Consider the following 57,237-nt stretch of genomic DNA (forward strand, 5'->3'; position numbering starts at 1 on the left):
CATGGTGAGTATACATCATTACCGCTGATTGATCTAGCAGTCAAAATTGGGCCACTCTAATTTTAAAAAAGAAATCATTTTTCAGTTAAATGAAAAAAAATAGAGAAATAATGCTAAGGCAAATATTGCCTTAACGATCCAAACCCAATTCTCTCTCCCCTGCCTTTCTTCCCTAAATCTGCTTCTCTCGTTTGTCTCTTTCTCGCCAACTATGCGAAGAAGAAACCATGGTTTTTTTGTAGGGATGTCAATTTTTACTGCCCCGCCGGGCCCCCACCTCGTCCCGCCCCGTTAATAACTGATATGGAAACACTTTTTATACCATTGGGGCGCGCATGGATACAAATTTTGTACCCATCGCCGGTCACGGGGCGGGTAAGGGTTCAGTATACATATCCCAGGGGCCCCGCCCCACCTCGCCCCGTCCCGCTAAGCATATAACTATATTATATATATATATATATATATATATATATATATATATATATAATATTAATAACTTATTTTAGCGGCTTACCCAGTTACCCATCTCTTACAATCCTAATTTTGGATGTAAACTTGGTATTAAATTTGCTTTTGTTTTGATTATGGTGGAAGTTGGAGTTTAAAACTTCTTATAATTTGGTTGTATTAAATTTTTATTTTTGTTTATTATGTTCTCTGAATTATGTTATGCGCATGTTATTTTTTTTATTTTTGTTGGGATACATAATTTCATTTATGTTGTGTCATTCCCAGACTTTCCACATTTAAATAGTATGAGCTTAAGTTCTAAAAAGTGGGAGAAAAAAATTTGTTAGTAGGGCGGGCAAGGGAGCACAGTATTTCACAATGGGGCAGGGCTGGACATGAAAATCCAACCCGTCGCGAGTTTCGGGGCGGGCATGGACTTGACAAAAATTAAAAGTGGCGGGGCGGGATTTAAGGAAACCCGCTCTAAACCCGCCCCGTTGCCATCCCTAGTTTTTTGTGGTCACCATCCTTTATCAGACAAATTAATTCCACTTTAAAGCATATGTATATATATATGTGTGTGTGTATATATATATATATGGAATTAGGAGGAAATATAAAATCAATTGAAATCAATTCCACTATTTTACCTAGTCAATTGCATTACCCACATAAGGATGAAGGTATTTGGTGTTGGTGAAAATTTAAAGGAGGATGAAGGAAGAATAAGAGAATAGAAGCACGAAGAAGATAAACAGAAGAGAAGAAGTAAAAGTTAATTGGGTTTTTACTGAATTGGGTCCCATGTATAACTGAATAAAATATTTTTGTATATAACTTTTGTATACGGTATTTGTACATGGTAAAACAAAATAGAGTTTAGAAACTTTTTTAATTCATATGCTAAGTTGGCTCTTATTGGGCAATGACAAGGCAACTCTGGGTGACATGACTTCATCAGAGCCATTGGATTTGCCATGGACACCTTCCAATGAAAGGTGCCATGGAGAGGATTTGCACCCCTAGCTGTAATCACGGGTGCTTATCCCTATTTTTCGTTTCTTCAAATGGCTTGTGGGTTTTTATTTTAACAATTGTGTCATTAAAAATAATTATGTTAATTATTAAAAATTGCGCCATTAAAAACACTTTCAATTTATTAAATTTAGTTGAAAAATGCTTTGAAAGGTTATAGATTGAAAAAATATTATTATAAAATTAATAATAAAAATTCTATAAAAAAAATTTATTCACCTACCAATTTAACAAATATATATCATCATATACATAACATATTTTACTAATCTGGCTCTTTGAGAGAAAGAAAGAATGGTCGGTTTTTATTACCCGTAGTCATCATTTTTTATTTATTTTTATTTATTTATTTTTTAAAACTTAAATACCTATTGATATTTTATTGGGCCACCTCATCATAAGAAGGAAATTTCTTCTTATGTGACCTAAGGCAAACATTATTATTATTATTTTATATTATAACAACAATATTAAATAGCCCTTCATTTGGTTTCAACTCCATCTTACTATTCCTGAATTTATTTATTTATCTATTATTTTTTTTTTTCAGCCTGTAGTTTTTAGAACCCAAGCCCTCACCTAACGCTTTTTAAGAAACTCAACTTTGAACTTTGTGATAGTGAGCTGTGCCATCATTTTTTTTTAGCTTGAAAAGGATTTGGCAAGATTTGATTGTGTTTTTTGGCAAATTAGGGTGAAGGTGACTTAAATAGGAGCAGCACATTGTGGGGAGCTAAGCACTCTATTGACTAAAAGTCATTTAATAACATTATGTAAGATGGGTAAATAAGTATAATTATTGTTTAATAAAATTTACATTGAGATGCTTGGAATTACATATTTGGAATTAGAATTTAAAAAAAAAAAAAATTTAATTTTGTAAATTACTTTTCTCCAATTCCAAAACTTTAATTCTATCACTAAATAAGCTGAGCTCAAAGGCCTAGTTCCTTTACCACATGAGGATGGTTAGGGATGGCAATTTGACATGCTCTCGCGATTACCTGCCTCGCCTAGTCCTATTTTTGACGATTTTGGGGGATCGTTTAACTTATTTGGACGGGGATAGTTTGATGTAATAAAAATCAATGCGGGTTTGGTGCGGGGGCAGGGATAGGTTGTCCCGTCCCGTCCCGTTTAAATAGACAAATTACTTAACTATCCTTATTTCATTAGTATATATATTTCTCAGTATATATATTAAGTATCCTATATAACAATATTTAAGTAACAAATGAATTTGATTAGAAAGAAAGTTGCAACATTGAAGATATGAATATGAGGGGAAAAAAAGATTAAATCTATTTCAACAATAAATAAATTATGGTCTTAAACGGGATCGGACGAGTACCCGTAGGGGTAAAAATGTTAAACGGTTGTAAGGATGGATGGAAAATTCCCCCATTTTTGCGGTTTTGGACGAGGACGAGGACATGGTTTTTATAGAGTTACGGGAGCGGGGGAGGGTACACCCCCCCTGTTGCCATCCCCGTGGCTGGTTGGCGGGTCGGGCCAATGGTCTAATCAATAATCATATCTCAAACCATATCCACTTTTATTGGGCTGATCTGGGCTAGCCCTCCACGGACTCAAGCGGGGCAAAAGCCCGACCAGATCTGACTGGGCTCGGACCGGCCTGTGGGCACCGGATATTTTTGCACCCTTGCCCTCTCCCAACCTACCTCTCATTATCAGAGAGAGAAGTGCGGGAGAAGAAGGCGCGCAAATTGGGAGTTCAAAGGAAAAAAAGGGGAGCCCTTTTTAATTATTTCTTAACCCTTTCCTTTCTTTCATTATCACTGACATTGCTGCACTAATCCACGCCCATGGCTCCATTTTCTTAACCCTCACAGGTACAATTGGCGCAGTTTAACTAACAAAAACCCTAATCTGTTCTGTGCGCTCTACAGCCTCTACTCCAAAAGAGTAAAAGATTAGTGTATATATGTATAATTTACATTTTGTCTCATTTCTCTGAGTACTTTTTTCAATCAGATCTAAGGTCATTTAATTGTTTATTCTTCTTTCCGTTTGTAATTTGTAGGCTTGGAAGTGACATGATACATGCTTGTTATTTCACTGTTCCTAAAGCTCTGTAAGTAAATTTCCCTGGATCTTTTGATTAATCGTTTTCTATTACATTTTTTCATGGGCTTTTCACTTATTGTATATCACTGATCTTTTTTGTTTGCCAAGAAAGAGTAGGAAAATACAAATTATACAATTGAGTGCCACCAATTATGTATATATATATTTCATAGGTATATTAGTTCAAATGGAATATTCTAATCAAGGTAGATCCAAAGGTCCTTAGGATAATCAAGGAAGTGAAATTAAATAGGTTACTAACTTGCTGCAGCAGATTAGTGAGTTCAAAGCTGTGCAAGTTAACTGCCAACTTGTTATATACCCACTGTACTTCCTCAGTGGCCATCCCTCTCTGGCTGTTATGTGATCATTGCTTCCTCTTTCAGAAAGTGAAACAATAAAAAAGAAAAAAGAAAAGAAAGGTAAAGGGAAAAGGCTCTTACTTCACAGTTCAAGTATTTAATTAGATCATAATGACCATTCTTTGTAAATGCTGATTAGTATTATAAGTATTAATTGTTAATTTAATGTTGCTTTTGTCATCTCTTAGATTATTTGGTTTAAGAGTACTTGTGTTACTCTGTTGTACTTGGACCCAACTGATGAAGGCTAATAGAACTTATTGCATAACTTACTCCTGTCTCCTACTCTTGGAGAATAGACTTTGCTTCGATGCACAACATTTGATAGAAATTATTGGTGCAAATAGGATGCAGATTATCCCATACAGTTGACCACATAGTTGTTAAAGGCTCAAGGCGCATTAAGGTGCCAAAGGCCTTCTAGAGCCTAAGCGCAAGGCGCAGTATAAGGCGCGAGCCTGATCAAAGTAAGGTGCATGTGTAATTATAATGCATATTTAGACTTATTTTTATATATTTTCATACTCAATCACTGACTGCAGGTAATGCAAGTAGTGAACCATAAATTTATGAATTTTGTCAAATATGTGATAAGGTTAAACAATATGATATATGATATACAGTATTTTAGTTTAGTAGTCATTAAATAAAAAGAAAATGATATGTGTAAATGATTAAAATATACAAGGTGCAGCTTTTTAAGCTTGGAGCCTAGTAAAAAGCCTGGGGGCTTTTGTGAGCCTAATTGAAGGGGCCTGGCTTGTAGTAGGTTAAGGCGCTCTAGCTGAGCCGGGATGAGCCTGGGGCTTTTTTGGAGCCTAGGCACGCCTTTAACAACTATTACTTGAAAATATGGTAGTATTACTATTTGGGCGTGTCATAAAAATGGAAGAATATGAAATTTATCAAAATTATTCTGTAATGCATCCTCTCACAGGGACCTAACTTCAGCGTTTTGCTAAAATTATTTAGATAAACGACCTAATATATTAGGCTTCCTTTTGCCTTTACAAGAACGTTAAACTCATCTAATCTGAGCGAAACAATTGGTCTTGGATTCAGACGGGTGGGTGGGTTGGTCGGTCAGTAATTCCAAGCTATGAAACCTTTGAGGTTTAAATTTTAATATGTTTTGTTTTCCTACATTCATTGGATCATCTGTAGTTCTCTCTCATTGTAGTCCAAATTTAAAATTGTTGGCCTAAAGATTAGTAATAGCTTTACTTGAAGCACATTTATTTATTTATTTTTAAATTTTTTGTAGAAAGTTTGGAGTTGTAGCAGGAAGACGGTTAAATTTCAAAGTTCCATTCAAGTGTTCTTATAGGCGAATCCACATGGAGAATAATTACAACAGCGACTCAAGAGGTGCTTTGATCGTTCTAGAAGGTTTGGATCGTTGCGGGAAGACCTCACAATCTAGCAGATTACTATCCTACTTGGAAGGACAAGGCTATTCAGTCGAATCATGGCGGTTTCCAGATAGAAATACGGGTGTTGGGCAAATGATTTCCTCGTATCTTACTAATAAATCGCAACTGGATGACCATGCAATCCATCTCCTCTTTAGTGCTAACCGCTGGGAGAAGAGGTATGTTCAATTTCACATGCATCACATTGTGCTCTACCTTCTTGAAGTACATATAGTTGCATCTCTAATGTCAATCTCATATGCATTGTTCACTTGCTTCTGTTTGTAGTTTGTCATTTAAGCATACATGTTCCATGAGGCTGGCTATGATGAATGATCATGTCAATCTATTCAGTGATTGTTAGAATACTTCTACGTCCAATAAAGAAACTTTTTTTTACTGTTTATAATGGTTTACCCATCTATGACTTGATTAAAGAGTTTGTGTTAGAGCTTTCACCCAAACTTTGTTTTATAACATCATCATTCTTCCTCTTTGATTCTTTTATAATATTATAAACAATGAGAACTAAAAATTGAAATACCGTATAGGAAGGCTAATTTTGTTAGAATCATGATAGATTTCTTCTCATTCGCTTGAAAAGAAATGTTTGCTAATTGACATACTTCAATGCTTGCGCAATTTTCGCTTTACAAAGCCTTTCTTGTTTTAAAATGCAAGTATAGTGTTTGAAAGAAGTTAATTTGAATAATTCAGTAGGCCTTTTAATCTGTAACAGCAAGATTGCATTTATGTATTTTCCATTTGGTGGTGTTCCAAGTGACTTTCCTTTTTTCAATTGACATGATCAGGGTTCATTATCTGTAATGAAGTTTGCACCATGCATATGCCAAATGTCTATGAAGATATTCCATTTGCTTCCACATACATACACCATATGTCTATGAGATATAATGCAAGGCCTTTTTGGGAGGATTATCAACTTGTTCAAATTTCCTGGGTTAGGCATTCCCCCAAATGTTCTTCACTTGTATCTAAGACATTTTGTTAATTAAATCCTCTATGTAGGTTCATTTTGAGAACTGATGTCCACCCAATGAATCCCCCATAACTAAGATGGCAAGTTTGTTGATTGGTATCCTTCTCATTGTTCCTTTTTGTGTATATATCTATTTTTGTGGTTCTCAATCGGTTATTCATTTGGTTGAACTTCTGTGGCTCTTGTCACCCCTCTTCCAGAAAAGGCTCCGTAGTTGTTGACTTTACTAGCTTATTTTGCCCTGGATTTGTACGATTTTCCCATGTAAAATTCATTATATTGGAAAATTGTTTAAAAATGATATTCAAATATAAAAACTGAGTGATTTTTTAAAGCTTACCTAAATTTTGTATAATGTACAAGATAATTTCTCATAATTTGTCCTCATTTTCTTTTTATGTCTTTGGAGTCTGGGACTTAATCCTGCACCAGTGGCCCTTCCCCTACCCATTCACCCCCTACAGCCCCATATCCCTCTACTAGGAGTCTGGGACTTAATCCTGCACCATCACCTGATGGAGGAACAGTGGATGCAAGCTAGACAGCTGTTGGTTGCATCCTTATCTTCATTTGTTTATGTATTCAGTCCCATTCCTGGACTTTTGGAATTTTCAGATAACATCCAGGAGTTTCAAAACCATTTTGCAGGTGAACGAATTTAATTCTAACATCTTTGTTATTGTTGTTTATGTGTTCTTTTTTTTTTTTTTTAAAAAAATAAATAAATTAAATTACTATGCAAGCCAATGTTGTTAAAGTAATGGTTTGTAGTCCCTGAAAGTTCATTTTTAGGATCCACTGGCAATCAATAATGGTGTGGACATCAGCATAAGTGCATGACTGCAATGATAACACTATACTTCATCATTTACCATGTGCTTGCAGATCATTAATGGAGAGTAAGCTGAGGAGTGGAACCACCCTCATTGTTGACCGCTATTCTTATTCCGGGGTGGCATTTTCATCTGCTAAAGGACTTGATATGGAATGGTGTAAGGTGAAGACAAAACTTTATTTTATTGTAAAATTAGATTTATTTTCTTTGTAGTGAAAGAATGAGGTCTTATTGTGCAGGCACCGGAGATAGGGTTGTTGGCTCCAGATGTAGTTTTATACCTTGACATAAAGCCAGAGGTAACAATATTTTTGAAAAAAATTAAAATAAAATATATATATATATATATATATATATATATATATATATATATATATTAAGAATAACATCAAGATCTCAACATTGTTAATTTGAGGATTTCGTTAGCAAATTTTTTCGTCTATCTTGTGACGTACGGGCGTATAGTTTTGATCTTAAGGCGGTTTGTATACATATACAACTGCTTGGAAACAAGCAACCCCTTCCTCATAAGAAGAGTTATCGGCTAGATATGCAGTGTGCTACCGGTCCAGAATGGGATGAATTTGATGATCTGTATTGGATCTAACAACTGTTTTTCCTCATTAGAAAAACGAAAGATTCACCATGCAATAAATATTGTTGTTCATTGTTGTGGTTACTTGTTTAAGAATGATTCAGTTTTTCCCATGTCTTGTAGAAATTCTATGATGTGATAAATGAAATTATAGTTGTTAGCTTCATTTCTGCTAGCATGCACCTCCCTGCATATTATTCCAAATTAAAGCTCTCATGCTATTACCTCTGTGTTGTGTAATGAAATTTCAATTTGAAATGATTAGCAAGCTGCCGAGAGAGGAGGCTACGGAGGTGAGAGATATGAGCAGCTTGAGTTTCAAAAAAAAGTTGCCAATTCTTATCAGATCCTCCGGGACCCCTCGTGGAAGGTATAGTGCCTTGGTTATCAGTTGTCTCCTCTTTTATTTTATTTTATGGTTGTCACTGCAAAACAGAAAAGTCTGGTTTTACTTAGCAAGAAAAGAGCTATGTAACCTGTAGTATGTCTCCTGGTTGTAATGCCATCCGGTCCATCCCTTCATTGACACCTTAGCGCTTGTCATGAACCCGAGTCTTGATTTTGCAACATAGCAAAATGATTTCCATTTTATCAACTAAATGATATAATGAGAAAAATGAAAAGAATAAGGCATCATATAATGGGTAAATTGTACCAACTCTTGAAGTTTGATTATGATGTACTACCTTGAAAGCTATCCCCTCCATCTCCTAGAGATTTTCCTTTTTGTGCAGATTATAGATGCCTGCCTTCCCATTGAAGATGTTGAGACAGAGCTGAGAAAGGTTGTGCTGGATTGTGTGATGACGTGCCAAAAAGGAAAATCTCTCTCCCATCTCTGGTTAGGTAGCTAACTGTTCAGTCTCTCTCTGTTAAGGAAAAGCAACGCATGTATTTCCAGAGAAAAGGCCCTAGTATTTATGATATTTATGAGTGCTATAGTATCGATTGCAGTATAATTAGTATTTCCGGTTTATTTCAGAAACAGGTGCCTGTACTTGTTATTTTGTTTTCAATTTGATGAGCGGCTTTTAGGTGGTTAATGGTTGTAATTGCGGAAATAATTTAGCTGTGTGTTAATGATGCTTGATTAATTTGAAAAATCTTCAAACTTTATGGTCTGAAATCATTAGATTGTTAGATAGAATGCAATTTCATCTCTCATTAGGAATTGTGCTTGTATCTGCAGCCAGAGAAATGGATATAATTCTGGTGAGATTCAACGGTTGGGTGTCATGCTTTTGATTGTTGACAGGTGCCCAAGTCACCGAACTTGTATTATATAGTCTGATCGGAACTCCCCTGAGAGCAATATTTGGCACAAAATCAAATTGATTTGAACAGTTTCAAAGTTTTGGATTAGGATTCAAAACCCACATCCATATAGAAAAATCTACTTTATGCTTCAACCATATCTTGCTTACATACATCATGGTCATTCCAAATCCAAAGAACTTTGCGTTCCCCTACTACTAGTGAAACATAATTTTGGATTGGAGTTTGTACCACAAACTCAACTTTAATACATTATCGTTAACTTCATCAAGAGTAGTGTACATTTCTACTCGTTTGGCGATTCCCCATGACCGGAGTAATTTAAGAGGTTCATCTCTTTCCCTGCAAGGAAAGCAAATATATGAAAATTGTTGCTGGGAGCTACATCAACAGACGAGAACAAGTGGAGAGAGAATTATGCATGAACCAGGTCCTCCTCTCTCTATACATATTTGTATATATCAAGGAACAAAAAATTGTCTAATAATGTCATCATCCAGTGCTGATTCTACAATGAATTGACAAATATTTTTCTGATTTTCTCATTTCTAGTCAATCAAATTAGATGACAATAAAGAAGAAAAATTAAGAAAGAAATACTGCTTTTATCAAAGGTGTCACAAAAATTCCTTTTAGATCAGTGACAATTAGGTACATAGTGGACCTAACATCTGTCTAAAGTTTCAATCAAATATTATCTTAAGAAGAGAGAGTGGTAAAGTTTATAAAATTAAAAAAAAAATATTGACAATTTTTGCAGATTGCATGCATGTTGTCTTTTGATAACTATAGAGTACAAGGCCAGATGGTTTTAATGCAAGTCTGGTCTATTGTTGCTGACACCAAGGATTTCATTGTGAGTGGTAAAAACTAAAATGTTGTAGAAAATCAACAATAATTCTTGCATTGCTAAATTAACGATTGATAAACTCAAACCTAACCTTTCATTCATAGTTAATCAGTCTCAGAATGCCTTTTTTTATTAAGGGTAGAAGGGTGTCTGAAAATATCTTGTTAACCCAGGAGCATGGCTAGGCGGAGTCTCATCCCCACTAAGTTAATACTGGCAGAAAACACCCTTGATCTTATGGTATTATAGTATTAGTGGCCTTATTAGTCTGTAATGAACATAATTTTTATCCAAATTATGTTGATTTGCAACACTTTAATCAATTTTCTAGATTCAACTCTTATTCTTTTTTTTTTTTTTTTTTTTTTTTTTTTGTCAAAACAGTTGAAATACTATTACATTTTCAAGCTCTCCCCAGATTGATTGAAATTTTTTTTTTTTTTTTTTTTTTTTTTTTTTTTTTTTTTTTTTTTTTTTTTTGGCATCATTGTACGCTTTTGGTGTTTGTTTTACTCTTTAGAGTTTTCTTGGTTTGATTCTTTTATTATTATTATTATTATTATTATTTTTTGGTTGTATTTGATTTTTGTTTCCTTGTGTTTGTTAGAGTGTTTCTCAGTTTTATTATAGTGTTTTATTTGAGGTGGAGAAATTTTTAATTAAGGTGGAGTTATGAAAAGATTCTTATTCGAGGTGGAGTTATAGAGAAGCATGTAAAGATTGAATTTTGAGCCAATGTGGAGATTGTTGGGTTTGTGGCTCAAAATTTGTGTGTAGAAAATTAGTTTCTTTTTACGTTTTGGAATGCTAAAATTTATGGAAGAAATTATATTCCATTATAATTCTATTTTAGAGTTGTGATCATTATGGTAACTCTTTGTAGGTAAGTTGGGGAATTCTTGTCCAACAAGGAATTGAGTCTGAAGACTCTATAAATAGAGATGGGTGTTAGGGATTTAGAGAGGAGAAGAGAGAAAAGATGTAAGGGGTTTAAGGGTGAGTGTTGTGAGGAGAGGCGAGAATATATGTAATTCCCGAGTATATATATGTAGCCTCAAAAAAGATGATGAGTGAGTGAGTGGGGTTTTGACATGTGGTTGTATATTTTCTTCCTCGAATAATAGTGAAATTTCTCTCTCCCATGAACGTAATCCTAGAGTTGGGTGAACCATGTAAAATATTGTGTTGTGCGTGGATGTGTATGATTGTTATCTTTATATATGCTTGTGTTAATGTGACGTGATGATACTTCCGCTGTGTGTGAAGGAGGGATTTAACTCTCAACAACAGCCGACCGTTGAGTGGGTTGGAGGGAGTTAATTATCCCCAACAACTGGTATCAGAGCCGATGGTGGGTCAGAGCCTGTGATTGGTCCTGAAGATCAGTAGAAGAAGATTGGTGCGAAGTTTGTCAGAGTAGAAGATGATCGTGAGGTGTTATGGAGATTCAATCAAGAGTTGATGATGACACAAGATATGTCAATGGTGTGAAGCCTACGAGGAACAAGTTTTGGAATAAGCTAGATGATGCTCGTTTTCAAGATGGGGCAAAAGTGATAGAGATGAAGCCCACGAGGAACAAGTTTTGGGAACAAGCCAAAAGTGATGCTAGTTCTCAAGATAGGGTAAGGGGTATGAAGAGTGAAGAAAAAAGGTTTGTTACTTTAAGCCATAAAAACAATTGATGAAGATGAGTTGAAAATCGGTGGATTGCCATGCGTGAGCAATTGAACACCAATGGGATAGATAGAGAAGATAGAAGAAAAAATAAAGAATGATAAATTTGAGAAAAAGTGGAGATTGTTATAGTGTTTTTCAATTTTATCATAGTGCTTTATTTGAGGTGGAGAAATTTTTAATTGAGGTGGAGTTATGAAAAGATCTTTATTCGAGATGGAGCTATGGAGAAGCACGTAAAGATTGAATTTTGAGCCGAGGTGGAGATTGTTGGGTTTGTGGCCCAAAATTTGTGTACAGAAAATTAGTTTCCTTTGTCGTTTTGGAAGGCTAAAATTTGTGGAAGAAATTGTATCCCATTATGCTTCTATTTTAGAGTTGTGATCATTATGGTAACTCCTTGTAGTTAAGTAGGGGAATTCTTGTCTAATAAGGAATTGAGTTTGAAGACTCTATAAATAGAGATGGCTGGGTGTAAGGGGTTTAGAGAGAGAGAGAATAGAGAAAAGATGTAAGGGGTTTAAGAGTGAGTGTTGCGAGGAGATTATATGTAATTCCCGAGTGTATACATGTAACCTCAAAAGAAATGATGAGTAATTGAGTGGGGGTTTTGACATGTGGTTGTATATTCTCTTCTTTGATTCATAATAGTGAAATCTCTCTCTTCCATGGACGTAACCCTAAAATTGGATGAACCATGTAAAATATTGTATTGTGTATGGAAGTGTATGATTTTTATCTCTATATATGCTTGTGTTAATGTGATGTGTTGATGCTTCTGCTGTGTGTGATAAATGAGTGATTTAACTCTCAACAACAGCCCACCGTTGAGTGAGTTGGAGGGAGTTAATTATCCCCAACAGTGTTGAGGGTCTGAGTTATACTCTAGTGGGCTTTGCCCTTGTTTGTACAATTTCATTTCTATTAATTGAAGCTTACCGCTATCTGTTCTTGTCCCATATTGTATCGGATTGAGAAAGGGGTCTTGAGCTTCTAAGGTGAGTAGGCACTTATCGAATTAGAGTAGGTGCAGCTGGGGAAGGTCTTGGCTTTATAAAAGAATATGAGTAAGGGTGGCAGTATTTGACACGATAAGCACGACTCGAACATGATATGGGATAAATGAGTTTGAATTTGTTTTAATCGTATTTGTGTCGACCCGAATTAACACGATAATTAAATGTATCGTGGTCGTGTTTGAACTGTCAACCCGTTTATAACCCAATTAATCTGTTTAATTAAATGTGTCAGATAAACGTGTCATATTCATATTAAAAAATGATCCGTTTAGCTAAACATGTTGAATAAATGTGTTGCGTTTCAGCAACTCTTTGTTTTTTTCACAAGATTTGAAACATGAAACAAAATGAGGATAATTGTTTCCTTTTATATATATATATAAAACTTATTTTAGTAATATATGATAATATGTAAGGGTAATTTAATACTTCGGTGTCGAGGGAATTGCATGTATCGAGATTCAAAAAAGAATCGAAAGACAACTCTTATTCTTATGGTTCTAATTCCTAGATTTTTCGGGGCAGGGCAGGTCAACCCTCTTTCGAAACCACCCCAAAACTAGTCAGAATTTTCAAAGCATCCCCTATCACCGTCCTCATTTACACCATCAATTCACTAAAACTGCCCCCAAACAATGTGGGGAATTTTGCCATCCCTACTTGTCGTGTCAAATCTTGACCCATTTATTAAACGGGTTATACATGTCGTGTCGTGTTACCGTGTAATAATCGCGTTGTGTTTGTGTTAGCTAGAGTTTTTAGACATGAATAATAATATTGTCGTGTTCGTGTCGACCCGTATAACATAATACACATACTCTGACACGACCGACCAACACGAATTGGCACCCCTAACTTATACGCTAGCGCATATATATATATATATATATATATATATATATATATATATATATATATATATATATAGCTATTAAAGGATATATATAAATTTTTAAGCCAATTTTAAGGAACCCACTAATTAATACCCATACTCTGACACCCCTATTTTTTTTTATGGGTAAAGTATATTAACACCTCCTGAGGTTTGCCAAAAGGACGCACAAATGAAACTTAGCCTATTTTGGGACAAAGACACCTCCTCAAGTTTGATACACTTACCAAAGACACCCTAATGGTAATGAATTGACATTTTTGCCATTGACTTTTAAATTGACTAATTTGAATGTTAAAATAACCTTTCTAACCTTCATAATCTATTTCTTTCCTTTTCTTCTCTCTTTTGGTTCTCTCCTCCTGCAGCACCAGCACACATATAGACACACACACACACACACACACACATGTATATGTGTGTGTGTATAGATACAAACATATATATATATATATATATATATATATATATATATATATATATATCCACACACACAAGGCGGTGACGGGCGGCGGCGAGCTGTCGTCAAGGAGACTAACACTGGTGAATTAAATGATGATGATGTTGTCGGTGGCAGAGGTGTCGACGGTGGTTGCAATAGAGGCGGCGACGGTGGTTTTCAGATCTGCAAATCGCGTGAACTTCACGCGCCCACAATCGTCTTCTTCCTTCAACATCCACTACAGCCGCCGCCGCCACAACACCTACCACCACCGCCACACAATCGGCTTCGCTCCCACACCCCTATATACCACCATCATCACCGGACCACCACCACCGACCACCACTCATTTCAACACCATCCCACCTGAAAATTAACACCCAAAAGCCATACCCAATTTTCTTTTTCTGTGTTCATATATATATATATATATATATATATATATATATACACCACTCGTTTCATATATATATACTGAAGAAATTTGTTGTGTTGTTCTTTCTTGGTCTATTTTCTTTCTTTGTGGCTGTGTATAGAGAGAGAGCGACACGGTTCTTTGTGGCTGTGTATAGAGAGAAAGACATGGTATTTTATAGGGAGGGGGCAAGGGTAATTTAGTCATTTAATTATTTTGATATTTTATAATTATAATTGATTAAATAGTGAAGGGTAAAATTGACTTTTCACGGGATTTTAGGCTCTGTTTGGATTGTAAATTTGATAAGGGGGTGTCTTTGTCCCAAAATAACCTAAGTTTCATCTGAGTGTCCTTTTACCAAATCTCAGGGGATGTTAGTGAACTTTACCCTTTTTTATATTTGATTTTAAATCACATAAGCTCTCGTAACGTTATAACTTACACCTAATGTTCATTATGAATTAGTATAAAACTGTATTTTTTTTTTTTTTCCTTGTATAAATCTATATCAGTTGAATAAATATATATATATATATATATATATATATATATATATAAGACTATATCAATTGAATAAAAATAAAAAAAAAGACTAAAACAATAATAATAATAATAACAACGGAATTTACCTCATTATAGATTGATTAGGTTGTTATATTGGTTAAGTTGTATGTGAATTACTTCAACGGCCCAGACATAGTGCAGCTTTAACGTCCAGTTTCCATGCAAACACTCCAAAATCCATCCTCCAAACATCACATGGCACAGTCCTTGACCATTTGTGGTTACGCCACGTGTACTCAACTCTCACTCTGCATGCAAACGCTGGGTAAAAGTAGGGCAAACACTTCTCCTCTTTCAATCACCAACCAAACCATATGCATGCACCCTCCTCCTGCTGCTTCCATCGCCATCTCCTTATAAGCTTCATTCACCCACTGCACCCTGTTTAACCCATCCGACACCAACGCCGGACACGCGTCCACCTCCAGATTCATCACCTTCTCCATGTCCGATGACCCTAATCCTCTCCCGTCCATGCTTGTCTCCGTCACGCATTCCACCACCACCCATGACTCCACCACTCTCCTCATTGCTGTCAGATCCTCTGCATCTGACCCACACCCACCATAAGCTCCCACTACTACATTCTTATTCATTGAGTTCAACCTGCAGATTGGTGGATCTTGATCATCACGTGTTTTTTTTGTAATTCCGGTAGGATCAAGACCACCCGAAGATCCTCCCTCTAAAATACCCTTGCCGACTGATTTCTCTGGCAACAATTGTAGCGTCACAAGTGATCCCTTCTTTGCAGCCATTTCTTCATAATTTTTGCAATCTGTAGCAGCCGTAGCTCTTTTCTTACTCCTTCTAACGGTAGAGTACTTCCTCTCTGTTCTTTTACGTTTTGGAGTGACCGCCTTGTTGTTCTCCGGCATTGACACTTCACCACCGGCGGGCTTGGGTGCAATTGGCCGGTAACGGAGCATTATATGATTGATTATAAACTTATCATCATTTGCACAGTACTCTTCAGATCTTGCTATGCAGCTTCCTCCTTTGCCTCTCATGTTTCTCTCTCTATTCCATCACTATCTCTCTAGATCACATCGCATGGGGTGCTTGTTTGGGGAGCTGAAATGTGATATTCATAGGAGAAGAGTGCTATATATTTTATGGATATTCATAGGAGAAGAGTGCTATATATTTTATGGATGTGTGTATATTAGGCCACTGTTGGTTCTTGTTGTTAATGTGTGTGGTCCCGCTTTACTAGAAGTTGCGATTGGGCCCACTAGGAATGGCCAACGGGAAATTGGTTAGTGTCTTGCACTGACGTAAAAAGGAGGGACACGTATTTGTTCGTGGGCCAAAACAGTCACGTTCAGTGAACCGGATAGGTACCAGAATTGGATACGTGCGAAGAATATAGCGCGGGACTCCACAAAGCACTACGTAACTGGATTCAGACACTCGCCATTGGCCCATACAGATTAATACGCCATCATTTTCCTTTTGCATGTTATGTCAACTGCAATAATTTGAATCCCATCCAATGGCGTCTCTCTTGTTTTTAGAAATTTCAAATTTGTTAATCGCTTACTTGGTTAGTTACTCACTACTATTTTGTCCACTAATTTATAAGTTGTTATTGTATGATAAGTGGATGAATTACTGTTCAAATGAAAAGTTTAAGTTTTTAAGTGATAACACTCAATTTTATACGTCAAGACTCTTCTAATATAGCGTTCCATTCTGGAACAAGAATCTACATATTTTTTCCTACAAGATCCTTCCCATCAGGTGTAGCCCGGTACCTGATAGGAACACCTCTGTATCCTATGATTCAAAAATTTAATCTATTAAATTGTGCTAACATCTAACTTTATATGTCCAAAAATACCCTTCTTATTTGGATCCAACGTGAGATAAGAATCCATGACAATATGAATGGTTGTATATGGAAATTGGTTCTAACAATGTTGGCGGCAGCATACATGATTTCAAAGCAACGGTACTCAGGAGAGAGGGGCTGTGCTAAGAAAAAGTTCAAACTTCAAACCTTCTTTGGATTCTTTTCGAGAAGTAATGCACACTACTCTCGTCGTCTCCTCTTGTTTGTAGTACTTGCAGGATGTGGACACATGCGTGGCTTATCACCATTCATATTTGGTCCCTATTTCCTGACATAATTAATCATATATGCAACACCATTTTGACAATATATATTTTACGTCGGTATTCAATATGTATGCTTTCATCCTATATATACACATATGTCTTAGGAAAAAATATATAAATACATATATATAGATCGACTGCTCATTGTATATAGTCCTTTGCATAAGCGGAGATAATTTCTTTGTTGGGAAATATCAGCTTCTCATCTATACAAACTTTGAAGAAGAATAAGGAGAAAAGAATATAGGGAAATAGTTAAATTTTAAAAAATCTCTGCTTCGCTATCTATTATTATTATTTTTAATCACATTATTTTAGTAACTACCCCATTGAACTAAATTTCTAGCTTCCTCACTAGACACGTATATATATGGTGATTGCAATGTCATATAGTTCCAACTATGCCAAACTATTTAATTGACTGATCTAATATCTTTTTCGGAGAGAATAACACTCCTTAGTTATTGTCCATTTTATTGGTTGAGATTTATGTCAACAAAAGATTTTTATCAGTACCAAAAAAAACACAATTAACAAAGATAAGAGTCTAGAGGAGGAGTTAATTGCCATTTTTTTTTTAACTTAATTGTCAATTTGTTTTGATGTGAAATGTTTGACATTGAAAGATAACTTTTTATGTAACTTTTTTTACATGGAAAAAATAAATCATTTTCCCTTTGTTTAAATGCTTGAATATGACTTTAAAAATAATTGATTTAGAAAATGCACAAGAAGTTTTCCTATTTTCCTTATTTACAGAAAATAATTACTTCCTATTGAACTATAAGGGTGCTATATTATTGGCACCCCTAAAGTACACATTAATTTCTCATAATCTTGGAGAGTCTAGATTCAAAGTATAAGATACTTTTCGTTTTATTTTTCATTAATAATTATCGAATAAACATATTAAACTAGATGCTTGGACTTTTCTTGGAGTCTGAATATCATCAGTCTTTTAATGGTTGATTGCAAAAACATTAAAATAAAAAAGAAAGAGAGAGAGAATATGTTTAATTTTTTAAAGTTATTTTTAATAATCTCATTTCATGTTATTTTTTGTACCTTTATCTATTTCTTACCCCCTGTTACAATTAGTATTCCTTATTTGAGAGAGGGTCTCTAAGCTTCCAATATATGTGTAATGTGTCCAAATTATCTAAGTATACTCTCTCAAATAACTTATAGTGCAAAAAAACCCTTGATGTGACCAAAATCACTCCTTACATTTTAAAATCATTAAATAAGGAGACTCTTTCACCTAGTTCGTTATATGAAAATTTTCATATATATATATAAAATATATAAATTTAATATATATACATATTATAATAGGCGGAGCCATTCCAGGGGGCACATGCCCCAGATGGGCTGGACATTAATTGGCTCCGCCTCTACCTACATGTGTAGATGTGTTTATAAAAAATTGTGAGTGTGAAGAGATTGTAAAGCAAACAATTTCTTCACAGCTTTAATCCCCAACTTGAATATGGGTGTCGAGACAAATTTAGGAGCTTACATAGTTCAGTTGAAATATGAGGGAGCGTGCGCAACCCATGAGGGGTCAGGCCTTCCTAACCGATGGTGACAAATTTAGGAGCGCGCACTACCAAATTGGAATATAAGGGAGTGTGCACCAACGACGGACCCAGAAAATTATGTAAGGGGGCAACCTATGTTATATAGGCAATAGTAGAATTATTCTATAATTTCAATGGGGCAATTTTAAAATTTTATAAGTATTTAATACAAAAAGAAGAAAACAATAGATATAAAATATTAATTAAAAAAAAAATAGTGGGGGTAATTGCCCCCACTGGGCATACGGTAAATCTGCTTGCACAACCCATGAGGGTTAGGCCATCGAAAATATTTTGAAGGGACAATGTGAGACGCATATTGACAATTAGGAGCATGCACAACCCCTCTCTCGCGAATATGGTCCACGAGGGTCAGACCTACGAGATCATTTTGAAAACTGTGTGTCTCAAAACGGATAGTATTTCAAATTACTCCTTCCATCCCAAAATATATATTTATTTTGAAAATTGTGAGTCACAATTCCTAAAGTGAACGTCCATTTTGTAACGGAGGGAATATAAGATAGAAATTGGCCATGGTGGACTGGGGTTTTGACTTGAGTGTGTTATGCATGGATAGGGTGGACAAGAAAACCCATTTTGGCCCAACCTAAATAAAATTTTGATTCTGATCACAAGTTGGGTTTGTTGTGCTCCACTTGCCAACTGCCAAGCCCAGAAAGTTCGGCCCATTTTTGGACCAAACCTAAATAAAATTTTGATTAGTTTAAAAATTAATAAATGAAGTGAAATTTTTTGGCAAAATGCCAAATTTCGGTTTTCACAATAATTATACGTGAGAAATGGATTTACGGCTATTATATAACAGTTATAAAATGAAGGGGTCAATGCGAACGCACAATTGCTCATTCTTTATATAATAGTAGGATTTTTTGCACTTCACACTTTATAAAATTAGCCAAAAAGATTATCAAGATTATTTAGAGTTTTCAATAAAAATGATAGCATTTGACCATCATGTGTTTCATCTTAATTGTTATGTCCTAAGGAATAAGTAATAGAATGGTGTCGAGTGCAAACGGTTGATATGCTAAAAAATTTTTAATCATAAGGTGATATGCAAAAAAGAATAATTAATGGTTCAAAAAGATATGTTGCAATTAATTATGATTAATTTGAATTATTTTGTTTTTTTTAAAAAAAAAAAAAAAAATTTAAATTGCTACCAATCCTAACAGCTCCCTAACTAGAGGGTTTTAAAATGAATGATAGTATAAGGGAGTGGCATGCTAAAAGAAAAAATTATACTCAGATGCAAAAGGTTAATTGATTAATAATTTATGAGAGGTTTTTACAATTAACCTTTCTCCTAAAGACGAATGTGGGCATTTTATGTTAAAAGTTCTTTAGTTTTTCGTATGCACATGTATACAATTGGGTTTTACTAAATGCATTAAAAAATATATATATTAAATAAATTTGTTCGTGCACTTTGTCATGACCTATGGTTATTATTATGCGTATATAAGCTTTAAGTATATGTGTATAGACGTATGCATAGTGTATACACATTATATGTGTATATATATTATTTGAATATACGAGTTAATACATTTAAAAAAATTATTTTAATCTTCTGCAAATTACCCTCATTTTATTAAATTTTTTTATAAGTGACCATTTACTTGAAAATTAAGAAATAATCTAGATTTTATAGCTGTCACTTTCTTTAGCTGGGTGCCTATATAGTATATAATGAACACCTACCCCCACCATGAAAAGACGTAGAGCTTGTTCGCAATGGATTGGTCTAGGTTTTTAAGTTTCCAATACAACAACCAAAATTTATCCAAATATTAATATGTACATATTTTTATATAAATAAATATATATATAAGGCGCTGTCTCCTGAATATATTTCAATAGCAACATATATATATATATATATATATATATATGAACAATTAGGATTGATATTTTTCTTTTTCTTTTTCTGAATTTATTATTACCTTAGAACTTGGTCTTGAACGTTTGGCACTTTCCTTGGTTGTTCAGTGCTTTCAACGGCCCAATCTAAGCGCAGCCTTAACGTCAAGCCTCCATGCAAAGCCTACAAAGTCGATCCTCCACACATCACACGGCATAGTCTGCGAGTTCTTCTGCTTCTGCCCCGTGTACTGGACACGCACTCTGCATGCAAACGCCGGGCACATTATCGGCAGCTCCTCCTTCACCACCAGTCGCACCATCACCTCCGGCAGCGTCTCTCCATTACCCTGTGGGCCCACCATCCTCTTGTAAGCCTCATTCACCCACTGCACCCTATTTAGACCGTCTGATACGAACGTTGGACACGTGTCCATCCCCAGATTCTTCATTCTTTCCACGTCCGTTCCGTCCATGTACTTCTCCGTCACGTCTTCTACCGTCACCCACGACTCCACCACTGTGGCAGGCACCACCACCGCCGTCCGATCTGACACACCACAAGCGATATTCGTGGTTTTGTTGAAGTTCAACCAGATCGGAACCGAACGATCAATATTCCGCAAAGATCCTCCTGCCGTCGGGTCACCGGTGTGCTCCGGTAGCAACTGTAGCGTCACAACCGCCTCGTCCGACTTATCGTCTTCCTCAGCCGGTTTTACTTGGTCTTTCTTAGACCTTTTCTTCTCCCGAACCCTGACGTACTTTCTCTTCGCTCTTGTTGTGCTTTTCACGCACGAGATCTTGTTCTCCGGCGTCGAACCACCGGAAACAGATCCATCGGTGGCCGGTTTTGGTGCGATCGGCCTGAATCTTAACATCATCTGGTTGATGATGGTCTTATCATTGACACCGGCGGTGCCGCCTCCTCTAGTGAGGCAACCTTTTCCAGCATCCATCACAAACACACACTGTCAATGGAATGGAAATGTGTGTTTCTCTCTCTAGAAACCAGATGGACGGATGGTGAATGATGAATGGCATGAGAAGTACGGTGAGGGGTGCGTGTGCAATACGTGGTGTCTAGGGCAACACTTGAACAGTAAAAAGGAGTGATTGGTAGGTTCAGATCAGGTGGGTCCCACGTTAAAGGAGCGTATCCTTGATAACTGAGGATTTTGATTGGCTGTCACGTGTCGACCAATGAGAGAAAGGACGCGTATAGAGAGCACTTGAAAAAAGATGGGACACGTATGTGCCTTGATTGAAGTGAAGTGGAGATGCCTTCGATAATTTCGACGCGTGGCTTCTGTTCAAACCGTATCATTGCTTTTCAGAATGTGGCGCGTGAGAATCACATGCTCAGATTGCTTTTGCACGTGGTTGGTGGGCGTGTGAGTGTGAGGTGGGGTCTTCCCTTCTTTGCTGAGTTTTTGGGAGATGTAGGATGAGGGACACGTGGATGGTACGATGACGCTAAGGACCTTTGGCAATTTTATGTGACGACATGGTGAAAAGATAAAAATGTAATTGATTAGGGGAGTGGAAAGAGGGCGCCCCAATGGGATTCGGCCTTTAAAAGCACGACGCGCCTCTTGAAGAGTTGTGGCCATGTTAGTCACGTGTTTGATACATGGATGGTTTTCAGTGGGTATCCTTTCCTTTTCCTAGTAACACTAGTGGTTGTAGTGAGGCATGTAAAGGGACGAGGATTTTGATGGCCGTCTCCAAATATTTTCTTTTATAACAAATTAGTATCTGGTGAGACCGACCATGGGACTGTGTTGCCGGCTTAAAGACCAATCCAACATAATACCAAAACTAAATTTGTTTTGCAACAGAATAATTTCTTTTCAATTGAGTCGGTTGGGCAATCTCTCTCGCAATGGTGGTGGTGGGCCCACACTCCCTGTATGACATAAATCTTGTTCCAACTCGCTCACTTATTTTAGGGAGGTGATAATGGACACAGGACACCTATTTCTTTTGTTAAATAAATTGACAACTTTGCCCTTACACCTTTCTTTCATTCTTAAGCCGCCAAAACTTGTACTCCTTTGTCAAATACATTCTCTAATCCTTTCTGGAATGGAGCCAGAGAGCCATTTTCTAGACGCAGGCCTCGTCCGGAAGTCAGCGGGACAGCGCACATTAGCAAGCACAGGAACAGCAGTCTCCATCCACCATATACTTGGATATATATACATATATATATATATATAGAGAGAGAGAGAGAGAGAGAGAGAGAAGGGGAAGGGAGAGAGAGAGATGGGTTTATGTCGGGCTGATATATTATTAATTAAGGGCAGAAGCGCAAGTTAGCATGGGAAGAGGGGTGAGTCAGTTCATTGGGCTTTGAATTTTTATATTTTGACATTTAGCCATTTGGGAAGACTTGGAGAAGAATAGGGGGTGAGTCCCCAAACCCTCCATTGATGCTATCATAAGATTTTGTCTCTCATCACATTCTCCACCAATTCCATCATAGGCAAGTAAAATGGGTAATATAACTTGAAGAATGGAGATAATAAGGATTAAATGATCATTTAAAGGGTAAAGTGCAAAAAAAAATTCTTTCAACTATTAGTTTTTTGCAACTGATTCCTTAACTAAAAATTACTCCCTTAAATTATTGATTTATTGCAATTAAGGACAAACTCATCACAAAATACTATTATATCATTGCGTATTAAATTTGTCATTTCTTATTAAATTATTTTTTATTATATTTTCTCTTATTTAAATATTAATTATACCATTTACCTTAATTTTATAATTAGTATCAATTGATTATAAAAATAGAAAAAATTAAATAAATTTGTAACTATCATTTTCTAAAATGATTAACTTATTGTAATAAAACTTATTATACTCACTTTAAAAAAATTTAGTGTAAAAAATATCTTCTTTTTAATGCAATATATTCATGAATATTAAGAAATATTATTTAAATTGTTTCAAAATTTTCTGTTTAAGATTTTTATTTAAATAATTAATTAAAAAAATTAAAGGCAAACTTATGCAAATTTAATGAAAAATATTTCATCAAATTAGTATGAATATTTTTCATAATTTATTTCAACAAGAAAAATATATCAAGTGTAATTTAATAAGAAATGATATTATAGTCATTTAATGAAAAATAGGTAAGACAATGGGGTATTTTGTAACTAAATGTAATAGTTTAGAGGGTTTTATGCACAAAACATAATTTAAGAAGGTTATTTGCAAATTTAGACATAGTTGAGGGGATTTTTTGCACTTTATCCTCATTTAAATTAATAATAAGATAAGTGGAACACAGAGGTGATATTTGGAGCGCTAATATCACTTCTTTATCTTATCACTTCTCTTCCGTGTTATATACATAAATATATTAATAAAGCGAATTGTAAAAAATCCCTTTGGACTATTAACCGGTTGTGAAAAACCCTTCTTATGAATATTTTTGGCAAAAAAACTCCCCTCAACTATTTCAAGGGGGTGTTTTTAATTGTTGTATGTTTAAGTGATTATTTGAGGAAAATTTTCGGACGAAATTACCCCTTAACAGATTATTCTTTAGACAATTTATTTATTTATTCTCTCTTTCTCTCTCTGTCAAGCAAGATATGTGAAGCAGCATAGAACAATTCCCAAAAAAAAAAAAAAAAATGGAAAACCAATAAAATCTTTTTAAAACTATGTATAATTAATAAAATAAAGTTGAGTACAACTGCACAGAGAAAATCCATCTTGGCAATTAGAAAGCAACATTATTTCTTTTTCAAACCTGATTTTTTTTTTTTGCTTATATCGAGAACACGAAATACCCAAAGTAAGTTTTTGAGAAGAAATTGTTGTAAAGAAATTGTTGTAATTGATATACACAAGTTAAAGACCTAAAAATATAACTGCTTTTAATGTAAAATGATTTCGTTTCTATTCAATTCACAATAATATAATTATAAAAGACATTTAGGTCGTTTACTACTCAAAAATTAATTTGATTCCACCACCTACTACTAAAAAATTACGTACCATGTGAACGAAGTATATGGGGTAATTTTTGAAAAATTTACTCACTTTTATTATTAAGATTTTTTTTTTAAAAAAAATCTTATTATTAAGATAGTAAGAAACCAAAGGAAACTAACACTTTTTACATGTAAATGATTTGTTCAATTACATGGAAGAAATCATGACAAAAAAAAAAAAAACTAATAAAAAAAGTAAATAAATAAAAATAAGTCATATATTAAGTGAATATAGCTGAGTATTTTTGGGGCTCAACTATTGTTTACATGTACTATATCATGTTGTCAAGCAGTGTTGAAAGATAAATTTTTAACAATTAGGTTTCTCGATATGTTGTTAGCTTTGTGTTTGAAGTAATGAGAAGACTTGCTTGACAAGGGGAGAAAAAAGAGAAAAAATAAATAAATTCAACCACTTAAATGAACATTAGTTAAAAACACCCTTCGAAATAGTTGAGGGGGATATTTTGCTAAAAATATTCGTAAGAGTGATTTTTCGCAACTGGATAATAGTAAAGGTTTTTTTTTTTTTTTTTTTGTTTATTTTTTATTTACAATTCGCCCCAATAAATATGTGTGTGGGTAAATGAGATATCCAGATTTGCCCATACATAAACATTTTCAAGATTCAAATTATCAAACAAAAAATACTCTTTTTTGTCCAAATTACCCTCACTACTTTTAAAATTTTCAACTTCACTACTTTAAAATTTTTCGTCCTTTTCCATCCGAAGTATTTGTAACGTGTCCAAAATAAATTATTATTTATTAAATTTTCCCTTAAAATTTTAATTAAATGTCTTTCAATTCCAAATTCAAATTTTTCGTCCTTTTCCATCCGAAGTATTTGTAACGTATCGAAAATAAATTATTATTTATTAAATTTTCCCTTAAAATTTTAATTAAATGTCTTTCAATTTCAAATTCAAGCCATTAGTGCTCCCAAATAGCTTGTTTTGTGTAGACTTTAGAGAATCATGTAGCATTATGTAATTGATCAAAACTTACTCCGAAGAATAATGCTCAAGGATATTAAGTAAATTGTTAACTTACTTACGCGTCCATGACTTCTTTAAAATACCATGTAAAACAAACCAGGTTCATTGTCGAATTATTATTATTTGAACTTCAATTTTCATTTGCAGAAATTTTAATGTCGCTCTTCCCCTTCAGATATATACTTGATTGCCATAAACCTTATTAATGGGCTACCTTAGAGCCCCATTAATAGGTCTATAAGACAACTGAATTTAGCTCCCTCTCGTCAAAATGGCCCTTGGCTGCACCTAAAGCAAGAAGATAAAAGCTAAAACACTTTAAAATCTTTTGACAGTAGATTCTCATTTGGCAAATTGATGGATAGTCTCAATCCTGCCTTTTTTTAATCTCCCAAATACAGTATTTCACAATAAAACACAAGTCTTTCTTGAGACCCCTATTCAATTCAGAGTTCAGACAAAAAATAGTGTATGTACGATTCTCTTATTTCTCCCTCCAATTGAGAAAGGAACTCTTCCAGTAACAACATTACCTGTGGACAGGTTCAACTAATTTAATATAGTTGCAAAACACACACTGTTTTAGAGACAATTATTCCCAACTCAAGTCCACCCACAAGGATATAGCACAGAAGAGCTAGTTGACGACGTCGAGGACCAATTTACGGGACTTGAGAACAGACCACCTCATGCGCCTGTAATAACCAGCTTGTAGTAGTGCTAGCGACAACAAAAATATCCACTTGAATCCCATCTGCATTTGAAATCACAAAGTCAGTAATTGACTAACCTTTTTTTAACACATTGTCATCTAAAATGATTTAAGCCAATATACCAATTTTCTCTCTTCCATTTCCGGTTCTGCAGCCCATGACAGAAATGAGACAACATCTTTCCCCATCTGAACCATATGTCATGGAAAAGAACATGAGCTTTTTGATGGCTTAAAGTAATAAGCACAACCTATTGTCTTGGGCATAATAAGGGGAAATTTAACCTGAGATTCTGTCGCAGGGGTACCATCTTCATACTCAATGGCACCATCAATTAGCATTTTAGGCATAGCAATAGCTCCCCCAGGAAAGTAGGGATTGTAATGCAACCCTTCACGTATCTACAATACCATTGCAGGCTGATTAAGGGGAGGAAAAAGTAGCATTACCCTAAATAAAAGTAAAAGCAAGGCTAGATATTAATGGGGAATGTATCTAATTTTGTACAAGAGAACCATTCCCAGGTGGAGGAATACCATTTTATGTTAAAGCATGTCGCCTGACAAAGGATTATATGCAGATATAAAGAAAAGCTAAAGCACCTCTAGACAGTAAAAGGCTCATTATTGCAGTGTGATGCACCAAGTGCAACATGCAGTGATAAAATAGAAATATATTTCAAGCAGAACTGCAGAAGTTTAACAACACTTAGAAAGCTCCAATATAGCAAGAGCTTAAGTGGATCCGGACCAGCCTTTAGAACCCTCTCCTGGGAAACGATAATACATTGTAGAGCTTTGGCAAAATCAATGCACCTACACCCTCCCTCCTAGCAACCCAATAAAGGAAACAAATATGTCTAGAGAGAGAGAGAGAGAGAGAGAACAAAAAGTGTTGTTTATATGTGATGCCATGTTGGCATATATTTTGGTTGATATTGTCGCATTAACATGTCTAGCATATGTTTTAGTTGTACGAGTGATTTACAGGTGGTGTTTAATGTGCGTAGCTTTGGGATATATCCCCTTCCTATATACATTTTCAGTGGAGATGCCCCCCTTAGCTTTGTACTTTCTTAAACATTTTGGTAGAGAAAGGAGGGAGAGAGAGAGAGAGAGAGAGAGAGAGAGATAATATGCGGTTACCGAGACACCAGCAGGAGGATCACGGTAGCCAGTTAGAAGGGTAAACACGTAGTTCTGACCATTGTGACGAGCCTGAAATGCCAAAAATAAACTTATCAAAAAAAGACAAACAATGAGACATTTTAGAATAAACAAACATAATTTCCAAGAAAAGATAAAAGCAATGATCTACAAAATGTCAAAATTAGAAGGCAGGAAATACTTTGGTAATAAGACTTAAATCTGGAGGATAGGCCCCTCCATTAGCAAACCTAGCCGCTTGTTCATTTGCATATGGCTGAGGAAATCGGTCGCTTAGTTTACCAGGACGAGTAAACATCTCACCCTCATCATTTGGCCCATCAACCACCTCAATCTCAGCTGCCATAGCCTTCGTCTCCTCCTCAGTGTATGCCACACCCACCAAGTCACGATATGAAATTAGTGACATAGAGTGGCAGGACGCACAAACTTGTTGATAAACCTGGTGACCACGACGAATCCTGCACACACAAGATTTGGGTTCCTAATGAAATGAAAGGTTTTACAATATATTTATAGATATCAATAGCAAAACTTATCTCAAAACTCACGAGGCATGATCATATGAACTGAGGATGCCTTTGTGAGGCCAAGGATAGTTAGGACACTCCAAACCATGTTCAGTTTCATCAGCAGCAGATGTAATCGTTGCAAAACTCAAAAGCCCTGATACACCTGCTCCAAGAAGTGCAACTGCTCTCAAGGTCTTCATGCCAGCAGATCCAAATGCCTCTTTACCTTTATTTGAAATAAGCAACGAAAAAACTGGAGGAGTCTGCATAACATTATAGAGATACCATAAGTAACTAATGGTGATACCATAAATTGAATACTAAAATATCAAGTATGAGGTGAAATAAAAATTGATAATCTAGTCTTGAACTTTAACAGTCCACTTCAACACAATGCCAGCATGCCCGCCTAACACATCATTATCCCGCACCTCAAATTTTTTATTGGCAGTTATAAGATGCTTAGACACTTTTGACCCTCAGTTTAATTTTGGCCCTCATGAACAGGAAACAACAAACAACCAGACTATGCTCCTGGAAATAAAAGTTGCTAGGTCAAAAACTGCATGAAAGTACAGAATACATTAATATATATTATTCCAATTTCAGTTTATATTCCACCTAGAATTCTGCCACAGAAAAATAAAGAAAATTTTCAGATTAAAAGTTGAATCCATGAAAATTGAATTAAGTAGAACATTATAACACAAAAAGAGGAAAATCACTAGAGTTCAAAACTTTAAGTGGAAAGAAAATCTGTGAAGTAACAGTAAGTTAAAAACTTTTGAAGAGAAGGGTGTGCCTGAGTGTATGACACTGAGGTTGTACAAACACTTTAAAGTAACTGGATGTGAAGTGTGCAACCCCATCTCCTAAATCTAAAGTTTGCATAGTAGTTCTATTTTCGTAATAAGAACATTTCATTAGTACTGTCAATAACAAGAGAAATCTTAATGAGTGACGCATGCTGCTGCTTTTAGCAGTAGTGTATGTATAGCCTAATAGACTTAAAAAAGCCCCGCCCATAGCTTTAATGCACATCTCACTCAGTTCTTAAATTCTCATAGCACAAAGGTTTCTTCACAGTGCCCCAGCTAAAAGTCCATAGATCCATGGACAAGCCAGCAGAAAATCTGTGCATTTGTAGTGAAAGGAGTAAAACAAGCAATCCAAAATTTCCAAATCTTTTATAAGTAAATAAATTATTAAAGAGGAGTCTTAGAGGAGGTGCAATCATGTACACAGGATGTATACAAATATATACAAAACAAGGAAAAATATACTCTCCTCGTCTATCATCAGAACTCTACAAGAACTCAATATCTGATGCTTCACTCTCCAAGTAGGCATTTCTATGTCTCCAAAGATACGCATACTCCTCTCCCTCTGACACAAAAGTAACTACTAAGTGGAACCACTTTCCAAACGACTCTCTACCCTAATACTCACTCTACAAAGCGATCTATCCAAACGACTCTACCCTCCCCCTCTGATCACCTGCACTTATCTTTTGAACTTGGCTGCCAAAACATCATGCTTAATCAGTCGCTGCTACATTTGGAACGTTGTTGTAATAAAATCCACAAAGTACAGCTCCCTTTCAGCTCATAAAATGGATATATCTCCTTTCACGTGATTGATCAGGACAACATATAAAGAAGAGAAAAGAAGGAATCATTATTTTATACAGGATAACATGTATTGCAGTATCATGAAAAATGGAGTTCAAACAGAGGACAACCTTCCAGAAATTTTATATATATATATATATATATATATATATATGCATTTCATCATCACTTTTGGTTTGATAAAAGAAATGATAAAATAATAATAATAAAAACAGCATATTTAACGAACTTTACATGGTTCTCTTTTAATGTCTTTGGGAAGTTCAGACTGCCATTTTACCGAAAATGCCCTTACCCAATAATTAAAGAGATCGGTAATTGAGAAACAAAGAGAACAAGACTTTGCAACCCAAACAATTTAAGAACAGATTGCCATTTACCCAAAACAAGTCATGGATCATTATATTGCCACATAAGCAAAGGTGAATCAGTACTGCTTGGTACTAAAAAAAAAAAAAAAAAAAAACCATTCTAGAATGGTGTAACCTATTCATTTGCCAAATAAAACTAGAAGTTTAACAAACTAATTTAAGAAAGGTGTATCGAGAGTATTTATAGGTATAAATGCTTTTACAGTAGCTATCCAAACTTCTTATTCTACAGTAGCACGTGTGGTTTAAGAAACTCATTAAGAAACATCCAAAGCTTATTATCTCAGTTCTCTTTTAAAAATATAGACATGCAGACTACAAATACCTATAAGAAATAGTGCAGTGAGGGAGACAGAGTCTTACGGTAGATTGAGACTGTAGTCTCCCACGCAGTAACTGGTGGATTGCTCTTCCTGCAGCCATTTAACTCAATTTCTCTGTTGATTTATTCACCATAAGAAGCAAAAAATGATTTACAAACTTATATTTAATGAAGACAGGGCATGTGGGTGTGTATGTGTCTTACGTTTGACAACCACAACAAATGGTAAAAGAAAAGACAACAGCCCTAGACTTGGAAAGGGTCACTACTAATATCATTACGACACGAGGAAAAACAAAAAAGATGAATAGGTCATTCCATAAACTTGAAAAAGATGAATTACTAATCAATTTTTCACTCCAAATGACTACAACAAAAATACTTGCAATATCAAATTGCCAACTAAATATGAGGTAGATTAGGGAAAACAAGTTGGAAATTTTCTTGCGTATGGTTATGCAGGATCTTACACTTCAAGTATTCAAACTTTTTTTCCTTTAAGAAAATTAGAATGATACACATGCCTACCACAAGTCAAGCAAGCTATTACACTTCTTTATTTATGAAAAAAAAATAATTGTAATGACAACATAGGAAATTTGTGGCATGTATAATATAAAAATCTAAATGATGTTCAAATAACTTCATCTTCTAGATTGTGTAACCGTTGGTATAGAAGTTAGAAACTGATTAAAGTTTTACAATTGTTTTTTTCAATGTATGCATATAAATGAAAATTTATTTATACAGCAGTGTTCAAGTCGTCTCTGTCCTACTTTTCTTTCAAGGATTTGACGTATCAATTGATCGTGCCATATCGTGTCCATGCCCGTGCCCCATGTTTGTGCTACTTAAATGATGCAAAAGTAGAAAATGACAACTAATATTTCAACGAGGGAGTAAATTATAAGGAATAAAGGAAAGAGACGCAAATTTTTAAAATTATAAACTCAAATTCACTATGCATCAAGTATTTTTGAGATATTTTTTCAGAACTCAAGTATCACAGTGATTACAGAGAGCAGACTTTATATCATCTGTGAAGAACAATAAGAATCATTGAAACAGCATACTGGCAATTGTCAAAAATCTCAAAACATTATTTTAGTATTCCTGGTTTCTTCCTGACAAAGATAATAATTGAAAACAATACTTCAGAGGATGCCCATGAAGTTGCAATGAGCTCTACAACCAATGCTATATGGCAAGGCGTGTTTTTAAAGTAGAAGGTGGATGAATTTGTTATACTCATTTCAAGTTGAACTTTTAACTATATGCACCTAAAACATGGCACACACATCATACCACTTGAAATCAGATACGTGAATATACAACAGATAGTTGAACAAAATGGGTATAAGAATATTTATACCTAGAGCCGAAAATTAATGTTCAATGGGGAAACAACTTGGGAAATCTAAATCCTCCGCACCCCGCACCCCCAAACTATGAATACCACTAACATTGAACTGCACAGTTTGGTACCATGTAAAGCTTTTTTTTTTTTTATTTATTTGAAACCATCATTGCAAATGAAAACATTGCATAAATTCAGACATTATACTAAGTGTGGTGAAACACTAAAACAATTGAAATTCTAAGGAATCCTAAAATTGGTCCAGTGTCATTGTTGTATTGACGGCTCAAACAATATTTTCTTCTTGTTGGTTGCGCCATTGTGTTGCAAACCCATTTGAGTTGATCTAATCCCCATGAATGCATGAAAGTACCCCAATGGGTATTCCTGCGAATGGTCAACTTGAGAAATCTGGTTATGAGCCTATCACCTTGGCAAACTTAACTACCCTTGTGGGTTCATATAACTTCACCATAATCATAATTCTAACATTCACATCAATAACAAAATTGCCCACCATAATTGTCAGCCCTACTAGTAAAAAAAAAACAAAATCAGCAAGCCTTTACAGTTTCCATGTGTTAGCCTCTCAGGTAAATTTTATAAAATCCTACCCCAGTAACCATACTGAGCAGGAAAACAAATTCTATGTACTTCTAATAGGTTGATGCACGTATATATACACAAATAATACAAAACCCTAAAAACAGAGGCTGATATATCGAGATATATATATATATATATATATATATTAAAAGTCCCAAAATGAAATACTGGGGCAGATACATGTTTAATAATGTAATTGGTAGACTTTGTTTATTCTTTCTAAAAGATTTATAAAGAGCAGAAAAATCAAATCTTAAAATCTGAAGAGGATGATTATACATATGCACACACACACACACATATAGGGAGAGAGAGCGAGACTTAAAACCCTAATACGTTATGACCATGATAGATCGCGAAGAGACTGAAATGAGCTAAATAAGAAATGATAAGACGTAGAAGAGAAAACTGACCGGAACTGATTGGCGGCTGTTCGGAGCTTAAGCTTGGCAGATTCAATGAAGAAGAGAGTCGATAGATGGTGATGAATACTTGATTAAAGAGTATTAGAGTAATAATTTTATTTTTATTTTGAGTGGGACAATACTAGTATAGTACTATAATTACCATCAGAAATGCATAAAAATGAGGTTTTTACTTGGTCTCCCTCCAATGAATGCCTGTCATCAAAATGCCACCTCATCAAAATGCCACCTGAGAGCCACGTTTCGGCCAGCAAAGCAAAGAAGCCTGCCTTTGCCACAGAACTATTGACAACGCTTTAATCAAATAAAATTATATTCTATTAATAGGAGGTAAAAGCTTGGATGTAATTTCAGAAGTATAAATGATTTTGTATCCTATATTTTTCACACATAGTTGCCTCGAGTAGGATATTAGAGTAAATTTACTAATCTAATACTTCTTGCATATTTTTCACATTTTTATTTCTCCAATCAGAGAAAATAAATAATTAAAATTTAAGTATATTTAAATTTCTTGTATTATGATTCATTGTAAGTTTTTTTAGTAATTAGAATTAGTTTTGAAGATAGCATTTAAAATAAAATACTACACATAGTCTTCCAAGTTGAATACTTAAATGGAGTTGATATTGGCGCTTTACTAATGTCTTTAGACGCTCTGAATTTTTATTTTTCTTGTACTGAAATTATAAAAGAATCCATCTATCATAAAAAAATCACGTCTAATTAGACTGTTATATCATTCTGTTTAATAATTCAATATATGACTTCGATGTAATTATCATTTTCTTTTTTGTTTTTAATATTTACCTATAATTCCAATTCAGTCTTCTCTCTCATGTTTCTGTTTCCTGTTATAGTTATGAATTCAGTGTATGACTTCGGTGTACTAAACCTTTATTTACCCTTTCGATAACAATAAAAGTCATGAATTGGCAGAATTGCCAAACTTTATTCCAGTGCCTTCTGTCATGCAAACAAAGGTTTAGTACTTTAAAATATTTTCATCAATAAAAAATAAAATTAATTTAAAATTGTGTATATTGTTATCGTCAAACCAACAAACACAATATCCTACTTCAAAATAAAGTCAGAAAAAGGAATCCAGTTAGTGATTATAAATTATATTTTTCAACAATAAAAAATTCTACAATTTAGCAATAATCAAATTGAAACAAATTTGGAATTACCAAACACGGAGTCTTTCACAAAATAACTGAAAAAATAAATACTTTATCTGACAGGGTCATCAATCATTAATAAATTACATAACAGTGGGTGAATCTACAAAATTCAACATAAAAAGAGATAGTGAAACAAATACTTAACCACGAAAGAATAAATAGTAATTAGAATTTGGTTAAATGCCCAAAATGATAGATGAAGAATTAAGCTAAATGCCCTAAATAATTTAGGAATGTAGACAACGAAATCGAAAGATTTTTCATTTTAGAGTCCAGAGTTCTAATATTAATAAGAAGGGCAAATATGAAATTAAAAATATAAAAAGCTATTTCCTGTGATATGTTGACTCTTTTATAATTTCATTGTAAGAAAGATAGAGAAAAAACATAGAGATTGGAGCACCTGAGGAATGAGATTTTGGTGGAATGTCGATATCAGCTTCTACTTAAAATTTATTTTTGTCTTTACAAAACTTGAAAAAATATATATTTTTTCATATATATTAATGGTAAATATAACTAAAGTATAATGGCATAATTGACATTTACTAATACATTTCAATTAAAGTCAACACGGATAAGGAGGACGACATTATTTTTGAAATTATAAAAAATCATGTTATTAAATTATTCTCTAAAATATTACTTAAAATATAATAGGGAAGCGCAATCCACTTTTTACACTTGCACTACAATTTTAAATGAAAATGACAATTTTAACTTTAACTAATGATTATTACTTTTTAAATGACATAATTGTCCTTTCATACTTATTCTCCTTATCTATAATCTTTAATAACAAATAAATTCATCGAACAAAAAAAGAAAAAGAAAAGGGTGACCATCAAAAAAATTATCTCTTTTGACAGGAAAAAAACCCATATATATATATATATATATATTGAAGAAATTATCTCTCTTATCAAGATCCAAAATAATAAAAGTACAAAAAAAAGAGGATTAAAAAAAAAAATCTCTATTGAATAATTTTTTTTTATTTTTTTATATTTTTTAATGGTACCATAAAAAGTTATATATAAAAAAAAAATTACCTCTTTTGACAAGAATGTAAAAAAGTTAACTTTGTTGAATAAATTATAAAAATCACTATTGAATAAATGATCTCTTTTACTATCAAAAATAAAATTATGGGTATGGAAGAAATTATGTTCTTTGAGAGGACCTCCAAAAAAGGAGAAAAAAGAAAAAAGAAAAAGTAAAGGTTCACAGTAAAAAAAAAAAAAAAAGGTTAAAGTTGAGCTAAAGTTGTATAAGGGTTAATTATGCCATTATAAAGTGATAGTGCATTAATGACTTTAAGAACTGTTTTGTTATTTTTTTTAAAAGAAAAAAAAAATAAGTAGAGTGTAATGTGAAAAAATTGGAGTTCAAATATGTCCTCTCAATATAATATACTATTATAATATGGAGTATTATTTTTTCAGCCCTTAGTGATAATAATATATTATTATAATAGGAGTATTATTTGTTCAGCCCTTGGTAATACCCTAAAAATACAGCAGCCCACGGATACGGATGGTTTGCCAGCCTCAAAAGTAGCAGTAATGTAACTCAATGCAAACCATTGGCGCCCACTCTTTCTTCTGTCAAAAGAGAACTCTGTTTGACATTCTTTTCTCGGTCCCTCTCCATCTCTCTCTCTATATATATACTGATATATAATGCCTTTATACGAATGGGTTCTCTCTGGTTTTGAGGATTACAACGAGAATGGTCAGATCGGCTGGAAAACACACTATCACAAAATTCACCCTTCTATTATCATTAGCTGGATTTCTTGGGGTCGCTTTGATTCTAGATTTTTTTTGGGTTTCATCTCCTCCTGCATATTTATCAGTTGCTTCAAATTGGGCTCGTGAGCAATCTCATATCATAGTAGTACCAAATGTCACCAACATAACTGAAAAGGTTAGTCCCTGTTTGATTACATTGCTACTTTCGTCATTAATTCATTTTCTAATCACCATCCACTTTGTTTTTGGTTGCTGAGAAAATAATAGAAAATATAATGTGAATTCTCACTTCATTATATTTCAGAATTTTATTTTTTATTTTTTCAGCAATCAAGCGCATTCTCACTTCATTAATCCTTGAATGTTCTTACTTACTGACTTACCATTGTTCCCTTGCAGCCACAAATGGACAATACCCTTAATTTGCTTTCTGAGATAAATTTAATAACTGGAAATTAATGTATAATTGCAGAGTGTAGATTTTAAAGATAAGAACCGCGTTCGTGAGAGATTATTGTCAGCAACTTATGCTGATTTGCCTGCACCGGAATTGCAATGGGAGGAGATGGCACCGGCGCCAGTGCCACGTTTGGATGGCTCGGCTGTACAGATTAAAAACCTCCTTTATGTGTTCTCAGGATATGGTACCCTTGATTATGTAAGAATCTTTGTTCGCTCTCTCAGTCACTTGCATTTCTTCTGATATGTTCCATGATAGATAATGAAAATGAAAAGTTATCGAAGCATTTAACAAATTGAATTAACTTACCAATATGAGTTGTTAACTTCTTGGTTAATAAGTACAAGCATGTTATGTGACTTATAGGTGCACTCCCATGTTGATGTTTACAATTTCACTGATAATTCTTGGGGTGTAAGATTTGATGTGCCAAAAGAAATGGCGCATTCCCATCTAGGGATGGCCACAGATGGGAGGTACATATATGTGGTCTCAGGACAATATGGTCCCCAATGCAGAGGTCCTATAGCTCGCACGTTTGTGCTGGATACCGAGACAATAACATGGCAGAGCATGCCTCAGTTACCGGCCCCCAGGTACGTGCCATGATTAAGGTGTATGTGAATAATGAATTTTTCAATGGGGAACACCTCACTTTACCATAATTCTATTCATAAATTTTTCTTAGAATGCATCTACCTCTACGCATAACAATATTTTCTTTTGTAAGTTGCATGTTTCTCTTTTGGGTGGGCGGATGAAAGACTTAATTTAGCAATGACAACGAAAAAGTTATGTGCATCTTTTCTCATAAATATTGATGATCTATCCTGGACTAGTTTATCAATACATCATTACGATTCCTCGAGTAGCCACTGCTATGACCGGAGAAGCTGTCCCTGGAGTCTTGGGACAGGCTTCCTAATGCCCTAGCATATGTTTTTCTAACAGTATCAGCAGCAACAAGTGCAAATGACTTTATCTCAACTGAATTCTAAATGCTCTAGCACATCTAGAACTAGAAGGAATACTAACAATAGCCCGAGGGATCAGAATTTGCACCAAAAAGAACTTAGCAGACTAACGAACGTGAGTCACGTGATTGTTAATCTAAAAAAATTTCTGTATCAAGGCTTAAGACTAGCAATCAAAATTCACTAAGAGAAACATGATGCTGCAAAAACTTTTATGAATTAAGCCTAACACCTTAAATTTAAGGTATACATGGGAATTCTCAGGTATGCTCCTGCAACTCAACTTTGGAGAGGCAGACTCCATGTTATGGGCGGAAGCAAGGAGAATCGCCATACACCTGGACTAGAGCACTGGAGTCTTGCAGTAAAGAACGGGAAAGCATTAGAAGAAAAATGGCGGACTGAATTACCCATTCCCCGTGGTGGACCACACAGGTTTGCAGGCTGCCTTCTTTCACATATAGTTGATAGCTTTGTGTGCATTCAGTTCCCAAACAAAAAGTGGGAGAGAAAGAGAGAGAAGTGGAGGGTTATGCAAAATGGAAAAAGTAGTTGGTAGGAGAAGACATTACTGTTGGTATTTTCTAGATATTAATCAAGTGTAAATGAATATGCTAAGACTTAGAAAACCACAATGTAAGAAAATGATTGTAAATTTTCTTTAGTCTAATCATTAAATTTATACCTAAAGCTTTTGAATGACCTAGATTGTTTAGCTTCAACAAGAAATTTCACTTAATTTTGGATGTATCCTTTCACTTTTATCTTTGTTCTTTTGATTTCAGCTTGAAAAATTACTTAAACCAGGTAGTTTACTCTAGAAAATAACTTTTATTATGATGGTTGCCTATGGAATTATTGGAACATGACTCGTTAAGAGGATGCATTGTTTGATTTCTGTTAGTTTTTCAAGTCAATATTGGTTGCACACTTTACTCTTGTTACTTCACCAATTGACAAAGCGTGTCACTTATTAGTCAATCCGCATCTCCTAACAAGACGGACAAGTAATAATGTAGTGTAAAGTTTCCTGTCATTTCACAGCTCATGAACGTATCGGTTAAGAAGTATTAATGTAATGAACAAAGAGTAACCTGTTGGTACTGGCCATATGTGGATATGGAATCCTACTTATTTTGCTTTATTCAATAATCCAAATAAATTCTGTTTAAAACTAACTGTCATAATCAAACACAATTCACTATACGTGATTAACAAATTTTTCAGCAACTTAAAGAATGACTGCACCACAAAGTCTTCTTGCTGACTTCTTTAACTACATTCTTGCCATCTTCACTGTTCTCCACCTTATTTATTGGCAGTTTTAAAGTTAGCATTAAGGCCCTGCACAATATTGGTGTTGTGATGATTCTTTTAGGTCAATGTAGAAATTTTCACGACCTTTTGAGGTATTGTAAATAGTTTAGTAAGGAGGACTCCAACAACCTTAGCTCTTACAAGGGAATAGATAAAAAAAAAAAAAAAAAAAAAAAAAAAAAGAGAAACTTCCACTTCTATAATTCAATAAAGACTGCATAAGTCTTCTATTGTCACATAGTTGCATCATCCTCTGTCAATAGTTATTCTTGTGGTCTCAGGATTAAAAATATATATATATTTTCACTTATATGAACTCTAATCTTATTTTCCAACCTATTAGATGAATACTGTCTTCTATTTCTTCTAATTTTGGGTCATTGTTCTAACAGGGCTTGTGTAGTGGTTGATGATCGGCTTTATGTTATTGGAGGTCAAGAGGGCGATTTCATGGCCAAACCTGGGTCACCTATCTTCAAGTGCTCACGTAGGCATGAGGTAGGTGAACTTAAATACCATTTTCAAAGCAGGCAATTGTTCTTAGATTGGGTTGTAGCAGGCTTTGATGATCATAATGTATGCATGCCAAAAGCTCAAGGCTTGTTTGAATGTCCCCCATTCGCTTATTACCTACCACTTATAATGTAAAAGTCCATCATGTTGAATGGAACTATTTAAGAAGATCAAAGACTTCAACATACTTCTCGTTACATGATAATTTTTTTTTGGGTTTCATTAAAATGAATGAAAATAATAATAATAATAATAATCAAGATTTCTAATGTTATTTTCAAGATGTCTATCATTGCCATTATTTGAGGGCATTTTCAGAATATGACCTCAAGTTCTTTGTTCCAGGTAGTTTATGGTGACGTATATATGCTGGACGACGAGATGAAGTGGAAAGTTTTACCTCCCGTGCCAAAGCCCAACTCCCATATAGAATGTTCTTGGGTTATCGTTAACAATTCCATTATTATTGTGGGAGGTACAACAGAAAAGCACCCAGAAACAAAAAGGATGATCCTGGTCGGGGAGGTGTTCCAATTTCATCTAGACTCATTGGTATGGGCCTCTTCCTATCATCAAAGAAGCGAAGTAATGCATCATCGTGTAGATTAAACTACCAAAACCTTTATCCACACTTTAGGGGTAAAAATACATGAAACATCTTTTGCCACACAGGACTACCTACATCATCTAATTATTATTTTTTAAATCCATTCATGTAGATCCTGTGCTTTTAATGCCTTATATTTCGATCAAGTTGCACCTCATCACTTGTGGAGTTTGTCTGCGTGTGCGTATTCATTGTGAAAATCACAAAATGTCTGGACCAATTTTCTCTGGTCCTGTACCATATCAGTGCCATCTCTCTAGCCTTCATGTCGTCATGAGTTACTCAACAAGTAAATAATTTACTTGCATTGTGATAGTCTCTTCAATTTCATGCATATCCACCATATCCTTGAACAAGCTAGATTCTTGGACTTGTAATTGTGGTAAGGGTGCTTTAAACATGAGCACAGAATAGCTATTGTTGGTCGAACTTAGTTATCCAATTATCATTGTTCTTAATGATATATTACTGATGGTCACTACTCTGGTAATGTCTGATGTAAGGGTTTTTTTTTAACCTCCTACAGAAATGGTCAGTGATTGGAAAGCTTCCCTACCGTGTGAAAACCACATTAGCTGGCTTCTGGAATGGATGGTTATATTTCACCTCTGGACAACGGGACAGAGGGCCAGATAATCCGACACCAAGGAAAGTCATTGCAGATATGTGGAGAACGAGATTGAGATTGGCATAGAAGAGTTTTCTTCTTTTTTCTTTTCTTATCATTTACAAACCCATTGTAAACTTTTCAAAGCTGTTGCACTTTTGTTTCTTTTCCCTTTAGGGTCAGGTTATTTTATTACGTTAATTAAAAATTTTCAATAACTCGAGTTACATGCAGAATTGTTTCACATATCATTATTATTGAACATGATCATTCAGTGAACAAAGACCGGCTTATTTTTCACCTTTCTCAAGCTCTCATTCTGAGCTAGCTACCCTATGGTTTCTGCTTATTATAGAGCACCATCAAGAGAGTATTTTGTCAACCAAATTATATTACACTGGCCTCTAAGTTATATCAGTTAGAAGCTATATCAGATCTCATCATATCGTCCAAACCAGTCTCTCTCAGCCAGGACACCAACCAGTTTTCAAGCCATCCTTTGCTTTAGCAATCCCTCAGGAGCCCTCTGCCCAAATTCTCCTATAGCTCGCAAAGAGATTTTCTTCATATGCGGATGAGAATTGCCATCCAAATAATTTTAGTGATACCTTGAAGTTAGGGGTCCTTGTGAGAGGGTGCAATATAGAACAATGCCGATGAATATCGGGTGCTTCCAATTCCAGTACATGTCCAAATAGCAATATTACCGTATTAATTTAATTGAAGTTGAAATTTAGGATTTGCTAACCTCCGCATTCTAACCTGGTCAACTGTATGGTAGGTAGATAATCTGCTTCCAATTTGCACCAATAATTTCTAATACAAGTTGTGCATAGAAAAGCCATGTCTTCGCCGCCAGGAGTGAGGAGTCTGAATTATGCAATAGGCTCTATTAACTTTAATCAGCTGAGTTCAAGTTTAGTAACATAAGTACTCTTTCACCACAGAATCTAAAAGGTGATATAAACAGGATTCAACTAACATTGATCATCCTAATCAGCATTTACAAAGAAAAGGCCAGTGTTACACGAATGGCCAGTATGATTTAAACACCCACACTGTAAGCAAAAGTCCTTTTCCCCTTTTTCTTGGTTTGTCTGTTTCTTTTTCTTTTCTTTTTTATTTTTTTTGAAAACAAGGAGTGATAATCACATTGATCCACAAAATAGCCAAAGAGGAAATGAAATAGAAAATAAAACTGGGAAAGGGGGTGATCTCTGAGGAGGTACAGTACGTACGTACGCAACGAGTTCCACAGCTTCAACTCACTAACCTGCTGCAGCAAGCACACTCACCGTCTTTCCAGCCTACAAAGCTAGTAACCGATTTAATTTGACTTCCTTCATTACTGTAAGAAGCCTTCAGATCTACCTGTAAAAAAGATGATAGGATAAAACATAACATAGACAATTACATTTTCCATCCAGGCTAAAAAAGCAACAAACAAAGGGATCATGCTTTCAAACGTGCATGCACCAGGGGACCCAAAAATAAAAAAATAAAATAAGAGGAGCACTTCAATTGACATGGAGCACATTGATATATAAAAAGGTCATGTAAATGTCAGCTACAGACTTCTCATTCACAAACCAAAAATAAATAAATAAATAAATGCTTTCTCAGCCTATTCTTACAGTTTGCTAAGTTGGTTTTGAGTTTTAACCCGCATTCAATTGATATAAAACTCAATGCATAGCCTATCATGTTGAGCAACTGAACATCCAAACATCAGATGTTTCTAAAATTTTGTGTAGTCTGTATTACCATATTTAAAAGGCTAGAACAGTAATAGAAACCAAAGTGCCAGAAAAAATATATGGCATTATTTCATCAACCTCCCAAATATGCAAACATTGAAATGCACCTAAAACATATCTGGTTCAACAATTTGATCACATAGGTGATGGGACTTATATTTACATCCCCAAGATCACCACGCTTCATTCTATGTTACATGCATATGAAATGAGAATAAATATCGAAGAGTTTTCCCATGTACGTTTGTACAAGATTGTTCTTGCACTTGCAAGAATTATCATCTGCCTACTAATAATAACCACTTTTTGCGAAGACACAATGTCCACCCTTTTAGTAATGAGACCCCATTTCAAAATCTTACTGGCCCTAATCCAACACATACACACGCACAAAATTCTATGGAATAATTTCATTTTCATGGGACCTCCAAACACACCATATAAGAATTTAACATGTTCCCCCAACTTCCATCAATACTACAAAAGAAAAAGGCTTTTAATTATTACTTTGGGTGTTACAGATGGTCTTGAATTGTGTAAAACCCAATGGGTACAAAAAACCATGTGTCACTTACAATATTGGCTTGAATATTAACTTTTCATCTAGTAGAGTTGTGAGACTGTAATGCTTGAGAATGTTGGTTGACTAACCTTGTCTAGGATTGTTCAATTTGAACTGATATAGCCAGGTACAAAGAGGTCTTGAAGTTTTGGATAATCACAAAGGGATCAGTTCCTGAGAGAGAGGAAAAAAAAAAAAAAAAAAAATTAGATGATGAGCAAGTATAAAAGCTATGTATCTGAACACGTGCATATATGCGCGTGCCCACATGCACTCACAAGCACATGGAGAGAGAGAGACCTTTCATTTCAATATAGGAACGTAAGGAGCAGGACATGGAGATATGGTGTCATCAGGTAACCGGTTTATCAAATCAACTGTAGCCTGCAAGCATGCATTTAGCATTTTCTTTTCCAACCTGACAAGCTGTGTAGCAACTCGTCTCTTTGGATCTAAACTACAATCTGCCAACTGGAATAATCATAAGCATATCATTCAAAGCTCAAGAAGCAATTGATAAGATCTAATATCCATAAACACAATGAAAGCCAAAATTACCAAAGACTCATCTTCACTCAGTGTAGTCGGGTAACCAGCTAGCCTCATTTTGAAATAATCAGCAAGCTGATCTAAAACTGCTCGTTCCATACAAGGGCTCACCTACAGCATAAAAGAAATGTGATTTAGCTATTCGAAATACCCATAGTCCATTTTTACCAAAGTAGTTCCAAGAAGGGAGAAGAAGTACCAATTGCAGTTTGTTTGTAGATCATATATTGTTACCCGTTTACAAATATGACTTGTCAGAAAAAAGGGAAAATGAATAAATAAATAAAAGGAAAAGAGAGAGAAAACAAAAGGAGAACAACCAAGAACTATTTGTATCTTTAAACAAGGCTACTAAAATATAAGCAAGAAAGCACTACAGTGCTTGGTAGACCACATATTCTAGAAAAGCAAAAATTCCTCTATACAGCAAGGTCATTCTTAACTTCAATCGTGGGTGTTATTTAAGTTAGTGTGAACTTGGGATCAATTTGGGACAATATCCAGGTTCAAAAATTAAACCAGAAGAACAAAGATTTACACTTGAACAAAGCTCCAACTTACCTGCACTGTGGAACATAAATGAACACATACGAAGTTAAGAAGTATTGAGGAAGCTTAAAATCAGCATAAAGCAATAAATCAACAACAATTAAGCTAATTTATACCTGCTAAAAAATTATAATGCTCAACAGATATCAACTGGCACATAAACCAGGTAAAATATGTGGCGCTCCGACATATTGAAATTATTGCATTAAAGCTCCTTGGTACAGGCTTATCGAAAAAAGAAAGAAAAGAAGTTTCTCAGTTAAGTCGAGATCTAGTTTTACAAATTTACATAGTTAAGAGAGCGAGAGAGGAGATGGTAGATGTAATGTTTGTGATATATATGTATATATATTTAATGTTAAAAGTAATTATTTTAATTAGTGGGGCCTGCTGATATTTTAAGCCATTACATGACTAATGGGCCATTGCAGACCCATTTTTTTGCATTCTGTTTCTTCTCTCTACAGATTCTCTCTCTCGGCATTCTTCTTTTTTTTTTTCTTTTTTTTTTTTTTTTCTTCTTCACATTTTAAGCTTGATCTAGCTCTATCCCTTTGAAATTTGGTAGAACCTTGTGAAGCAAAGTTGGAGAGCTCGTCGAGGTCGTCAATTTGATAGGAGCCAAGCACCATTTAGCCAAGCCTAGGGATTTCGAATCTAGGGCTTAAATTGGGGCTTTTTCTCTCATTTGAGGTAGGGGTGCTCTAATCCACTATTTCTTGGATTTCATGTGGATTTTCCCCTTTAATTTGACTTTAAGCATGCTTAATTTTAATTTTTTTGTGTGATTATGTTTGTTAGGGTTATTTATATTGATGGTGATAAATGTGTGTTATGTGTTAATTGGACTTAATAGAATGATGATTTTTAACTTGTAAAGAAGCATGCTTAATGTTGGTTTATTTTCATGATTTCAATTTTTATGAAAATTTATGTTATGATTATGGAAATAAATTTGTGAATTGTATATTTAAATTGCTAGCAAAATGTGGGATGAGAATATGAGTTGTGTATTTATAGTAATTTATTAATTTATTTGAAAAAGTATGTGGGAACTTTATGGTTGAATTGATAAAATCAAGCATGAAGCAGTCATGCATCCATTGGGGAAGAAATAGGGGGAAAAATATTTTAAAATAAATGAATTTGTTCTTGGAAAAAATAATTTTTTTTAAAGGAGTTTTGCGAAAACCGGACACCTAGGAGGCGCCTAGCGGTCCGTGTTGTTAGTGTAGTCTAGAAGGGAGTATGATTGAGCTAACTAGGCCGGGTGCGACGCTTTGGAGGTGCCTTGTGGTCGTGGATAGTTAGTCAATCCTCCATTCGTGATGCCTTGGAGGTGCCTTGGGTTGGATTACATTAACGGTTTGGAAGTTGAAATGGAAATGTTTCGAAAAATGGAGAGTGACATTTGCATAACATTGCACTTCATGACATTGTGGTAAACTTGTGATTGGTTGATATTTGTTACATACTTGTTATTGTGTTTGAGAATGTGCATTTTTCTATGGCATGATCCCGTTCACTTTTTATCTATTCATTGTATGGATTCACGGGAATATAAGAAGTGTATCTTAGACACTTCCTACTGAGTTTATGCTCATCCCATTATTTTTAACATTTTTCAGGACACAGAAAAGAGGTAGCGGATGACGATCCACCACAATTTTAGACGAGTTTGGAGATCTATTTTATTTTGCTATCTTTTATATTAGAATTATAATATTTTGTAAATGTAATATTAACTATCTTGTGAAACTTTAGTTTAATTAGTATAATGTTGTAAGCTATGGATTATTAAATTTTCGTTACATTTTATGGACTGTAATTTAATGTAACTAAGGTGTATTCCTTGTTTGGATGAGATGGAGAAAGGGGACATCTCATATGTATGTAACCATCTTGGGAATGTGATATAATATTTGTATTGTGCGTTGGGACAGGATAGATTAGTTTTAAGGCCCAGTGAGGCCATTGCATTTTTTTTTATGTATTTCAACAGGTTGTAGAGGGACTTTTTCTGCGGAGGTCATGCCGAAATTTTATATATTTTATTATTATTATTTTGGTATCTTTTGGGTCGTTACAAATTTGGTATTAGAGCTATGGTTTGAATATCATTAGGACGACGGGTAGAGGCCTACCTAGGATTTCATCGGAAGTTGAGATATTTGTTTACTTACTTAATTGTTTACGTGATTGCATGCTTATATGCTTATGTGTTAAGGTATTTAATTATTTGAAAGGCATGCTTAATTGTTTAACTGCTTATATGATTACGTGCTAAGTGCTTAGTGTTGTTGTATATTATTAGCATGATCATGTTTATCATTAGTTGAGTATTTTAGGAGTATGGAAGGTGTTTATATGTTTCCATTCTTGTCAAGTCATTCATGTGAGGACTCAGTTTTCGGACATGTTTTAGTGCTATCGTTTTTGATCCGTTTCCTTTTTCTTATAGCGTCTTGCCACCACGAAGGGATCCCAGGAAAAGTTCTAGCTCCAATTCTGTGGAAAGGGATCAGGAGCAAGTTGAGGAAGATATCTTGTTGCATGATTTGGCCCCACCAAGAGGGGGACCGTTGATCCACCTTTTCAGATAAATGAGGAACAGTTACAGTTGCCCGTTCAGGCAGCTCTTTTCAAAGCATTTCGGCCGACAGGAGCATCATTGTCACAGGTTGTGCCACCACCACCACCAAAGGCAAATGAGTTAGATGATACTCTTTATCACATTGCAAAGTTTGTGAAATTGATGCCAACTCTATTTGAGGGCGGTCCAGATCCGCTTGTTGCGGATAGTTTTATAGATAGGATGGAGAAGCATATTAATGCCATGAATTTGGCAATGGACAAGTTGAAGATCACATTGGCGACTTACAATTTTGTTGGTGGTGCTAAGATATGGTGGAAGACCGTTTCACACACGCACGATTTGGATTCTATGACATATGATACTTTTAAGAAGTTGTACTATGAGAAGTACTTTCCGGCGCCAAGCGGAGGGAACTAAAGGAGGAGTTTGATGGGTTGAAGCAAGGGAACATGACAGTTACAGAGTATGAGAACAAGTTTACATCGCTTTTGAGGTTTGCACCGGGGATTGCTAATGATGAGGAAGGAAAGATAGAGAAATTTGTTGATGGCCTTGATCTTACCATCAGGCCAATTGTAGCTGCTTCAAAACCAACAGAGTATGCAAAACAGTGCGAAAAGCCTTAGTAGTTGAGGCTGAAAGCAGGGACAGTAAGGCTATCAGGGAGTCCTACAAGCACAATAGGGGTATGAGTGCTTTCTCCGAGGGACAATCAAGTAAGAAGCAGAAACATGAGTAGTCAGGGTTCAAGGGACAGCAGCAAGTCAGATCCGCACCCACAACTTTAGTGTTCATGGGGTCTTCTAGACCGAATGTTACTTTTTTTAGACGCGGACAGCCGGGGCATTACAAGTCCCAGTGCACTCAGGCTCAGGTAACTCAAGTGATTTATTTCAAGTGTGGGCAGTCAGGGCATCACATGTCTCAGTGTACTCAGATTCAGATAGCATCTGGTGGATGTTTCGAGTGTGGCCAACAGGGCCATAGGGTGAAAGATTGTCCACAGCGGGGTAGTGGTTTGGGCAAAGGTGGAGGTTCACAGCAGAGGCAGATGCAGTCTGCTACAGTTCAGTCAGGGTTTCGACCGCCACCACCACCTTAGCCGTCTCAGCCAGCCATGTTAGCCTAGAGTTCTCGACCGGGTAGGGTAGCTTCTTCGAGTGCACCCACTCAGCAGTTTGGTTATCAGGCAAGCGGTTCTCAAGGGCAAAGGACCCAAGGTCGCGTGTTTGCACTCACTCCAGCCGAGCCACCATCCAGTCCTTTAGTTGTCAGGGGTATGTTTCTTGTGTCCCATTCTTGGGCTTGTGTGTTGTTTGATTCTGGAGCTTCCTATTCATTCATTACTTCATCATTTGCACGGGCATTGGGTTGGAGGTCAGTCAGTTAGACAGACTGCTTTGTGTTGACACGCCTATTGGGGATTCAGTCACTCTTGGTAGAGTTTGTCGGGGTTGTTCCATTACCATTGCCAGACGGGTACTGGAGTTCGATCTCATCCTTCTCGAGATGACAGGATTTGACGTCATTCTTGGGATGGACTGGTTGTCGTCCTTCAGAGCTGTCATTGATTGTTTCAAAGGTAGAGTTTCAGTGTGTACCCCGGATGGGGATTGTTTCTGTTTTGTGGGAGATCGGTGTGATCCTCTCACTCATTCATTCTATGATGTTAGGGGTCGGGATCGGTAGACGTTCTTCTTGGCTAGTCTTTTCGCCGATGATAATGTTGAGTTTTGTGGGGTTGATTATCCAGTGGTTGTGCGTGACTTTCTAGATGTGTTTCCGGAGGACTTGACTGAGTTGCCTCCACACCGAGAGGTGGAATTTGCTATTGATTTGATGCCTGGTACCGGGCCAATCTCTATGGCACCGATTGAATTAGAAGAATTGAAGAAGCAACTTGATGATTTGAGAATGAAAGGCTTCATCCGACCGAGTGTGTCACAGAGACGGGATTCGGATTTAGATGCCATTCACACTTTGATCTCCAGTGGCGAAACCGTGAAGGATTGGACCTTACGTGCAGATGGAGGTCTATGGTTCAGGGGTTTGTTGGTTGTTCCCACAGTTTGTCGTGAGGACGTCTTACGGGAGTTTCACACTTCCCGCTTTGCAGTTCATCCAGGTGGTACCAAAATGTATCATAATCTGAGACGTCAGTATTAGTGGAATGGGATGAAGAAGGACGTTACACAGTTTGTGGCTAAGTGCCTTACCTGTCAGCAGGTGAAGGCCGAGCACCAGAGACAAGCTGGTTTATTACAGCCATTGCCAGTAGCGCAGTGGAAATGGGAGGAGATTGCAATGGATTTTGTGACACGTCTTCCTAGGTCACGGAGGGGAAATGAAGCCATATGGGTCATTATTGATAGATTGACCAAGACGGCTCACTTTTTGCCTATTAAGGCAACAGATGACGCAGAGTCACTTGATGTATTTTATGTGAAAGAGATTGTAAGATTGCACGGAGTTCCAGTGACTATTGTTTCAGATAAGGATGCCAAGTTCACTTCGAAGTTCTGGGAAGGACTTCAAGCAGCGTTTGGTTCATCGTTGCACCTTAGTATGACATTCCAATCGCAGACGGATGGCCAGTCGGAGCGTATCATCCAGATCTTGGAGGATATGCTTCAGGCCTGTGTACTTGACTTAGGTGGTAGTTAGGAGAATCACCTTCCACTTATTGAGTTTGCCTACAACAACAGTTATCAGACGAGTATTCAGATGGCTCCATTTGAGGCGTTGTATGGTAGACCTTGTAGGTCTCCTGTCTGTTGGACTGAGGTGGGTGAGACAGCCGCCTTAGGATCCGACATTGTACACGAGACTACCAAGAAGATTAAGCTGATCAGGCACAGATTACTTACAGCTCAGAGCCGACAGAAGAGTTATGCAGATAGGCGGAGACGACCGCTATCCTTTGAGGTGGGAGACCACGTTTTTCTTCGGGTTTCTCCACGGAAAGGGTTGATGAGCTTTAGGAAGAGTGGCAAGTTGTCGCTACGATTCATTGGACCTTTTGAGATCTTGTGTATGAGAGGTTGCCCACAGACTAGCATTGCCACCGCAGATGGACAGGGTCCATAATGTTTTCCATGTATTGATGTTACGGAAGTACGAGCCGGATCTGTCTCACATTTTGAGTTAGGTTGATGTGGACATTGATTGGGATGTTTCCTACAAGGAGGGACCAGTTCAGATCTTTGACACATAGCAGAAGGTGTTGAGGAAAAAGACGATACCGTTGGTAAAGATTCTTTGGAGGCATCATGGAGTTGAGGAGGCTACTTGGGAGCTCGAACAGGAGGTTCGCTCCAAGTATCCAGAGTTGTTTTCTCCCTCAGGTATGGCCTGATTTCGAGGACGAAATTTTTTAAAGTTGGGGACAATGTAATGTTTGTGATATATATGTATATATATTTAATGTTAAAAGAAATTATTTTAATTAGTGGGGCCCGCTGATATTTTAAGTCATTACATGACTAATGGGCCATTGCAGACCCATTTTTTTGCATTATGTTTCTTCTCTCTACAGATTCTCTCTCTCGGCATTCTTTTTTCTTTTCTTTCTTTCTCTTCACATTTTAAGCTTGATCTAGCTCTATTCCTTTGAAATTTGGTAGAACCTTGTGAAGCAAAGTGGGAGAGCTCGTCGAGGCCGTCAATTTGATAGGAGCCAAGCACCATTTAGCCAAGCCTAGGGATTTCGAAACTAGGGCTTAAATTGGGGCTTTTTCTCTCATTTGAGGTAGGGGTGCTCTAATCCACTATTTCTTAGATTTCTTGTGGATTTTCCCCTTTAATTTGACTTTAAACATGCTTAATTTTAATTTTTTTGTGTGAATATGTTTGTTAGGGTTATTTATATTGATGGTGATAAATGTGTGTTATGTGTTAATTGGGCTTATTAGAATGATGATTTTAAACTTGTAAAGAAGCATGCTTAATGTTGGTTTGTTTTCATGATTTCCATTGCTATGAAAATTTATGTTATGATTATGGGAATAAATTTGTGAATTGTTTATTTAAATTGCTAGCAAAATGTGGGATGAGAATATGAGTTGTGTATTTATAGTAATTTATTAAATTATTTGAAAAAGTATGTGGGAACTTTATGGTTAAATTGATGAAATGAAGCATGAAGCATTCATGCATCCATTGGGGAAGAAATAGGGAGAAAAATGTTTTAAAATAAATGAATTTGTCCTTGAGAAAAATATTTTTTTTTAAAGGAGTTTGCAAAAACCGGACGCCTAAGAGGCGCCTAGCGGTCCGTGTTGTTAGTGTAGTCTAGAAGTGAGTATGGTTGAGCTAACTAGGCCGGATGCGACGCCTTGGAGGTGCTTTGTGGCCGTGGATAGTTAGTCAACCCTCCATTCGTGATGCCTTGGAGGTGCCTTGTGGTCGTGGATAGTTAGTCAACCCTCCATTCGTAATGCCTTGGAGATGCATTGGGTCGGATTACACTAACGGTTTGGAAGTTGAAACAGAAATGTTTCGGAAAATGGGGAGTAACATTTGCATAACATTGCACTTCATGACATTGTGGTAAACTTGTGATTGGTTGATATTTGTTACATACTTGTTATTGTGTTTGAGAATGTGCATTTTCCTATAGCATGATTCCGTTCACTTTTTATCTATTCATTGTATGGATTCACGGGGATATAAGAAGTGTGTCTTAGACACTTCCTATTGAGCTTATGCTCACCCCTTTATTTTTAACATTTTTCAGGACACTGAAAAGAGGTGGCGGATGACAATCCACCACAATTTTAGACAAGTTTGGAGATCTATTTTATTTTGCTATCTTTTGTATTAGAATTCTAATATTTTGTAACTGTAATATTAACTATCTTGTGAAACTTTAGTTTAATTAGTATAATGTTGTAAGTTATGGACTATTAAATTTTAGCTACATTTTATGGACTGTAACTTGATGTACCTAAGGTGTACTCCTTGTTTGGATGAGATGGAAGAAGGGGACATTTCATATGTATGTAACCATCTTGGGAATGTGATATAATATTTGTAATGTGCGTTGGAAAATGATAGATTAATTTTAAGGCCCAGTGAGGCCATTGCATTTTTTTATGTATTTCAACAGGTTATAGAGTGACTTTTTCTGCGGAGGTCATGCCGAAATTTTATATATTTTATTATTATTATTTTGGTATCTTTTGGGTCGTTACAGTAGAAGGATTTAGAAGTGTATGACTAACCCTGTTGCCCCACCCACAACAAAAAAAATAAAAAGAGGAAGATTTTTTTTTATGTGCTATCCCCCACACAAATTTTACTTGCAATGGATCAAATTCAGAACCTAACAGAGAACTCAAACAAGATGAACCTACCGGACATATTGGACCTTGTGAAGATATCACTGACTGCATCTCTGAAGGATCTGAAACGTATCCTAATCGCAAATAAGGAAGCATCTCTGAAACAGCTTCTCTTTCCTTCCCCACATACACCTGAAGTAGGGTACACTGAATACCTTTTGGAGAACAACCACCAAAAAAAAAAAAAACAATGTTGCAACAAGGGTCTGGGTTCATACATGAAAAACTTGTACTGATAGTTTTCCATTTCTTTGAGCAACCATTCTCTTGTCCTGATATTGTGGATCCTCGGTATTCAATGCTGCCTGAACAAGTTTTAAAATAAAAATGATAAAAATAAAAAATAAAAAGAAGAAGAAGAAGAAGAAGAAGAAGAAGGGAACAAAGCCGTAAAATGTATTAAATCACAAAAACGATCACTTTGAACCAATAAGACTGCCGATAGATGAGAGTGGAAATAAATGTCACCTCGATCACTATGCGGTCATAAGAATTATCTTCATCAACAAAACCGTAGTTTAAAAGCAATCTTGAATTAGGTTGAGGCCCACACCTACAATATGTATCAACAACCAGATTAAAATTTGGTATCTAAGAATATTATCACTACTAATATAAATAAACAGAAGATATATATGCCAACAATGACAACAGGAGCTGCATTGCCTAAGGAAAGCAACTTATAATTGTTGCAATTTAGACTGTTTTAAGGAAAATATATAATATACCAGACAACAATAGATTCCCCAGCCTTGCATGGGCGATCAATAGCTAATTGAACAGCACCATCAACTGCAGTTAACATCGCCTTGCAGTTGCTTCTATAGGCTAACAATGGGGGTCCAAGTGGAACCAGTGCAAATCTGCGCGCCAAACTGACTTTCTGAATTGAAGGAATAAATAATCAATAAGGACATTCTTAAAGAAAATAAAACAAGAGAAAAAGAGTAAACAAACACCTGATGCATTTTCTTGAAAAAATAAAAAGAAAAGCATTGTTAGTTCTTAAAAACAGAAAAGTGAAGGATTTTTGAAATATAAGCTGGTTCACAGTTCAGTTCGTCTTGATAATGTACTGAGACTCGATCATACTTTCTCTATTTAATGGGAGGCAACACATAAGATGTATTAAGCAAGCATCTGCAATAACAGCAGACATGACTTTTGAGACTAATGCAGGAGTAACACTTAAATCATATGTAAAATAAAAGCCTTCTTGTCCATGTGGGAACAGCAATCATATCCCCTAAGAACTAAATGTACCATGCTTAGCAGTCACTGGTATGTGTTAAGTGTAAGCTGCAACTTCTATGACAACTTCTGCAAGATTTCAGCATTCAAAATGACAAAAGTATATGAAGCATAGCTGCATAGTACATATATGCATGTGTGAGAGTGGGGTATTGTTTTTAATCAAGTTCATAATTTAATATATAGAGACTAGAGAGCTATGGGAAAGTTTTGATTCCCCGCGACACAACACTTAGTGCATCAGAGTTGCACACATTACAGGCTTTGACAGGATCAATGAAGCTTAACCAAAAAAATGCTTCCGTAATAATACACATAAGAAATGCCAAAATGGATGAAAGGCCTATATCACTGAAAGGTTATTCATTTACATTTTTACAGTTGCGGCAAGGAAAAGTATTCTCAACTACAAGGAAAAATTTACCTGCAAATGCACAACGCAAGATTGAACTGCAACAAAAGCTTGTTTAAAAATCTCAAAACTAAAGGCCTCCGTCGGTATATCATATGGGTATTGCTGCAAAATGCAAATAACTTATCACAATGATGACATATTATGATTCACAATTCTAAAGAGCCAACAAAAATAAAAAAAAAATTTGAATATAAAATGCCAATAGATTAGAGTTCATCCAATAAAGAGCTTAAATTAAATGAAAAGCTTGTATTAAATAACAGCTAAAACATAAAAGAAATTTACCTGAAACAGAGACCCAGCCATAAACCAAACAGTGTCAAGCTCATTATACTCTCTCTTGATCCCTTCAGCCCTCCCTATAACTTCAGCCTAATTTATTACCATAGTCATACTAATAAGCATTTTTTGTCAACTTAAAATTTGTAACAATGCAATGCATATATGCAGAGTACTAGAATTCGATTTACAACAGCTAAGAGATGAGGAGCATTACTTACCTTTGTAGGACTGCCAGTCAGGTAACCCAATTCGTTTTCCGACCATAGTAGCGGCGATTCTACAGCTAGCTGGCCCCTTCCTCTCTGACGATCGAGCTCCCTAATATACGGGTACCAGAAAGACTTTTTTCCTTGTTTCTTCTCGTACATCAGATACAACGCCAAGCAGGCCAATTCTGACAACTTATTCGTGGTTAAGAGCTCCGCTGCATAAAAATCCAGAAGATAAAACATGTTAAAATCAGCCATTTTGAAAAATAGAAGGAGCCCACTCCCCCCTCAAAAAAAAAAATAAAAATAAAAATAAAAATATATATATATCTAAAAAAATAAAGGATGTCATCATCACAGGTACCCTCATGAAACCTTATCAAAGCTAGCAAGAAGAAACACACAATTCCATAGACCTTTAAACTTTTGTCTTTTAGCTTTTACTAACTGAAAGTGCACAAACTACATGTACTCCCCTGCCCCCTCTTCTTCCTTCCTCCCTTCTCGATCGGCAATTTAGCATGTTGTGAGCATACTCTTCACTGGTCTTGCTCTCTTAAGATTCATAACACAAGTCAAAAAAGATGCCACCCTTCTTTTATGAAAAAAAAAAAAAGGAATTTCGTTCATCTAAAACAAGAGAATGCTTTTGAAAGGAGCAACTGCCCATAGAATGGCTCATAAAACAAAGTTGAGATAGAGAGAGTCATTGTCCCAATGCATATAAAAAAGCCAATAAAGAAGTAAATTAGGAGCAAAGGGAGTCCAAGAACTCTGAAAAGGGGTGACTATTGCTAAGCTTTTTTACAGATCCGAGAGAAGGAAAACTGGCACAGTATTTTTCATATTGTAAGCAGAATCTCAATAGTTCCAAAAAAAATCTTAATTATAACCAGAAACTGGATACTTTCAAAACATTTCTAATTATCTCCTTCAAAATGCACAGGGATAAAACATGGAGGAGTCCCTTCCTGACCCCCTCTCCTTCTTCTACTTTTTTTTTTTCCTTATTTGTTTGTCTTCTATTATCTTTTTCTATGTATTTTTGGTATCTTTCCACCAAAATTATCTCCATTGGTTCATCCTAAAACCAAATTAAAAGCGGATGTAGGCATCAGCCAACGAGACCCAAGAAGAGGAGACATAAAGGCCCACAGACAGTCTGGTTGTGCGCTCATTCGTAAAGTAATCATTGGAGTTCAAATTGCAGCTGAAGACTAAATTCAAGGATGATATTGTCAATTCTAACAACAGTCAGTTAATAGTGTTAAATATGTTAATGCACTTAAACACATATATTAAATATGTTAATGCACTTAAACACATATATTAAATATGTTAATGCACTTAAACACATATATTACGAAGCTTTGTTTCTTATATTCATAAGTACACATGCCATCTGAGTATCTGCTCAATCTCCATCTGACGAGGAATGAAGTCCTCTGGATCAACCCTTTCTTCAAGAGGAAGGATTTCCCCATTGACTTATGCATTAACATATTTAACACTATTAACTGAGCAACGCCCCCCCCTTTCAACACGAAACTCATTCAGTTTTAAAAGCATGCCAATAAGTGAACAAAGGAAGCAAGAATCTGTAAAGCTATCACTGCACCTTACCAATGGTCTCGTTCCCCAACACTCTCTCAAGTGTTACCACCAAGGAATTTGGAACAGAAAACGCAATATCGCCTGCCTACAGAATAATTAAGATAGAAATCAAATCAGCCATAAATGTGTATGACAGAAGAAAGAATCAAGAAAAAAAAAAAAAAAAAAAAAAAAACAAAATAGAATCAGCCAAAGAATCAAAACCTGAAGATCCTCGCTAGCAGCAACGTAATGTATAGGCCGATGATTGGCATCATATGAAGGTCTTTCCTTGAGAACAACCTTGCAAGGAGGTAGTCCATTCTTGTGCATCCATGATTTCAAGTCCTCTAACTCATCTTCTTTCTTGCTCACAACCTCAAGAGACTTCCCGTCGTCTTTGCGCGATCCAACCAAGGTATCAGAACTCGAAGCCGTACACACGTTTCTACGCCGAATTGAATTACAGTTTCTTGAATTTTTGAGGACGGAAATCGAAATCCGAGATAGAACGGAGAGAGGACGATGGGTCGAGGAACGAATTGGAGATGGAATGCATTTGCCCTGGGACAGATAGGCGACATCCATGGTTAGTGAATTCTTTTAAAGATTTACAGAGGAAGTGGAGGATTTAGGGTTAGGGTTGGGGTTTTGAGGATTGATGAAAAATGGCGAATGTAGCGTAATTGAAAGTAACAGGGCGTTGTTGTGGTTAGAGAAGGGAATGAGTGTGGCTGTGTGTTATTAGAAGATATTTTTCTCGTGATTTCATTTTGGAGTGATACATACAGAGTGGATAAGAGAAAAGGGCGTGGGCGTGGGCGTGTTTTTTATATGGAACGACTATGACGGTGAAATGGGCGTTAGCTTGTGAAAGGGCCAATTGGAGGGAAACAAAAATCTAGAGTATGGAAACAGAAAGACACGAGTGTGCTAACTGAAAAGAACAAAAAAAAAAAAAAACAGTTAGAAAATTAGTTAAAAGTAGTAATAATAATAATAAAAATAAAAATAAAAATAAAAAACCTCTCATCTCATTATTCAACATAGGCAATGAGACACTTGAGATTTAGAGTGAGGGACATTTTAAGACCTGGCCCCGTACAACACCGCCACTTAATTGTTAAAGTAATTATTATTAAAGTTAATGCTATATACGTAGGTCTCAAAACATATTCTCTCATTGTCTCACAGTCCACTAGTGTAACGATGAATTAAAATATTTACAATTATATCTAATACATGACATTTTGATTAATTTATTTATTTAAACAATTTTTTGGTTAGTGAAATTAAACAATATATAACATTTATAATATAGTATTATATTTATATTATATCGGATTTAATTTACCTTAATCAATAAGCCACTTTATTGATCTAACATGTGAGAAATTATTGGATATAAAGAGTACCCATTTCTGATAATATAACACCTTCATCCAATAATATCCAAAACTTTTTCCTATTTGAGCTATAATATTACAATTCAAATGCTCAATTACTAAAACCCCATTCAAATCAAAATTTAGTCAACTAATAGGAATCCATAACCCGTGGATGCGCCAGGGTTTAAGAAAAAATAATAAATAATAAAAAGCAAATTATAGTAACCAAAATCATTGCAAAATAATATGATAATCAATTAGTAGTATAAGAAAGATAAATAGTTGGTAAGTATAAAAATTAAAAAATTGTTCAATAATATTTTCATTGAATACAATTGTGAGTCTTTGCATGACAATTATACCCATAGATTTTATAAAATTTAAGCCAGGTGAAAAAAAAGGTTGCATACTATATAAGTGCAAAAAGAAGAATTTTAAGGAGGAAAAAAAATATAGGAAAGAAAAATGAGATAACTTTGATAAAAATAAAAAATAAAAATAAAAATAAAAAAATCTAATTGAGAGAAGGAAAAATTTGCTCTCTCTTTAAAGAAAATTAATGGAATTTAAAGAGTAAGAAAGAAGGGAAACAAAAAGTTCAGAGATAATTTTAAAAATTTTAAAATTAGGAAAGCATTATAGAATTTTCCTATATATATAGAAAACCAAATTTTTTTTTTTTTTTTACCTTAATTGGCTCCGCTAT

At 35.3% G+C, this 57,237-nt stretch overlaps 5 protein-coding genes across 12 annotated transcripts; 2 read left to right on the forward strand and 3 right to left on the reverse strand.

Annotated features, from left to right (window-relative positions):
- Window positions 1-3,162: 3,162 nt before the first annotated feature.
- Window positions 3,163-8,906, forward strand: LOC132280785 (thymidylate kinase-like). Of its 4 annotated transcripts, none has more exons than XM_059782532.1 (7): window positions 3,163-3,435; window positions 3,533-3,583; window positions 5,203-5,529; window positions 7,236-7,347; window positions 7,425-7,484; window positions 8,046-8,150; window positions 8,515-8,906. In XM_059782532.1, coding segments are annotated over exons 1-7 (777 nt in total). In that variant the 5' UTR covers window positions 3,163-3,433; the 3' UTR covers window positions 8,635-8,906. The 4 variants fall into 4 exon arrangements, with proteins under 4 accessions (XP_059638515.1, XP_059638518.1, XP_059638516.1 ...); XM_059782535.1 differs by having other exon boundaries at window positions 3,163-3,427; XM_059782533.1 differs by having other exon boundaries at window positions 3,163-3,414.
- A 10-nt stretch (window positions 8,907-8,916) lies between these two features.
- Window positions 8,917-21,667, reverse strand: LOC132280784 (uncharacterized). Of its 2 annotated transcripts, none has more exons than XM_059782531.1 (2): window positions 14,983-16,255; window positions 8,917-9,397 (listed from the first exon to the last, which is right to left on the reverse strand). In XM_059782531.1, exon 1 carries the CDS (start codon window positions 15,925-15,927, stop codon window positions 15,154-15,156), a length of 774 nt encoding a protein of 257 aa, XP_059638514.1. In that variant the 5' UTR covers window positions 15,928-16,255; the 3' UTR covers window positions 8,917-9,397; window positions 14,983-15,153. The 2 variants fall into 2 exon arrangements, with proteins under 2 accessions (XP_059638514.1, XP_059638513.1); XM_059782530.1 differs by lacking the exon at window positions 14,983-16,255 and adding an exon at window positions 20,589-21,667 and having other exon boundaries at window positions 9,114-9,397.
- Window positions 21,668-25,828: 4,161 nt separating this feature from the next.
- On the reverse strand, window positions 25,829-32,757 carry LOC132284109 (cytochrome c1-2, heme protein, mitochondrial-like). 3 transcript variants are annotated; one of them, XM_059786178.1, is made up of 8 exons: window positions 32,611-32,757; window positions 30,276-30,349; window positions 27,950-28,173; window positions 27,580-27,859; window positions 27,378-27,449; window positions 26,517-26,633; window positions 26,355-26,420; window positions 25,829-26,273 (listed from the first exon to the last, which is right to left on the reverse strand). In XM_059786178.1, the coding sequence occupies exons 2-8, from the start codon at window positions 30,333-30,335 to the stop codon at window positions 26,157-26,159; spliced, it is 936 nt and encodes a 311-aa protein (XP_059642161.1). In that variant the 5' UTR covers window positions 30,336-30,349; window positions 32,611-32,757; the 3' UTR covers window positions 25,829-26,156. The 3 variants fall into 3 exon arrangements, with proteins under 3 accessions (XP_059642161.1, XP_059642162.1, XP_059642163.1); XM_059786179.1 differs by lacking the exon at window positions 30,276-30,349 and having other exon boundaries at window positions 32,611-32,738; XM_059786180.1 differs by lacking the exons at window positions 30,276-30,349; window positions 32,611-32,757 and adding an exon at window positions 28,342-28,444.
- Window positions 32,758-35,037: 2,280 nt separating this feature from the next.
- Window positions 35,038-40,298, forward strand: LOC132286310 (kelch repeat-containing protein At3g27220-like). Its single transcript, XM_059788628.1, has 7 exons — window positions 35,038-35,735; window positions 36,033-36,218; window positions 36,387-36,616; window positions 37,259-37,429; window positions 38,704-38,809; window positions 39,170-39,376; window positions 39,958-40,298. Exons 1-7 carry the CDS (start codon window positions 35,538-35,540, stop codon window positions 40,123-40,125), a joined length of 1,266 nt encoding a protein of 421 aa, XP_059644611.1. The 5' UTR covers window positions 35,038-35,537; the 3' UTR covers window positions 40,126-40,298.
- Window positions 40,299-40,996: 698 nt separating this feature from the next.
- Window positions 40,997-55,957, reverse strand: LOC132286309 (uncharacterized). Of its 2 annotated transcripts, none has more exons than XM_059788627.1 (13): window positions 55,369-55,957; window positions 55,174-55,249; window positions 53,560-53,765; window positions 53,345-53,431; window positions 53,069-53,161; window positions 52,122-52,276; window positions 51,862-51,946; window positions 51,612-51,698; window positions 51,406-51,525; window positions 42,916-43,017; window positions 42,636-42,828; window positions 42,447-42,531; window positions 40,997-41,409 (listed from the first exon to the last, which is right to left on the reverse strand). In XM_059788627.1, the coding sequence occupies exons 1-11, from the start codon at window positions 55,729-55,731 to the stop codon at window positions 42,661-42,663; spliced, it is 1,542 nt and encodes a 513-aa protein (XP_059644610.1). In that variant the 5' UTR covers window positions 55,732-55,957; the 3' UTR covers window positions 40,997-41,409; window positions 42,447-42,531; window positions 42,636-42,660. The 2 variants fall into 2 exon arrangements, with proteins under 2 accessions (XP_059644610.1, XP_059644609.1); XM_059788626.1 differs by having other exon boundaries at window positions 42,658-42,828; window positions 55,369-55,956.
- Window positions 55,958-57,237: the final 1,280 nt, after the last annotated feature.

This window comes from Cornus florida, unplaced genomic scaffold, assembly GCF_030987335.1.
Source record: "Cornus florida cultivar Cherokee Brave unplaced genomic scaffold, ASM3098733v1 CherokeeBrave_3.0.0_Hap2_Chr11, whole genome shotgun sequence".
NCBI classification, from domain to species: domain Eukaryota; kingdom Viridiplantae; phylum Streptophyta; class Magnoliopsida; order Cornales; family Cornaceae; genus Cornus; species Cornus florida.

Bases quoted from the DNA above. Each gene is read 5' to 3' on its own strand.
- LOC132280785 (XM_059782532.1), top strand. The intron at 7,348-7,424 runs GTGAAGACAAAA...CTTATTGTGCAG, and splicing joins TTGATATGGAATGGTGTAAG to GCACCGGAGATAGGGTTGTT. The intron at 7,485-8,045 runs GTAACAATATTT...TGAAATGATTAG, and splicing joins ACCTTGACATAAAGCCAGAG to CAAGCTGCCGAGAGAGGAGG.
- LOC132280784 (XM_059782530.1), bottom strand. From the start codon at position 21,464: ATGGATGCTGGAAAAGGTTGCCTCACTAGAGGAGGCGGCACCGCCGGT.
- LOC132284109 (XM_059786178.1), bottom strand. From the start codon at position 30,335: ATGGCTGCAGGAAGAGCAATCCACCAGTTACTGCGTGGGAGACTACAG. The intron at 27,860-27,949 runs GTGAGTTTTGAG...TTGTGTGTGCAG, and splicing joins AGTTCATATGATCATGCCTC to GATTCGTCGTGGTCACCAGG. The intron at 26,421-26,516 runs GTTAAATTTCCC...CATATGGTTCAG, and splicing joins CCCCTGCGACAGAATCTCAG to ATGGGGAAAGATGTTGTCTC.
- LOC132286310 (XM_059788628.1), top strand. From the start codon at position 35,538: ATGGTCAGATCGGCTGGAAAACACACTATCACAAAATTCACCCTTCTA. The intron at 35,736-36,032 runs GTTAGTCCCTGT...GTATAATTGCAG, and splicing joins TCACCAACATAACTGAAAAG to AGTGTAGATTTTAAAGATAA. The intron at 36,219-36,386 runs GTAAGAATCTTT...TGTGACTTATAG, and splicing joins GATATGGTACCCTTGATTAT to GTGCACTCCCATGTTGATGT.
- LOC132286309 (XM_059788627.1), bottom strand. From the start codon at position 55,731: ATGGATGTCGCCTATCTGTCCCAGGGCAAATGCATTCCATCTCCAATT. The intron at 53,432-53,559 runs GTAAGTAATGCT...GTAATAAATTAG, and splicing joins TGACTGGCAGTCCTACAAAG to GCTGAAGTTATAGGGAGGGC. The intron at 53,162-53,344 runs GTAAATTTCTTT...TGCATTTTGCAG, and splicing joins TGGCTGGGTCTCTGTTTCAG to CAATACCCATATGATATACC.